General features: G+C 35.6%; 6 protein-coding genes and 1 non-coding gene across 7 annotated transcripts; 2 read left to right on the top strand and 5 right to left on the bottom strand.

Moving 5' to 3' along the window:
* Nucleotides 1-31,353: 31,353 nt before the first annotated feature.
* Nucleotides 31,354-34,389, top strand: LOC136236105 (probable carboxylesterase 2). Its single transcript, XM_066026203.1, has 2 exons — nucleotides 31,354-31,406; nucleotides 33,732-34,389. Exons 1-2 carry the CDS (start codon nucleotides 31,354-31,356, stop codon nucleotides 34,387-34,389), a joined length of 711 nt encoding a protein of 236 aa, XP_065882275.1.
* A 610-nt stretch (nucleotides 34,390-34,999) lies between these two features.
* LOC136236047 (26S proteasome non-ATPase regulatory subunit 14 homolog) lies at nucleotides 35,000-38,530 on the bottom strand. The gene is made up of 7 exons (XM_066026159.1): nucleotides 38,402-38,530; nucleotides 38,069-38,271; nucleotides 37,741-37,749; nucleotides 37,019-37,066; nucleotides 35,653-35,829; nucleotides 35,391-35,558; nucleotides 35,000-35,299 (listed from the first exon to the last, which is right to left on the bottom strand). The coding sequence occupies exons 2-7, from the start codon at nucleotides 38,252-38,254 to the stop codon at nucleotides 35,108-35,110; spliced, it is 780 nt and encodes a 259-aa protein (XP_065882231.1). The 5' UTR covers nucleotides 38,255-38,271; nucleotides 38,402-38,530; the 3' UTR covers nucleotides 35,000-35,107.
* Nucleotides 38,531-45,750: 7,220 nt separating this feature from the next.
* On the top strand, nucleotides 45,751-54,569 carry LOC136200570 (26S proteasome non-ATPase regulatory subunit 14 homolog). The gene is made up of 8 exons (XM_065990942.1): nucleotides 45,751-45,957; nucleotides 46,530-46,720; nucleotides 47,759-47,836; nucleotides 48,417-48,485; nucleotide 48,566; nucleotides 53,782-53,888; nucleotides 53,983-54,150; nucleotides 54,242-54,569. Exons 1-8 carry the CDS (start codon nucleotides 45,816-45,818, stop codon nucleotides 54,431-54,433), a joined length of 948 nt encoding a protein of 315 aa, XP_065847014.1. The 5' UTR covers nucleotides 45,751-45,815; the 3' UTR covers nucleotides 54,434-54,569.
* LOC136201332 (uncharacterized) lies at nucleotides 51,508-53,465 on the bottom strand. The gene is made up of 2 exons (XM_065991984.1): nucleotides 52,248-53,465; nucleotides 51,508-52,091 (listed from the first exon to the last, which is right to left on the bottom strand). Exons 1-2 carry the CDS (start codon nucleotides 53,351-53,353, stop codon nucleotides 51,962-51,964), a joined length of 1,236 nt encoding a protein of 411 aa, XP_065848056.1. The 5' UTR covers nucleotides 53,354-53,465; the 3' UTR covers nucleotides 51,508-51,961.
* A 1,377-nt stretch (nucleotides 54,570-55,946) lies between the features above and the next one.
* LOC136236104 (probable carboxylesterase 2) lies at nucleotides 55,947-57,873 on the bottom strand. The gene is made up of 2 exons (XM_066026202.1): nucleotides 57,533-57,873; nucleotides 55,947-56,559 (listed from the first exon to the last, which is right to left on the bottom strand). The coding sequence occupies exons 1-2, from the start codon at nucleotides 57,871-57,873 to the stop codon at nucleotides 55,947-55,949; spliced, it is 954 nt and encodes a 317-aa protein (XP_065882274.1).
* A 6,348-nt stretch (nucleotides 57,874-64,221) lies between these two features.
* LOC136235070 (probable carboxylesterase 2) lies at nucleotides 64,222-65,323 on the bottom strand. Its single transcript, XM_066024590.1, has one exon. It carries the CDS (start codon nucleotides 65,265-65,267, stop codon nucleotides 64,314-64,316), a length of 954 nt encoding a protein of 317 aa, XP_065880662.1. The 5' UTR covers nucleotides 65,268-65,323; the 3' UTR covers nucleotides 64,222-64,313.
* Nucleotides 65,324-66,817: 1,494 nt separating this feature from the next.
* On the bottom strand, nucleotides 66,818-66,890 carry TRNAR-UCU (transfer RNA arginine (anticodon UCU)). Its single transcript has one exon. It is a non-coding gene; the product is annotated as a tRNA-Arg (tRNA).
* Between the last annotated feature and the right edge of the window lie 4,931 nt (nucleotides 66,891-71,821).

Genomic DNA, 71,821 nt, shown 5'->3' with positions numbered 1-71,821 from the left:
GAACTTTTCTGCCCTTGAGCCCTCTTACCTACGGTTCACGACCAAGGTAGCTTTTTAGCCATCTTACCTACGATTCACGACCGAGGTAGCTCTTTAGCCATCTTACCTACGGTTCACGACCGAGGTAGCTCTTTAGCCATCTTACCTACGGTTCACGACCGAGGTAGCTCTTTAGCCATCTTACCTACGGTTCACGATCGAGGTAGCTCTTTAGCCATCTTACCTACGGTTCACGACCGAGGTAGCTTTTTAGCCATCTTACCTACGGTTCACGACCGAGGTAGCTCTTTAGCCATCTTACCTACGGTTCACGACCGAGGTAGCTTTTTAGCCATCTTACCTACGGTTCACGACCGAGGTAGATTTTTAGCCATCTTACCTACGGTTCACGACCGAGGTAGATTTTTAGCCATCTTACCTACGGTTCACGACCGAGGTAGCTTTTTAGCCATCTTACCTACGGTTCACGACCGAGGTAGCTTTTTAGCCATCTTACCTACGGTTCACGACTGAGGTAGCTTTTTAGCCATCTTACCTACGGTCCACGACCGAGGTTGCTTTTGAGCCATTCTTACCCATAGTCAACGTACGCTAGATTCCGAGAGAAAAACATCCACCGACGGCCGATTCAGAGGCAAGGCTGGAAAGAATCGACAAACAACATCGGAGCGCGCAGCGCGAAGGTCAGGTATTCTCCCTCCTACTCTTTACGTGTCTTTTACTTTTTATATGTTTTACATTGCATGTGTGCGTTAGCAAAAAAAACGTTTTCAAAACACACACATCACTGTCAAAATAGCAAAGTAGGGGCAACTGTAGACACCGAGTCGGAGGACCTGTGACGAAAACATGAAAACAAGACGGTGGAAGCGATTGATTCCGGAAGTTTCAAAAAAATAAAATAAAATAAATAAGCTACGGTGGGTCGCTGTTGTTGATTGGATGGCTCGCGAATGCTTAGCGGCATGGTGCGAGTACTTAGCGGCGGCCGGCGCGCGTTCGACGACAGTCGGACACCCGCTCGATGACGCAAAGCGCGCGCTCGACGCCCGTCGGATGCACGCATCCAACCAGGAATAGTACGCGCTCGACGTCCGAGCAATGCACGAGCTTGGCAGCGCGAGGCGCGCGTTCGTTGGCCACGGGGCGTATACACCAGGCAGCGCGGAACACACGTTCGGTGGTCACGACGCGTGGACGCCCGACGGCGCGGAACGTGAGCTCGACGGCCGCACGGGGCGTGCACGCCCGGTGGCGCGAGACGCGCCCCGGCGGCCGTTGGGCGAGCGCCCAACCGCGTCGGGCAAACGCCCAACGGCAGTTGGGCGTGCACGCCCAACCTCGCGTTGGGCGACCGCCCAACAATTGTTGGGCGGCCGCCCAACAATGTTGGGCGGTAGCCCAACGCAAGGTTGGGCGGCCGCCCAACATGCTTTGGGCGACGCCCGATTTTACTCGGGCGTCGCCCATTTGTCCGGGGACCCGTTTGCCTATAAAAGGCACGGAGGAGAATTTTTGGAGCTTTCTCACTCTAAACATTTTTAGAGAGAGAAAGTCAATTTTTTGGAGAAAATGTTTTTTTTCCCAAAAAAATCCAAATTTTCCAAAGTTAAATTTTTACTAAAAAAACACAAAAAACCGGAAAATCACGACTCGTGGAATCAATCGGCTTCGTCTGTCAGATACCGAATGTAAGGTATTATCCGAGGACTAGACTCTTTTATTTTATTTATTTCTTTCCTTTATTTATTTTTATGTTATAGTTTTTTATTTAGTTATTCTTTTATTTTATCACGTTTTATTTAATTTGGCATATTTATTCAATTTTCGTCTCGTGTTGAATAAAATTCGGTTTTGCTTTAAAATAAAAAACCTCGTTTTGATATCCCAATACGAACCGTGATCCGATAAAAAGGTAGTTCGGGTGTTAAAAACGTTGTAATTATAAGTTTTAATTTAAAAGAATTTCCGAATAATGTTTTAAAATAAAAACGTCGTTTTAGGAACTTCCGTTATTGACTATGATCCATTTTTGGGAGTTCGAAAATCCAAAACGATTGAATTAGACTTAATTTAAAGCTTTTGAATAAATCTGGAAACAGTTGGAGTAGTTCTGTAATTTTCCGTTTCTGTCACTAATTGCTGTTTACCGACAGATTTTCCGTCGGTAAATCTGCTGGAATGTAAAAAATACTGTTTTGGTCCCTCCTTCTTAACTTTTGAGCTTTTGATCCTTTATATATATATGTATAGTTATGTAATATATGTTTTCAAATTATTTTTTTAGACATTTGGTATATATAATTATTTAGGATGTTTGTATATCATTTTTTATTTTATTTTTAAATATAAGTATATGTATATATATCTTTTCTTTTCTTCTTCCTTTACTTAAATGGTAATTAATCTCATTTTAAAAGAATATTTACTTGGGGTTTTGGGAGTGATGTATTAGTGGATAAATATGTATTATTTTTTACATTTAAAATTACATTAGTTATGTATATATATAGTTTTGGGATATTTGGGTTATATTAGTTATTATTAAATAAAACTATTTTGGGAATAAATGTTATTTTCTTATCTAGGAGTTTTATTTACTATTTTCACATGTTTAAAGTATAAATGTATTATATTTAGTATTTTCATATATGTATTATATAATCTCTTTTCATTAACTTTTATTTCATGCTTCCTTTTTGGATTAAAATGTATATATATATGCTTATATTATTTCCTTTGTTCTTTTGGGTCATTTAGGGGTCCATGTTTCAAATGGGCTTTATTTGGGAGTGAATTTTGGTTTAAATATGTTTATTATTGTAATTATGACTAGTAGAGAATCCATTAAGGAAAAGGGGAAAATAAATCACAAAAAGAGTTTTCAATTTAATTATTTAAATTAATGAATTTTTAGAGGTTCCTAATGTAAATGAATTGAGTTTTCTTGACATTTCAAATCGTTTCTCAAAACACCACGTTTTAAAACCTTAGTCCGTTCCAACGACGGATTAAGCGAACATTGTAATTAAAATCGTTTCTTTGTGAATAATAGAGTTTTGAATTGTTTTCTTAAAGGGTTTGTACAAAATAAAATTGACTTGTATGTTTAACCACGTTTTCTTATTAAAGGTTTTTATCTTGATGTTTTCAAACGCTTGAGTCGTTCCAACGGCGATTCGGGTGAACTTCATCAAACGGGGTTTTGAAACGTACCCAAATCGTTCCAATAGCGATTAAGGTGCGAACCATGTAAATGAACTCGTTTTGGGGAAGTGAATTAGTATAGAATTAGTATGTAACACGGAACATAAATCACGTTGTAAATAAATCAATTCTTCCTTCTCCCCCTCTCTTTCCTATGTATTTTTGAACTGATGTAAATGGATGATTCTTTACCAAAGTGGCTTTTCAATAATATATGCTCAAAACGGTTTTCAAAACGAGAAAGAAAAGGTTTCAAATGAATTTTAAACTTAAAGGAATATACGATTAGTCCGTTATCGCCTAACATGCTGAGTAGGAGGCCGGTGGTTCATAACCGGGCGATGTCGGGGTGCCTAGTAGCCTTTCTCCGGAAAGGAGCTAGCCTTCTCGGCTCGTACCTAAGTTTCCCGAACCCACACCGGTCTCCCGCAAGGGATCGGTGTTCATTTTCCCATTCGTGGGTGGCGACTCTTCCATATCTCCAAGCTCCGGTCCTGCCGAGCAGCTTGATTCCACGATTGGTTGCTTTCGGCGCCAATCACCGCTTACGTCGCCATGAGGTGTCCACCCCCCGGTCAGCCCGGGAGATTAGGCCGCGGCACCTCGTCTAACAACAATACCAAATTCTAAGGTTCCTTGAAGATAACGGAACACCCGTTTAACACTTTTCCAATGTTCATCTGTCGGACAATGAAGAAATTGACAGAGTTTATTAACCGGAAAGGCAATATCTGGTCTTGTTAGCAGAAGATATTGAAGTGCACCAACTATGCTTCTGTATTCGTCTCCCGATGGAAGGAGAGTTCCAAGACTTTTGGAGAGTGTCGGTGTGGTGGCCATGGGTGTTAGAATTGGTTTGGCATCGCTCATGTTGACTCTGTCAAGTATGTCAGCAGCATACTTTGCTTGACACAGATGAATGCCATCATTTTAGTATTGAATTTCTATGCCCAGAAAGTATTCTGCTCGCCCAAGGTTTCGTATAGGAAATTCTGCTTCAATAGATGCAATGGTATTGACAATGTGTACTGGTGAGTTACCTGTGATGAGAATGTCATCCACATAACACAAAATGTATGTCTGAATCATACCATTTTTGTGAACAAATAGAGAGTTATCCGCTAGAGACATGCAGAAGCCAAGTGAGACTAGGAAGTTTCGTAGTCGTGTGAACCATTCACACGGAGCCTGTTTTAACCCATAAAGACTCTTTTGAAGTAGACACACAAGATCAATATTGTCCGGATCCCGAAATCCTTGTGGTTGCTCCATGTAGATTTTTTCAGGGAGGTTTCCATGGAGAAACGCATTAGAGACATCAAGTTTGTTAATGAACCATCGGTTTGCAACAGCAATTGCCAAAACAGTGCGAATTGTTGTAGCTTTCACTACAGGGCTAAACGTCTCCTTGTAATCAATGCCTGATTTTTGAGTGAATCCCCGTGCCACAAGACGAGCTTTACGTCGTTCTATCGAGCCATCAGATTTCCGTTTCGTGCGAAACAACCACCGCGAGGTTATGACATGTCGCCCGTTAGGGCAGAGAACAAGCTTCCAAGTACCGTTGTCAAGAAGTGCTTTAATTTCATCTGACATGGCTTGCTGCCACTCAGGTAATTTGTGAGCCTTGCTGAAGCATGTTGGGTCGATTATCCCATTGTCATGAGATACTAGCAATGCTTCAAATTTACCCCGAGAGTTCAGCGTGGATTGACGTAATTGCATTGCGTGGCGTCGTACTGTGTCCTGCGAAGGGGAATGAGGGGAGCGGCATTGACACCCGCAGGAGCAGCTGCTACTGTGTTCGATGATGTAGGAGGAAACCAGATCATAGGTGCTATGATGATTGGATTTGACAAGACTGTTGCCTCCGTTGTTGAAGCAGCTACTCGTCCTGCTGCTGAGTTATCGTGCGTAGGATCAACCGCAGCAGCAGCAAATTCATCGCGCACAAAAATAGATGGAGCGGTGCCGTTCGACGCGTCTCGTGGAATTGCCCCCTGTTCCGTCGCAACTGTTGCGGTTTCATCAGGAGCGCAAGGCATTTGCTCACCAGAAGGGAGAATCACAGACACTACGCATGTCGCAGACACCAGCGAGGGAGATTGCGCAAGTGCATCGCCATCAATGCCGTCCAAAATCGGAACAGCAGACACACCCGCCCGCTTTTGGGCAGGAGCTGTTTCATTGTTTAGAATTGTAGCTACTATAGGTGGTGTAGAGGATGGGGATGAAGATACATGAGAAAGAGTAATGGAATTTTGAGTATTACCTGGATATGGTCCAAGTAGAGACGGTAGTTCATGTGTTTTTTCTTCCACCCTTGCGCTAGAGGAGAGAGGAACAGACGTCGCTTGAGTTGCCGGAAAAACTCCTTCATCATGTTTCACAAACTTGCAAATGTATATCCGATTTGTTGAGAAATTAAGACATATATCTCCCGAATGATTGGAGGAGGGTCCTAGATATACACATAATTTTGAACGAAAATCAAATTTGTTTTTGTTGTACGGACGCAGTAACGGATAAATGCCACTACCAAAAACACGCAAAGATGAGTAATTAGGTCGCTCTCGATGAACCAAGAAATAAGGAGAGCGATTGCGAAGTGTTTTAGTAGGAAGAATGTTGATCATGCGTACATTGTGAATTATGGCATAGTTCCAAAAATGCAAGGGTAAAGATGCATTGGCAAGCATTGTTAGGCATGTATCCACCACATGTCTAATTTTTCGTTCAGCTATTCCATTCTGGGCATGTGTGTGAGGACATGCAATTTTGTGTACAATTCCATTTGCTTGAAGAAAGGGTTGTAATTTTTGAAATTCACCCCCAAGATCAGAGTAGAAATTTTTGACTTCTGCATTGAATTGGTTTCGAATCATTGCAAGAAAGTTTTGAAAAGTTAAAGCAACTTCACTCTTATTTTTCAAACAGAATACCCAACTAAAACGAGTAAATTCATCAATTATAATAAAAAATAACGATGTCCATTAAAAGAAAGAACAAGAGCAGGGCCCCAAACATCTAAATGTAAACTTTCAAATCTAGCAGTACTAGAACGAATTATTGAAGATAAAGGAGATTGAGTTAATTTTCCCAAAGGTCAAAAGGAGCAACCACTAACTGGTGCTGATGATGATAGATTGTTGTCTTTCAAGATTCTGCTAACTGTCTGATTCTGACAGTGACCAAGGCGTGCATGCCACCGTTCAAAGGACACCTTCTCTCCTACTAGCGCCTCTTTCAGATTGGGTGGAAGCACATAGAGCACATCCTTACTCGGACTGCGTAACAGGATTTCCCCAGAAATTTGATCCTTCACAAGAAAATGGTTAGGCCAAAATTCAAAGAAACAGTCATTATCACGAGTGAATTTCTGAACAGAAAGTAGAGATTTTGTAAGCTTGGGTACTAGCAATACATCAGAAATTTTTAAATCATTGACATGAGTTTGCCCAAGATGAGAGATTTTCAAACCTTGTCCATTGCCAAAATGAACTGTATCGTTTCCAGGATATGGATGCATGTGCTGCAATTGATTTGAATTAGCCGTCATGTGATTTATGGCTCCCGTGTCTGGATACCATGGTTGAGGCGGACCACTGAACGGATCCGTGGGGTCATACCATGTGACATGTGCTTGAGCACCAGATCGAGAATTCTGTGTTGCAAACCCCTTAGGCCTTTTGCATTTATCTGCCCAATGATCTAGGTCACCACAATTAAAGCATTTTCCACCTCTCCGCTTTTTTGTTTTTGTTTTTGCACCAGATGGAGGAGAGATTGTGGACACATTCGCTTCATGCGAACTCTGTTGTTGCGCAGGGACCATGAAGTTGGATTTTTTAGTGGACTTTACCATCCCTTCAACATTCTTCAAGGTTCTCAAATAGTTCATAGTAATCTATGTGAAGCCCTTTCTGAGTTATGAGGTTTTGAATACTGGATTTAAATACTTCACTCACATTTTTGTAAAGTAGCGCATGTAGCAGATGCATGGGATATGGGTTGCCAGACACAGCCAAATCATCCAGAATAGTCTTAAGTTTTTGCATATATTCACCAATGGGTAAATCATTCTGTTCAAACGCATATAGTTCAATGCCTAACTGAAACTGTGTACTATCACTAATTATTCCATACGCTTTTTCAAGAGCAATCTAGATATCATGTGAATAGTAAAAGCAGGTAATGATAGAGTAAACCTCTTCAGTGATAGAATGAAGTAATAAAGACATCACAGCATTTTCTAATTCATCCCAAGAAACGTATGCAGGATTAATGAAAGTATTATTAGTGTCAGACATAAAGCATCCCCGAGATAGGAATTTGGGTGGTGGTGGGACATTGCTTGTGATGTGATCAAAGTAATGGTGAAATTTTAGAGTAGACACAATGGCCATTCTCCATGCTTTGTAGTTATTAGGGGTTAATTTGATGTGTTTTTGGGTATGAGTGGGGTGGGAACGAGTTTGAGCAGCAGTATTGTTATTAGTATTTGAATATCCAATGAAGTGGGATGGAGCAATTTGCTCATGATATTGATTGAAGGCATGAGTTTGGGGTGGGTTGGACAAAAAAGAATCAGAGGTATGAGGGTAGAAGGTGGACGGTAGCTGGGAACTGTGGTAAGACGGGGGAGGTCCAAATTCGGGGCGGACAGGGGGTTGAGAGAAGTTACCTGGTGGAGGAAACAGTGGTGGGTGTTGCGGCTTCTCGGTTGAACGTGCAGGAATGTGTTGACGAGCCCGCAGAAATAACCCGCCATCATTCTTGTCAAATAAATATATGGAAGTCACCGTTGATGGTTCCGATGCCATAAACGGAGATTGTTGAGCGATTCCGCAAGTGCACGGTATACGCTTGTAGTAATAAAAGATATCGATCCCACAGGGAACGTTTTTAACAAAAACTTATTTTGAATTGGTTAAATATACTTTTAAGATTTATAATAAGGTAAATCATTAAATCGGATTTGGTTTTGAAATTGCTAGAATAAGAATTAGATTAGAGTATGAAGATGTTAGAAATATTTCTGATTTAGGAGTGAATTTGCAAGACAGGAACGTTTAGTACTTTTTAGAAAAGTAAACAAATGTATTCGTTTTCATTAAGCAAAGAAAACAACTTTAAACTTTGTATAAATTATAAAGATGAAATAAATGACGGAACCTCTAATTTTTAGGCTTTGAACGCAACAATCCTCCTAACTGGTTTAGATTGCTTCCTTAACCAAATTAAAACTCTACCGAGATAATAAATTGTCTAAGTGTTCAACAAAGTTTCCTTGTAAAGATTTTGAATTAAACTACGTTTTAATGAAAACACCAGCAGTCCACCTCGGATTCTTTACCAAAGTGCTGCATAAAAATCTATCGAATAGAACGGACTTTATTAGATGAAATATAAATTGATACAAGTTTACAGAGAACAAGGAGCATGAAAACATTCGACGACTTGCAAGTGAACGGGTTGTCAATCCTTTCCTTGGGTTTCGTTAGAGTTTGTCAGACTCAGAGCGGATTCTCTACTCAATCTTCTCGTTGTAACTTCGTAATAGGGATGCGGTCAGCCTCTACCAAAATGTAAACTAAATATGAACAAATCTAAACGCTACTGTGTTTGCTATTATTTGATAAGCAAATTGTGTACATCATATTGCTTTTTACAGAATCGAACTTCTAATCTCTGACTCATTTCCGAGTCAGAGTTTATGCATAACTCTTGCACTAATCTTAAAATCTAACTCTCTCATTATATATTCAACTCTCAAATCAATACTTTATTTATAGATGTTGAAGAGTCGTGATTGAAGTGTCGTGTCCGTTGTGAAGGATCGTGTCCGCTACGAAGAGACGCTTTTATCCACCTGAACGAACGCGTTTGTTGGAATTTAAACATGTGTATGTTGTGCTTGGCAGAATTTCTGCACTTACCGAGAATGGCAATTCTCGTCCGTGAATGAGGGAGCAATTATTTGGTCTTCGAACAAATGGAAGGAATTTCTGAAGAACGCGTGTCGTGACCGAGAATTGTGGATTCTCGGTCGCGGCTTTCATTAAATTCTCTATCGATAATTTGTTTCCTCAACCGAGAATTTGACATTTCTTTTGTTTCTGACCTCGTCTTTGTCCTCGTTTTGGTGTAATTTGATCTTCGTCATTTTTAACTCCTTTTGTAGGGTTTTTATTCAGTTTTTGAGCTCTTTTCGTTCCTATTTGGATTTTACCAAATATTTATGTACCTTGTAAGAAAGAAACATATTCGAGAGTAAAAGCATTCTAAACAGGTATAAATAGCATGAATTCGTAGCAATATTGATGTAATTATAAATGATATATTAGGTATATTTTGGGCTTAACAAATCTCCACACTTAATCTTTTGCTAGTCCCGAGAAAAATTTCACTGAATTTATTCTTTAACTAATCTCGTTTATAAAAATAAAACATATATCTCTGTATTACCTTTTAAATTAGTTAAGCCGAAAAAACTAACTTCGCATGGCAAATTTATACGCAAAATATCAAACTATCTTAGTATAAATACGATATATCATTCGTCTTGTATTTTCAATTTTGATTTGAAGTATTCGGGACGATATAAGCACGCATGTTATTGAGTCTTTCGTCTCAACGCATTTCAAAGCACAAAATTTCCTTTCCCAAACCTAAACTCAAAAAAAATGAATAAGTACTTAGGATTAATTTATTTGCTTGGTTACGCCCGAGATAAGGGTGGTCTTTATCGTAACCTTATACGTATGTTATTGCTTAGTGTTTGCTTAAGAGGTACCGACCATGTCATGGGTGGACGCAATCGTTACTTTAAACTTAAACACGCTTATTATTATTATTAAACGTTCCTTTCATACCTCGATTGTGATAAGGGTGGTCGCAACCGTGGCCAAAAGTAAACGGTACTTAATTTTCTTTCCTTTCATACCTCGATTGTGATAAGGTTGGTCTCAATCGTAGCCAAAAGTTAAGAATTCAACTAATTGATTAATTTATATGAATTATAAAATTGAAATTGTAACTTGGGAAAAATTAGTTGAATTTTAATTAATTTTAAGTCAATCGTGGCTAAAAGTTAAGAATTCAACTAATTGATTAATTAATATGAATTATAAAATTGTAAATTGTAAATTGAATTATCAAAGTACCCATATTAACGTGCGTATTTTTTGAAAATGGAAACATGGACTCAATTGTCAAAAGGTAAGCCAAAACTATCTACCACTAAAACCAACGATCTTGAATGAGCATGCGAGTAGCATTCTTGGGATTAAATCCATCCAAACTAGGCAAAGTATGTCCAAACCGGATTGGTAGGAAAATTGATGGCTTAACAATAAATTAGTTTTGTATGATATCCAAACAAAATACTCATCTCGTCATCCCCAACTTCGTAAATTTAATCTAAATCCCTAAATGTAACCCTCTCATTCTTTTTAGAGTAGGAAAAAGTAACCAATATAATAATGTCTGTTTCACTAGGCACGATGTCCATAATAGTGCTTGTACCGCTTGCCCGACCCTATCAGAAATAATGCTGAATGGAGATAGAGGAAATCTGATGAGTAACCGTCTTACGTTTAGGCGAGATATAAAAATAGAGGAGTAGGTTATTGAGTTTGTGTATGGAGAAGAAGTATGGTTTGGAAATTTGGTATGGTGAATAGGTAAAAATTTGGTAAAAGTAAAGGTGATATGGTGTGGAATTATTTGTACTGGGAAGAGTTTGGATTGTGTAATTGGAAAAAATAGGAGGTAATGTAAGGTTTGTATAAGGGATAGGTATATATAGATATGAATTTAGGTGTTTAGGAGTTAGGGGAGGAATAGGAAAAACTTAAGTTTTGTCAAAAATCGGACTCAAACCCCCCTACAGGTCACGACATGCTATTTTCAGAGAGAAAATCTCTCTGAAAACTTCACGTTTTCGCTGAACTTACCGAGAATAATTAATTCTCGGTCGAGAATCTGCACCTGGCAGCGACAAAATATGCGTAAGAACTCCGTTTGTGAAATTTTCTGGGTAAATATGTCCTGTAATTAAGTAAATGTATACCTGAAACTTAAAAACACAAATTAAAACATTAAATACAAGGTAAACCAAAGATTTATCCTTAGTAAATTGGAGTAATGAAACATTAAATGCCTAATTAGAGTTAATGTAGAATCAATTTTTATTAATTCACATAAGGTAAATTAATCTTCTAATCGATAATGAATGTAAGTTTATGTAGGTATTTATTCATGCTTAAAACTTAAACATGAACCTTGTTCGAATTAAATCAGCAGTCGAATAATGAAACATTAACTGTATTCTATCTGATACAGATTCATATGAAAAATTGTATGTTTCATTATAACAAGTTCATACTTATATATTTAATAATCAACACGATATAAGTTCATAATTTCATAATTAAAATTAAACTCAATAATTGCATGAAAATGAAAATTATTATCATGTGGAATAGTTAATAAGGATTACAACTTATTAGCATTTAAGATATATGTATGAACAGATTCATTTGCTAATAGTTTATAAATTTTAACGGACATAAACCAGGATATTAAGATTTAAAAAATGAAATAAAGGTTTATTGCATAACCCATGTTTACATAAATGAACAAGAACATATATACAAGAAAAATTAAAAACAAATCTATATAAAAAAAATAAACAAATGAAAATTAAACAAATCAAATTTTTAATCATTTATTCATATGAAATCTGAAACATTGAAACTTATACAGATTAAGGTAATGATATACAGATTCATTTTAACATCATATACATATTCATGTTAAAAGTTAAACTATTTCATTTAAACTGAGATTCAGATGTATTCGTATAACTTGTATGATTAACACATATTAAGCAAAAAGAATTAAAGAATCAAACTTCATAGTTTTATTAAAATTAGAAAACATATATACAAGTTACAGAAAGAACAAACACAAAAACAAACATATATACAAACAACAAATATCTTCGTTCTTCATCATGTTTGTATACAGGGGCGGATTTAGGGGGGTCAAAGGGGGCATTTGCCCCCCCTTCATCCTGGGGGAAAAAAAAATTTCCCCAAAATGACGTTGTTTTGGTTTAAGCTTTTTAATTTAGAAACCAGAAGAACAGCAGAGGCAGGGAGGGACGGATTTGTGCTTCTCTCGCTCGAGACAGAACATACAACGCAAACGTGTGACGCCCCTCCTCTCCTCCTCCAGCAAACGAGTCGACGACGCCTCTCCTCCTCTGGCCGGCCACACATTTCAGGTTAGTTTAACTTTTTGTCCTTCAATTTTAATTTTAGGTTAATTTTTGACATGAACTTCTAGAACATGATTGATATGAACTTCAAGTTAAACTAACCTGATAATTGGTACAAAATTTCATTTATCCTTGTGATTTTTCTTGTTATAGTGTTTTGTCTTGGATCGGGAACATGATATGTTTATAGAATTAGGAACAATGTCTGTATTTTGGATATTTATGTTGGTAACTAAGTTCGAACATGTAGACCACGTGATTTGAATTTGAGGCGCCTGGTTAATGTTAAAAGACCTGGGTGTTCATTAGAATTTAGAGCAAAGAACTGGCAAAAAAAAAAAAGGCCTGTCTAGAAATTAGTTAGTTGGAGAAATGAATGAAACAAATAGCAAACCATGAAGAAGAAAAAACAACAAATTAAAAGAGGATATTGGTTCAAGTTGCTTATAACCACATTTCCATGAGTTTAGGTGAGTTATGCAATGAAGTGCTTTTATCATCAGACATATGTTTCGAATACTAAATTTTATTAAGACTAACTTCTACTTTCAATTTCTTGATGTCATGCAAGTAGTGTTAGTAAAGTTACTGTTGACAGGACTTCAATTGTTGTCATCTTGCTCTTTACAGAAATTCCTCTGATATTCAACACAAAATTAATGTTCAAACCCACACAAACTGATTTGACATTCATGTTAGAAACTATTGTTAACCATTAAACTGATTTAACATTCATGTTAGCCACTAAACTATTGTTGCTGTGTTTTTTTATAAGTTTAATCAAATTGATAAAATGTTTATTCATGGAGTAATTTGATTGATAGTTAGGGGTAAAATTGCTCTTGGCTACAAACATTAGGGGTAAAATTGCATTATTTTAGACGTTAGGGGTAAAATTGCTCCTAACCCAAAATGTTAAGGGTATTTTTGCTCTTGGCTACAAACATTAGTCTAAAATTTTTTTTTACGTAGAGGTTTGCCCCCCCTCCCTCAAATCCTGGATTCGCCACTGTTTGTATATGGAAAACGGTGCACCGTAGCATTCTGATAAATCAGTACGCTGGTTGCGTGCAACAATAATCTTCTTTAAAGATTTATGCTTGGAAGTCATGGTTTTTAAAGGAAGAACAAGTTTCTGTAACTTTTTGAAAGGTTTGAATAATTGAGAAGAAATCAGAATGGTCTTATAGAGATGAAAAGAAATGTGTCTGTAACTTTCTGATCCTCTCTAATTATTTATAATTAACCCACGACAAATCAATGTGTCTGTTGTGATTAAAAAGGTGTAAATTCACACCATTTGAATATGAAGAAGCTTAATTTTTCAAAATTTTCAGAAATGGTGCATGAACTGAAGAAGAAAGAAGAGATACAGGTCTGGTATATGCCCGTATCGCGACCGTGAATGACGTTTCTCGATCGCGACAAATTTTTTTTTTTGGTTTCGCTGAAGTTACCGAGAATTTCGGTTCTCGGTATGTTCAGAATTTTTTTTTTCTCTTCCTTTCCCTTGAAATTTTGAAATCCTGAATTCTCAACTGAGAATTCACATTTTCAGTAAGTTCAGAAATATATTTTTTTCTTCCTTTTGCTTGGACACACTGAGATTGCTGATTCTCAACTGAGAATCCGGAAATCTCAACTGAGATTTCTGAATTTTTTTTCAAATCACATTAATTTCTTAAAACTAATTAAAACATGACTTAAATAAATTTTTATTGATTTTAAACTCGACATACTCATATCAAAAAAACTAAAAACTAAAAATCATAAACAAATGTAAATTAACAGTAGTGTTCACATGGACCCTGATGACCACGGTGAATTTGGCCATTCACCGTTAGATGTAGGCTGATTAAAATCCTAAAGTGGAGATTCAAAGCATCCTAAGGCTTAGATTTAATCAGCCTACATCTAACGGTGAATGACCAAATTCACCATGGTCATTAGGGCCCATGTGAACACTACTGTGTAAATTAAATTTAAAACAAGTAAAGATGAAAATAAAACAACAAACAAGACTAAAGATAAACAACAAAATGTTTGAAAACTAAGTAATTAATTTTTATTGAATACGTCCACAAATTCAATTTTCTCGAATTGGAGCGTCTTCGTACTAAAAAAAAATTATCAACTAAATATAGTCTTGTTCATTTTAACTTACGTGGAAATAATTTCAACTTGGAATCAAAAAAAGTAGAAGTGTATCCCAAACTTTGAAATTATTATTATATTTTTTTTTCTCTTTTTCTTTTCTCCTTTTTTTTGGCATTTTTTTAAGCGATTTCTTTTTTATCGTTTTCTCAATTTAAGGATCTAGTAATTTCGGTTGAATGTCCGAACTTCTGGTTCAGGCCTCGAACAAAAAACTACGCCAATGAACCGAAACTTTCAAAACTATATTAAAAGCACACAACTCCTTCCTGACGGATAAGGTAATTTCATCATACTTCTGATATATCTTTCTTTGATTGGCTATTTCTTAGAGAGATAAATGTAGGTGTTTGTAAGGAAATGATAAAAAGGGAAGTTATTTGGGTTTAGTGTAGGAATTGAATAAATTTCTTAACAAAGAGAGATGATATTTTGGTGAAGGACTAAGTGTTTAGAAAAGAGGTAAATGTGTTTGGGAAGGGGTAAATTTTTTGGAAAAATCATCTGCCACGTCTGACATCCTGTTTCAAAAATTTGCTTTCCCTTCTGATGTATCTGCAAGCCGAATTTCTTTTATGTAGACTCCTTCTGTGCATTTATATTGATGATCAAATCTCCAGTCTATCTTTGAAAAAACTTGGATTTTTTTTATCTGCAAACATTTAAATGCAAACGTTAAATAAAACGAGGATTTAGTCCTAGCGACCATCCTCAAAATAAAAACTATAAAAATAAATAAATACATAAATAAATAAATTATAAACCAAGGTTCGAAATAACACGAAAAACATAAATTTTTGTTAAAAATTTGGCGTTCCCCGGCAACGGCGCCAAAAACTTGTTGAGCGATTTCCGCAAGTGCACGGTATACGCTTGTAGTAATAAAAGATATCGATCCCACAGTGAACGTTTTTTTAACAAAAACTTATTTTGAATTGGTTAAATATACTTTTAAGATTTATAATAAGGTAAATCGTTAAATCGGATTTGGTTTTGAAATTGCTAGAATAAGAATTAGATTAGAGTATGAAGATGTTAGAAAATATTTCTGATTTAGGAGTGAATTTGCAAGACAGGAACGTTTAGTACTTTTTAGAAAAGTAAACAAATGTATTCGTTTTCATTAAGCAAAGAAAACAACTTTAAACTTTGTATAAATTATAAAGATGAAATAAATGACGGAACCTCTAATTTTTAGGCTTTGAACGCAACAATCCTCCTAACTGGTTTAGATTGCTTCCTTAACCAAATTAAAACTCTACCGAGATAATAAATTGTCTAAGTGTTCAACAAAGTTTCATTGTAAAGATTTTGAATTAAACTACGTTTTAATGAAAACACCAGCAGTCCACCTCAGATTCTTTACCAAAGTGCTGCATAAAAATCTATCGAATAGAACGGACTTTATTAGATGAAATATAAATTGATACAAGTTTACAGAGAACAAGGAGCATGAAAACATTCGACGACTTGCAAGTGAACGGGTTGTCAATCCTTTCCTTGGGTTTCGTTAGAGTTTGTTAGACTCAGGGCGGATTCTCTACTCAATCTTCTCGCTGTAACTTCGTAATAGGGATGCGGTCGGCCTCTACCAAAATGTAAACTAAATATGAACAAATCTAAACGTTACTGTGTTTCCTATTATTTGATAAGCAAATTGTGTACATCATATTGCTTTTTACAGAATCGAACTTCTAATCTCTGACTCATTTCCGAGTCAGAGTTTCTGCATAACTCTTGCACTAATCTTAAAATCTAACTCTCTCATTATATATTCAACTCTCAAATCAATACTTTATTTATAGATGTTGAAGAGTCGTGATTGAAGTGTCGTGTCCGTTGTGAAGGATCGTGTCCGCTATGAAGAGACACTTTTATCCACCTGAACGAATGCGTTTGTTGGAATTTAAACATGTGTATGTTGTGCTTGGCAGAATTTCTGCACTTACCGAGAATGGCAATTCTCGTCCGTGAATGAGGGAGCAATTATTTGGTCTTCGAACGAATGGAAAGAATTTCTGAAGAACGCGTGTCGCGATCGAGAATTGTGGATTCTCGGTCGCGGCTTTCATTAAATTCTCTACCGAGAATTTGTTTCCTCAACCGAGAATTTGACATTTCTTTTGTTTCTGACCTCGTCTTTGTCCTCGTTTTGGTGTAATTTGATCTTCGTCGTTTTTAACTCCTTTTGTAGGGTTTTTATTCTGTTTTTGAGCTCTTTTCGTTCCTATTTGGATTTTACCAAATATTTATGTACCTTGCAAGAAAGAAACATATTCGAGAGTAAAAGCATTCTAAACATGTATAAATAGCATGAATTCGTAGCAATATTGATGTAATTATAGATGATATATTAGGTATATTTTGGGCTTAACAGAGATTCAAACCTCCAGCCTGACGATGGTTGGAGAGAAGAGGCAGAGGCCGTATTCACGGTATATTCCGTGTTGAAACTGAATGCCGGGATTGCTGGTCGAACAGCAGAAACAGGTGGCGGTGTAGCGAAGCTACTGGCTTCATCGTTTGTCTGCAGAAAAGATGTTTCTACACCAGGTGCCATGTTTGCCGCACCCACCGTCGCAGGTGGCGTGATTCCGGCAGAAAAAATTGAGTCGGTCTGATGTTGAATTGAGGCAGCCGCCGATTGAGGGAGAGAGTCATTTGGTAAAGATGCGGAAGCGGAGCCAGACATGTTTAAACCGTGTCCTGCTCGTGATACCATGTTGAATTAAGGAATAGTTTGCGATGAACTATATATATAGAGAGAGTATCGATCGGTATAGAGGAGGAGGAGAGAGAGAGTGATCGAAATAATTTCCTTGATTAGGGTTTTCCATTGATCAGTTGTATATATAATACAACACTACAAGTAAGTTGACTTTTTGTGGGGAAAAAATAGTGGGGAAATATGTTTCCCCACTAAAAATAATAAATTTGTGGGGATTTATAAATTCTCCACGAAATAATACATATTTGTGGGGAGTAGAATATTTCGCCACAAAATTTTATATATTTGTGGGGAGTAAAATATTTCGCCACAAAAGTTTACATATTTGTGGGGAGCGTATAATTTCGCCACAAAGTTTAAAACATTTGTGGGGAAATTCATATTTCACCACTGAAAATATAATACATTAGTGGGGAGAATTGAAATTCTCCACAAAAATATAAAATGTTAGTGGGGAGTTTATAAATTCCCCATTATATTAATTAATATGTTTTTTAAGTGTTTACTCTATTACTATTATAAATTTAAACTAATTAGTAAATATTATTATTATATTAAAAATTATGTAGATAGAAAATTTAAAAATAAATATTTCACTGTAATTTTTTTTGAAACTTATAATAATTAATTTTGTGATGTATATATCATATTAATTTACAGAATTATTTACAATTTTAATTTTATTAATAAATTCAAGTTTTAAGAAATATTTAATTTAATTTAATTAATTAATTAACAATATAAATATTCTTTTAATAATATAATTTAATTTTTTTTATGAATATCTAATTATTATTGTTTTTTATGAATATATATATATATATATATTTTTTTTTTCTTCCCATAAATATTTCCTTTTTTTGGCTTTTTTAACAAACAAACAAAAACAATGGGGTACAATTTGAATCATTTGACTATAATGTCAGGATTTTTTTTTTATTTTACTTGATAATTAACTACGGAAACTATACCATGTGATGCATTCAATAAAAAAATAGAAAAATATACTTAATTTTATAGTTAAAAACAATATTAATAAAAAAAATAGCTAAACCATATTTAACAATTACATAATACTTTCTACCAAAAAAAAAAAAAAAAAAACAATTACATAATACTAGTTCTTTTACCATTTTTAGAATGTTTTAAATATAAAATATAATTTAATGTTTAGTGTAATATAAAAATATAAAAATAAAATTTCATAAAAAAAATAATAATTTAATATTTACAACCCAAATATTGAAATAGGGAAGATGTTGAAATTGAAAACCCTATTTCCCCTTTTCCCACCCCCTCCTTTATCCCGCTTGTTTTCCAATTTTCCCATTTTCGTTTCCCGCTCCCCTTTCTACCTCCCCCCTTTCTACTTGCCCTATTCTCCGTCTTTCAATTAGGCCAACAAAATCCCAAATTCTCCATTCACATTCTCTTCTCAGATAACCCATCTGCCTCGACTACACTATAGTCACCAGCACTTCGGTTCATCGGCTCCCTCCTTCTTGTTGGCTTGCCCCCGCTCTCTTTCCTTTTGAGGCTTTCCGCAACGCAATAACAGCTGTAGTCCCTCGTCGATCTTTATTGAAGCCATTAGCCATTTGAAGCTCGATCCCTCATCTCTCCGTTAAGATAGCCGAGTCAATTTCATTCATGTAAGTATGAACCCTAATTTTATGGAATTGAAACTTCAAATGAGATTTTGATATGAAATATGGAATTCTGGGTGATTCGAGTAAACATATGCCTAAGAAACAATTGATGTTACCTTGATTTGTGTCTTTATGTACTTTACAGTCAGTCTCTAACTCCAACCCAGTAAATTGTTGCATTAACCCAACTCTTCTCACGTGATTTAACAATCTGTCCTAGTTGTTTCTTATTTCTTCTATTGAGATGCCATTTGATCCAATTGTAAATATAATTCTAGGCTAGAACTACTTTATTACATGATCAACGTGCGTATTGCTAATATTCTAAATATTTGCTTTTGTCCCTTTATGACACTTTGAACCAAAAAATTAGATTCAAATTACTTCACATGCATCAGAGCTATGCTCTCTAGCATAGCTTTGATCCATGTGAAGTAATTTGAATCTAATTGCATATACAAAGAAGTAAAAGATATTTAAGTTTTTAGTATACAACTTATGGAGTTAAAAAATCCTTTCTAAGATACTCCACCAACTATTTATAAAAATTCCATCTGATTCTACTTGTCAAGTTTTCATTTTATTTCATCAATTTGATGTGTTGTAGTTAGGAAGTTCCAAGAATTGCATTTATATGATCAATTTGATGCATTTAAAGGTTCAAAATGGTTATTTGTTATTGTCTTTTACTTTTAAAGTTTCTACATGGTAATCAGATGTCATGTAGATAAACTTGAGTGATTTATTAGTTGGCTGACATCAATTTTGTTTGATGGCAACAGATAGTGCTCAAAGTTTTGCGAGGAGGGATAGCATCTTGAGAATTTTCATTGAACAATAAGTAAGATACTACATACTTTATATGGGGAGAAAGTTCTTATGTGTTATCTATTGTCTCCTAAATAAGTCTAAAGCCGAGTTGTCTACTTTAGATCGGAAGAGGATAATCGATGCTGGCAGTATTTTACTGCAGTTGCCACTACCTGATTTGCGCAGTCTGTGCAGCCTTCTTGGTCGTGAAGGGTACTATTCAGACTACTGATATCTGAATATTCTGTCTTGTTTTTCTTTTATAACTTGTGATGATGAGCAATGCACCGGTCATCTGTTTCTGTATCTTCTCTTTTCCTGCCCTGTTTTCTCCAGTTCTGTTTTTGTTGTTACAATGCAATGTAGGTGACAGTGAGATCTAATATTTTATGTTAACTGATTTAGGCAGTCTGATCAGAAGAAGTACGACAAGCAGTAAAGAGTAAGAGAGAATCCTATAAACTATTGGGGAAATGTAGGAGTGACGAGAACTACGAAAAATACAAAGAGGCTAAAAGGGAAGTAAAGAAGGTCATACGAGATGCTAGAGCAAAGGTGAATCGGGATCTGTATACAAGATTGGATACGAAAGAAGGGGAAAGAGACATATATAGAATTGCTCGGATGAGAGATAGGAAGACGCGAGATCTCGGAAAAGTTAAATGTGTGAAGGATGTGGACCAGAAAGTCCTAGTTGGAGATAAGGATATCAAGGAACGATGGAGGTCCTATTTTGATGACTTATTTAATGGAGATCGCCAACAAGATGTTGGAGATATAAGTATCCATCACGATATGATAAATCATGAATGCCTGCGGAGAATTCAAAAGGGTGAAGTCAAAATGACATTAAGTAAGATGAAGTTGAAGAAAGCAGTAGGACCTGATGGCATCCCTATTGAGATTTGGAGATGTTTGGGAGAAAGAGGAATCGAATGGTTGACGACGTTCTTCAACAAAATTTGGAGAAACAATAAGATGCCATCAGAATGGAGGAAAAGTACTTTAATCCCTTTGTATAAGAACAAAGGCGATGTCCAAGATTGTGCCAACTATCGGGGAATCAAATTAATGAGTCACACTATGAAACTTTGGGAGCGAGTGATTGAACAAAGGCTAAGGAGGACGGTGAAGATCTCGGAAAACCAGTTTGGCTTTATGCCGGGAAGATCAACTATGGAAGCCATCCATCTAATGAGACAATTAATGGAGCACTATCGAAATAAGAAGAAAGACTTGCATATGGTTTTCATTGACTTGGAGAAAGCATATGATAAGGTACCAAGGGAAGTACTTTGGTGGGCCTTGATAAGGAAAGACATTTCGCGGAAATATATTGACATCATAAAGGACATGTATGAGGGAGTATGCACGAGTGTACGTACTAGTGTTGGGAAGACTGAAGAGTTTCCTATTACGATTGGAGTGCATCAAGGTTCCGCACTAAGCCCATTTCTTTTTGCCATCGTTATGGATGAACTAACAAGTTCACTTCAAGATGGTATACCATGGTGCATGCTGTTTGCAGATGATATTGTGTTGGTTGAGGAGACGAAAGAAGGAGTGGAGATGAAGTTGGAACTATGGAGGCAAACTCTAGAATCTAGAGGCTTTAAGTTGAGTCGAAGTAAGACAGAATATTTGGAGTGTAAGTTTAGCGGCCGTAGGAGTAGGGAGGCAGGGACAATCATCCTAGATGGGAGAGTTGTTCAGGCCTCGGATTGCTTCCGGTATTTAGGATCTATTATCCAAACGGATGGAGAAGTAGATGGAGATGTTGCTCATAGGATTAAAGCTGGTTGGTCGAAGTGGAAGAGTGCTACGGGTTTCCTTTGTGATCCCGGCATGCCTAATAGATTGAAGGGAAAATTCTACCGGACGGCAATTAGACCAGCATTGTTATATGGTACGGAGTGTTGGGCAGTGAAACACTGCCACATCCATAAGATGTCGGTGGCGGAGATGCGTATGTTGAGATGGATGTGTGGTCACACGAGAAAGGACCGGGTGCGTAATGAAATAATTAGGACAAAAGTAGGGGTCACATCTATTGAGAATAAAATGAGAGAAAACCGACTAAGGTGGTTTGGCCATGTGAGACGTAGAGCGCTTGATGCGCCGGTTAGGAGAACCGAAGAGTGGCAAAGGGATGTAGTGGTGAGGGGTAGGGGAAGACCTAAGCAAACTTGGAGGAGGGTGATCGAGAGTGATATGAGTTTATTGGGAATTGAGGAAAATATGGTAGTGGATAGGACGGAGTGGAGGGAGCGAATCTGTGTCGCTGACACGACTTGATTTTCACGGTTTTATATGATGGTTCATGTTAGCCGACCCCGAATCATTTCGGGACTAAGGCTTTGTTGTTGTTGTTGTTGTTGTTGATTTAGGCAGTCTGATAAAGTTTATATGCTAGCTGGAGAAGTGCTGAAGCAGTTGGCTTCAGTGGCAACATCACACTGGAAGTTTGTTACATCTGAACTTTCAGTATTAGCTCATAGTTTAAGCAATTCAGTTGTTAGTGAACTTGTCACCCTGAGTGATACACATGTTGGGTCTCAGTTCTGGATCCATGGTTGGTGCTGCTAGTCTTTGAGTGCTACAGGCACTCAGCTCGCTTACCTCTTCTAGTGTTGATGAGAATGTGGCGCTGGAAGGTGATGAAGAATAAGAGGAGAAAATCACCATGTGGAACTTAATTGTTGCACTTGAGCCAATTGACATTATCGACAATGAAACAAGAAGAGAGAAATTGGGAAAATACAGAATTTCGGAGTTAGAACAACAGTCGTTGGCTATGGATTGGGCAAACACAGAATTTCAGAGTTAGAACAAGGAACAAGGAAACGATGGAGTTAAATGTGGATCTGGTAAGATCTTTACAGCATTTGGATTCTCTTTCCACAAAATGCTGCTCTCAAAACCCTTATTTCTTGTATTTATTTCTTTCCTAATATTGAAATTATCAAGTTCAGGTGAAACATAATCATCTGCTGAATGCAAAGAAAAAGAAATAGAAATTGTTACGAGTAGAACGCTCAAATGTGTCGAGGTCCCCCAAAAAGTGAGAGGGCAATGACTGCTGCTAGAAAGTACATGCCTAAAAATCCTTCTTTTGTGGTTATGTTATCTCGATATAATTTTCATAATACCAGACTGATAAGCCTTATTTATCAATGAATGAAGCCTTTCAGTTTTTCCATTGAGATAAGATATAGTTGTAGCTCATCCTACATTATATTGCATTAACTTCTGATTAGTTTTTCCAGGTATCTAAATGAAGCTCGTAGGCATATGAAGGCTAAGGCTAAGCTAAAGATTCGACAGGCGAAAACATCAAGTTGCTGATGGAAAGGAGCTTCCTTTTCACTGCATAAGGTTTCGTTCTTTAAAGGGCGGCCCGGTCGCATTACGCGTCCCCGCTGAGCGAGGGTCCGGGGAGGGGTCCCACCACAAGGGTGTATTGGGGGCAGCCTTCCCTTGCCAATTTAATTGGCAAGAGGCCGCTCCTAAGACTCGAACTATTTCTTAAATTCCATTAGAAATTGAATTGAGTTCCTCCAAAATATAGCCAAATGAATGTTTCCAACAAGGAATAGTTCTAGAAATTACAATTAATTTGCATATGAAAAATGGGGGAAATTTACACCATTGCCTGTTAACTTTGGTTTTACTTTCTTTACGCCTATTTATTTCAAAATTCTTGAACTTTTGAGGTTTCAAGTTATTTAGGTGTTGGTTGGTTATGAGAGGTGGATGTTTATAGAGAATATCTGAAAATGTCTATTAGAATATACAACTTACAATTTCTAGATTATGATTCTTTTTTATTATTACTTGTTTGAAGGAGGAATGCTAGGAGTATGCAATCAAATGGGTGTTTCTGTTTGAATATGTCTGCTATTTCATTGTTGTTACAATTGTTTTTGTCTGCTTTTTGCTGCTGTTTGAATTGCTGATATAGTTAAAGGATGTCCAACCTGTATCCATTTGGTGAGAACTTCATGCTGTGTTTTGTAGGATGTCAAACTTGATCTTCAGATCCATTTGGTGACAAATTTTCACCATGGTTATCAATAACATTTCAGTATCTTTCTTGTTGATTTAACAACAAAATCTTCATTGTTCTGTTCTTCATTTTTCCATGTCAACATGGTCAATGATTATTCAATGAGATAAGGTGCAAAAATGCCCCTAACGTTTACACCTAGGAGCAATTTTACCCCTAATGCCTTAAATGGTGCAATTTTACCCTTGACGTAGGTAACAAAGAGCAATTTTGCCCCTAATGTGTTGACAAGTTGAGTCAATTGGAGAAATTATTCATCAAATTATCTTCTCGGTAAAATTGCTCTTGGCTGTCAACATTAGGAGTAAAATTGCACCATTTTAGACATTAAGCGTAAATTGCTCCTACCCGTAAAGGTTAGATGCATTTTTGCACCTTATCCCATTGTTCAATATACATGGCCTCATACAAGTGCTTTTCAAGTTATGTGAGTTAGAACTGCAAAATAATTTCTCCGTTGAATTCAATAGTTAAAAAAAATAAAAGGTACAATCCTACAAATAAAGAAAAATCTATACAATTTCTACTCTTCCATTTCCATATTTGGTGATTCAAGTGGTTGTCTCTGTTTGAAAATGTCTGCTATTTCGATTGCTATTATAATTGTTTTGTTCTGCCTTTTGTTGCTATTTGGATTGATCTTATAGGTAACAGATGTCCAAACTGGATCCATTTAGTGAGAACTATATGCTGTGTTTTGTAGGATGTCCAAACTGGATCCAAATTGGGGGGTATTTTCTAGTACATTTGATATTGATGTCTTGTTGACATATGGAAATTGGCTTATATTTGAAATAACTCTTAACTCAGTATTGAAAATATTTAGTTTGAAGTTTTGGATATTGGACATGTTTCCTTTATGTGATTGATTACCTGTTTCCTTTTTACAATAGTCTTATTTCATATTTTCAGAAATAAGGCAAACACTATATGAACATAATGTATATTGGTCCGTTGTTTTCTCTTTTCTAAAGTTAAATGTTCATTTGAGTTTCAATGCATTAAGTTTTGTTTATTATCAAACTATTGCATTCCCCGCAATTATTTGTAGGTTTAATCACAACCAAATGTACCTTTAAAGATGATAAGATTATAATTAATTTTCTTTTATTTTTCTTTCACTTTTAATAGGTGAATGAAGACAAGAAGAAAATGAAATCGTGATCATGTATAGTTGAACGATGTTATTAAATTGCTGGAACCTTGCTTTTTTTTTGTCCATTTTGTAAAGCTGTATTCAATTTTTTTAACTAATATAATTTTATTATTAATGATATATAATTATTAGTTTTAGTCTCTATATTAATTTTGTTTTGACAATTTATTTAAATTCATTTACATTCTTAATATATACAATATTTAGTAATAAATATCTAAATAAATCAAATAATAATAAAAGTAAAAATGGTAATGGGGATATTTGTTTATGTAAGGGATTTTATTTTTCCCATATAAAGTTAGAATTGTGGGGTATTCATATTTCCCCACATATAAGTAGCAATATTAGTGGGGAAATGTTCCCCACAAAAAACATTATTATTTGTGGCGAAATGCAAATCTCCACGGAACGATATGATAGTTAGTGGGGAAATTTTCCCCATAAAAAGTGGGTCTAGTGTGGCGGATTGGAATCGCCACAAAAAATAATGTCTTTTTGTGGTGGATTTTAATATCGCCACACTGTTGTCTCTACTGTGACAAACGAAATTTTCGCCAAAATTATCTTTAATGTCGCTCTAACAGTGGCGATCATGTGACGAAATTTTTTTCGCCACAAAATGCCTTTAGTGGCGAAATTTGGACTTTCTGTGGGGAAAAATTTCCCCACAAAAAAACTGTTTTCTTGTAGTGCAAGTATAGATTTGTAGTCTAATTAGGTTTCAGTGACCTAATCAGACATATAGTATAAATACAATTCTAATTGAGTAAGGCTAATTATCTCTAACCCTAATTAGACTTATGTACTAAGTGAATCTCTAATTAGTGTCAGAATAATTAGTGTAGAGATAACAATACTATTATCTCTAACATTATCAACCGTTAAATTAATTAGTTTTTTTTTTGAAACATTAAATTAATTAGTTATTAGTTAGTTAGATTTTTGTCAATTTATTTCTATTATTTAATGAACTAAATTAAAGTTGTGTATATTTCTGTTGGGAAATAAAGAGATACATCTGGAACTACTTTTTCAAAAATGCTTTCTTTACACTTAGTGTTCGTTTGGTTCGCGGAATAGAAGGGCAATAGAATAGCCTATTCCTAAAGAATAGTTATTCCCACTTTTGGTTGATTTTTTTTTATGGAATAGCTATTCCATGGAATCCCTATTCCTTGATTTCATGGAATATCTATTCTTCAATTTAGGTTAGGAATAGCCTATTCCTAATATTATATTTTTGTAATTTACAAAATTATCCTCCATTAAATCCTTAATCTTCTCTCTAATCACTTTTCCCAAATCTTATAAATTTTGGTCATTCCATAATTTATATCATATAAAACGTGAAAAATGGAAAAATGACGAAAACGTTAAAAAATGCAAAAATACGAAAAATATGAAACACGAAAAATGTGAAAATGTTACAAACACGAGAATATGCAAAAAATAAAAAACGCGAAACATGAACAAATGCGAAAAACACGAAGACGCAAAAAAAAACAAACACACGAAAAACACAAAATAGGAATAGCGCGAAAAAGTGACAAAACACGAAATATTAAAAAATGTGAAAAATAAAACACGAAAATGCGAAAAAATACGAAAAATGCTAAAACACAAAAACGTGACAATATGTGAAAAACATGAAAATGCGAAAAACGCAAACAAAACACGAAAACGTTAAAAACACAAAAATACGAAAAACATGAAAAAACGTGAATAACACGAAAAAGTAACAAAATACAAAAAATACAAAAAGGCGAAAAACTAAAACGTGAAAAATCAAAAAAATGCAAAATAAAACACAATAACATGACAAAACGTGAAGAATACGAAAACGTGAACAAACGGAAAAAACAAGAAAACTTGGGAAACACGAAAAAACATAAAAAAAACGTTATAAACGCATTTTTCGTGTTTTTAACACTTTTTCATGTTTTCGTGTTTTTCGATTTTTTCACATTTTTCATTTTTTTTCACATTTTCGTGTTTTCCACTTTTTTCATGTTTTTGTGTTTTTTACGGTTTGCACATTTTTTGTGTTTTTCATATTTTGCGTGTGTGTTTTTTTTGTGTTAACACGTTTATATGTTTTCGCGTTTTCACCCTTTTCCACTTTTATCTCATTTTTTCTTTTGTTTTTGTGTTTTTAATGTTTTTTTTTGCGCTTTTACAATTTTTTTTACCTCTCTTCGTGTTTTTACAATTTTTCCGTTTTCATGTTCTTATTGTTTTTTCGTTTTTAATGTATTTTTCGTGTTTTTTTCGTCTTTCGTCTTTCGTGTTTCCCATTTTTCTATTTTATATATATTTTTTAAAATAATATATATTAAATATTTGAACAATTTATAGTAAAAAATTAAAATTTTAAAAGAAATAAGAAATTACATTTGAGGATAATATTGTCTTTTTAATAAAAAAAATTATCTATTCCATTCTACCTTATTCCACCAACCAAACATAGTAATAGTAATTCCTAAGAATTTCTATTTCATTCTTTGCTATTCTATTCCTTTGGAATAACCATTCTATTCCATTCCATTCTATTCCTCGAACCAAACGGCACCTTAGATTTTGCAATTGCTGATTCATTGCTTTAAGCAGTGGCGGAGCCAGGACTCAATATCCGGAGGGGCTCCAATTGTCAATAATTTTTTTTAATAACGAATCAAGCTATTTAAAATGTGTTTATGAATTTTGTTTCCGATATAATCATTCTTCACTAAGAGCCCCGAAGACATCTATCTATAAAAAAAAATGTCCAAAATTTGTTTTGGGTGTAAAATTTGTAAAAGAATTACTAAAGATGATAATTATATGGCTTAATTCATTATATGTTTCCTGAACTTGTCCAAAAAACTTGATTGGTCCCTGAATTTTTAAATTGTCGTGATAGCCCTTCAACTTGCATAAAATGTTCAGTTAGCTCTATGAACTTGAGGAAAATGTAATGAATTGATCACTCGGTTGCAAAAAAACTAAGTTAAATGCGGAAGATGTATTGCACGAGTCTTAAAAAGTAATAACTTCATTTTTAATTATGTAATAGCATTTTAAGATGCGTGGAATACATTTTCCGCATTTAACTTACTTTTTTGTGATCAAGTGATCAATTTATTACCTTTTTTGCAAGTTTAGAGAGCTAACTAAACATTTTATGTACGTTCAGATGGCTATTGTGACACTTTGAAAATTTAGAAGGCAATCAAGTTTTTTGGACAAGTTCATAGAGCGAGCAAATGATATATTAAGCCTAATTATATTAAATACATTCAATTACTTGTTTGTTTTGGATGTAAAATTTATACATTGAAATTATTTGTAGAATTAAAAAATATCGAATACATTGAATTATTTTTATAAATTGTATTAAAAATGATTTTGATAATAAGATGGTTGGAATAGGCTTTGAAATAGAAGGGTTTAAAACATTTTTGTATAGAAAAGTAAAAGACCATTAAGGAGAAATTAGTAAATACCGAAATAATTTACTTACATGTGACTAACATTTAAAATAGAAGGGTTTAAAACATTTTTGTAACCTTTTACCTTCCTCCTAGATCTAGCCACCTTCACTATGTATTTCCATCTCTCTCTTCTTTATTTATACATAGAACACAGATATATTAAAAAAAACACCAGTTACGATTTTCTTTTGTTTGTTTCTCTTTCCCACTCTGATTCTATTCTCCCTGGTACCTGTTATCTTTTTACCCTTCTTCAATATCAGCCATGGCTGGAGGGGCTCCAGCCATGCCAGAAAGGTGGAAGAGCAAGGGTGGAAAACACCTTCATGGAGTTTTCAGGCGGAGCCGGAGGGTCGGCCGACCCTCCCCGCCCCCTCTGGCTCCGCCCCTGGCTTTAAGTCTTAATTAGTTATTTGATTTGATATCGATCACACTCAGTACAAAAGCAGCTTTCCATTGTATATTTCCTCCCACATCCGTTACTAGTTCATACTTTTATTCACCACAATCAATAAATAATACTCATCCATACGTTCTCATCTCAAACTATTAAGGTCGTTGGAATCAAGGGAAGCATCGGATCAAACTAAACATGATTATCGCTCATTCTCAGATACGTGTACCAATAGTGAGACATCCAAGTCCAACTCGGATTATAACATGCCAACCTCGTCTATATTCAATGAAACTCAAAACAAGTATAACACAAAATACCTAAAATATGCCCGACTATCTTTTGAGGAATCTTGGAATATGGATCTGCCCATGGGCATTATATAAATACGATCTTAATGCTATAATCAAGGTACATACACCCATCCATTGCAATTACTCTCAATTGCTTAGTAATTTATCATGCTCTGCTATCTTAGGCATCAGAGTGGTCAAACCTATCAACGACTTGACCCTGATCATCTTTCTGTCTTACTCAGGCACTAGAAAGATTACTTTAGTCACTCTCATATCAAATTGGTACGGTGAACATGGACCAAACAACTAATGATCATAGCTCATCAAGAAAATTCAAACAACCCAACATCCTCACAACAACTTGGCACCTTTTGCGACGCTTGCAACCCGGTAATGGATTAGCGTATTGATGCTTGTTTGGGATCATAGATCCTTCCAATAACAATTTATGGACCGCATCAACAATCATCTCCTATATACCATGTCCAATAGGTTACAAACGAGCAAGTAGCTACGGTGGCCGACTACAAGACAAACTAACTGTCATTGAAGAAGCCATTACATTAGTAAAACCAAAATTTCACGGTCTTCTTATACCAGGCGAAATGCGAATAGTAGCTACTAAAAAAAGAGGAACATATCCCATGTAAGGAGGCAAACAATTGAGGGTCAATGACAAGCAACAAATCCCCGCAAGAACTGAAGTATTCCGTTCTTGTTACTCCCCATATATAGCGAGAGCAGTTGGAAAGATTCCTTCAAGGAAGACTACTCCCCCATCGTTTTCAATGGAGTAATGAAGAGCCTGCTAAGCTCTTTTCGCACAAGAAAATGTGTGGAAATTATTCAAATTCCCTAGCTCCACTGGTGCGCAGAGGTAAGAACTGAAGGTCTTCAAGCAGATCTGAGTCTCCCCACAGTCGAAGAAATGAGGTAAAGAAAGTCAGGCTCCAATAAGCAAAATTGTCATGGGAAGAAAACAATTGTTTCAAGATCTCACAAGAATCCACGAACAAAACCTAGAAGCACATCTTGAGACATCTCGAGTTGCCACAAACCAAAGGAAATAGTTAATGGTAGAGCTCATCTAGATGGAGTTAAGGATGCACTCGGAACTTTGGGTATGAACGCCTTAATACCGAAGGTAATAGACACAAACTCTCCAATTTACGCATGCCTTCAAAAGAGTGACTGCTTCAAAGGATCAACTACCCCTCCTTAGAAAATTATAACGAGTCTACAGAGTCCACGACTCATATCAAAAACTTCTGAAAGGCATTAGAAATTGAAGTAATTAACTTTTAAGAGTTTGGATCCAACCCTGAACTTCATTTGAACTTCAGGAAATTTATACAGAATTACAAACATCAGTTACAACTGATTTCCATAACTTCTCCTAAACATAAGTAATAACTAAATAAATTCTAAATTCAAATAATTAAATAAAACATTATCTACTAATAAATTAACTAAGACATGTTTCCAACATAAACAAGCAAGGAGAGTGATGTTGTCATGTGTCGTCTCTTCCTAACTACTATGAGGGAAGTGGCATCCTATTAGCATAAACAGCTTTGAATAATGAGTTTAATATTTGTAGGAAACTCAAGTGATTAAAACTATTTTGAATAATGAGTTTAATATTAAAGATCTAGATGACTTAAAATATTTTCTTGGCTTGAAAATAGCTAGAAATGCCACATGCATTCATTTGGAATTATTGCAGAATGCATGGATTCTACTTGGCATTTGTCTAACGATCAAGGACATTTACTTTTTGATCCCTCTGATATAGAAGGTTAATCGATAGATTAATCTACCTAAATACAAGGGCGAATATTACTTACTCATTTAACACATTAAGTCAATTTTTAAGTAAGCCTACTACCAACATTCATTTTGTTGTAGCTAAAAGGATTTTATTATATATTAAGAAAAATCCAGGACATGGCTTGTTTTATTCAACTAAGTCTACATTAGCTTTAAAACCTTTTCGGATGCAGATTGAGTAACATGTGTAGATACACCAAGATCTATTACAGGTTTTGTGTCCTTAGGTGAATCTTTTATTATTTGGAAAAGTAAGTAACGTGTAATTGTCTTAAGATACTCCACAGAAGTGGCGTATAGGGCTATGGCTTCTGTAACTGCAGAAGTGCCATATCTTGGAGTTTTTATGCAATTTCTGTAACTGCAGAAGTGCCATATCTTGGAGTTTTTACACATTAAATATAAATTGCCTGTGTTTTTATTTTGTGATAATGTCTGCCATTTATTTGACTAACAATTCTATTTTTCATGAAAGAACAAAACCTATAGAATTGGATTTTGATTTTATTAGGAAGAAGCATAAAACAGGTTTAGTGCATGCAATAATTGTTGGATCAAATAAATAAACTTTCACAGATAATAAAGGAAGAGTATAATTGCTGGAAGAAAATTCTCTTTTCTTACTATTTGTATTAATATATTTATAGATTACAAACAAAACTCTTAGTAAACAACAATAACTCTCCATAAATACAGATACAGAAATGACTCTTACAATACACTGAACCAAATTAAAGACTATTAATTATAAGTTTATTATTTTAATAATAACAGTTTCTACCTTGAACCAACTATCCTTGCTGGGTTAGAGCAGAGCGGGATGAGTCTAGAAACCGGAGTACCTATCCTTTTCCATTGGCTTCCAGGAGAATAATAAGAGAATGAATATCCGACTTATGACATTTGATTGACAGTGTTTATGTTACATAGCCAACTCAATAAAATATGGTTTCTTAATTTAAAACGAATCTTCAAAGAATTTTCGCAAATGACCTCCTATGCACACAAATATAACATAAATTTATAAAAATGTAAAATTCTGGTTTTCTGAACCAATTAAATATGATTGAATCTGGGTGGAATCCTCTCTACACCTGAGAGTGGCGGAGCCATAGCTCAAGGTCCAGAGAGGCTCCATTACATGAAGATTTTTTTTCTTAATAACGACTTAAGCCTTTGATTCATAGTAGTCAAATCAAAATTTTCAAATTTTTTGATAATATAAAGGTAAATTTGATCATAATTGGAAAACATTAAGGTGCAAAACAACTGAGATTCAATATAAAGTAAGGATAAAGTGCAAAAATACTCTAATGTTTACATTACAACCAACTATGCAAACTTAGTTTTATGTCATATAATCACATTCTACATTATAAGTACTAATTTTAACTATTTTGGAGGGGCTGCTCGGGACTGAACCAATATTCGTCAAGGGTGTTCCGGAGGGTCGAAGGGTCGAGAGACCCTCCCCTACCCCCCTAGCTCCGCCCCAGGTGAGACTAAAAAATTACCAAGGCGGAACCTAATGACTTCAGTTTTATGCTTAAATTAGCAATGTTTAAGAAGGGAGCACTAAGCAATTGATTGCAATAAATTTGTTCATATACCTTGATTATGACGTTGCGTTCTATTTACATGGTTCTAGAGGCAATTTCGATGGTCATTTTAAGGTGTACACCCTAACTTTTTTTAAAGACGGATGTAATTTAGACAGTTTGTAATACGTTCAAACTGTAATCTTAAATTCGAGGCATGAATCAAGGTTCCTACTCCAGGTGGATTAACATACTTTGGTGGTTACTCGTTCCAACACAGTTCTCCTCATTCTACATGACTTGTCTTATTTATATGATATCAACAAGCAAATAAAATATGTGTATTTGATAATGATATATGTCAACTCTCAATTATATAGATTACAACATAAAAAATTAATATAGAATTCCCTGTTTACGAATTCTGGTGGATTTTATTACTAATTTTGTTAATGTTTTTGTTATATAAAGCCAACCCAAATGCTTGTGAAAATACTCATCCGCAACACATTAAAAACACATATATACAGAGATGGAACTACAGGCGACCCTCTGACTCTCGAGAGGAAACAGCAAAAATTAAATTTACCACGGAACTTTGTTGCTAAATAATATTTCGTATGTCAGTTTCCATAATCTGTGACAAATTTGACACTGTGGACGGTATTGGGCAACATAAATTATTCATCGTGGATATTTAATCCCAAAAAAACATGTTCGTCTTGGTAAAATTTTGTCTGTTGACCCTGAATATTTAGCTTTGGATTCGTTATCGTGTATATACCCATGAAAAAAAAAAGTAATTAAAGAATTTCCCAAGTTTGGACAAAATATAAAAAAATCAAATATTTGGTCAAAGTTGAAAGGTATTTCGTCTTCAAATTTATTCAAAAATCGTTAAAAACACAAAAAGTTGTTGTATTTGAATCAACTAATATGTAATTGGTGCAAAATAGATAAATAAAATATCTATATTTTTACGTTTTCGAAGATTAGTATATATGGTTTTTTCTAACAGAGTGAATCAGTGTATTTTTTATGAAAAAAAAACTCACAGGTACTGAATTGCAAAAACATGAAACTACATGTTTTTTTAAATTATGTAAACCAGGTTACCATAACAGAAATTCTTACCCTATTACAGATTAGCCCCGGAGAGTCCTCTGCCGGCTGCACTGGAGGACTCCTGGGCTGCTCTAGAGTGGGTGGTTACCCATAGTGTCAAGGAGCCATGGCTCAAGGATTATGCTGATTTTAGCCATGTATTCTTAGCAGGAGACAGTTGTGGGGCCAATATGGCACACCATTTAGCTTTAAAGCTTAATGGATCAAAATTAGGTCCAGAACTGAAGATAAAAGGAATTGCTATGATAAATCCATACTTCTGGGGGAAAGATCCTGTAGGAGTGGAAATAACAGATCATTTCAGGAAATCAATGGTGGATAAATGGTGGACTTTCATATGTCATTTCAGGAAATCAATGGTGGATAAATGGTGGACTTTCATATGTCCATCTGATAAAGGGTGTGATGATCCATTGATTAACCCATTTGCTGATGGGTCACCTGATCTTGAGGGACTCGGTTGTAGCAGATTGGTGATCGTAGTTTCAGAGATGGATGTGTTGAGAGATAGAGGTATGCTTTATTATGGAAAATTAGTGAGCAGTGGATGGAAAGGAAATGCAGAGGTTATGGAAATTAAAGGAGAGGATCATGTTTTTCATATATTTGACCCCAATTATCAAAATGCTAAGAGCTTGTTTAAGAGACTGGCTTCTTTCATCAATCAAGCACCATAGTGGATGAACTAGTGCTTTAATATCATGTTAAACATTTTCATGTGAAGCGGATTGTTTTCGCATATCTTGTACAGAAATCATAAGTGAAATCATAAGTACAGAACTTAATGTGTTTAAAAATTAAAGTTAAGTAGTTTAAGCTAGAAAATAAGAAAAATCAGAACTCAATCTTTAAAGATCTTTAAGACTGAAAATTCTAAAGCTAATAATAAATTCAGAATCCATCGCTATTCTAATGGTCAAATCTACTGCTGCTAGCACACATCACTTTGAATTGGAAATTGAATTTTTGTATTGATTAAAGAATTTAAATAATTTTAGAACTGCCAATGTATGTCATTTCTCCCCAATATTGGAAATTAGATCCCAGTCATGTCAAATGCGTTGGATAAGGAAGAGTCTTTGACTTGAAGCAAGCACCATGGGGAAAGAAAAATATACTTGCCTTAAAATGGCAACTAAGACAAGCTTGGGTTTATCAAGTAACACATCAATAAGAACTGTTGGCAATTAATCACAGAAAGGCAATTAATTAACATCCAATCCAAGTGAAGGCAGCTCATATGAGAGATTTTTGACATTTTTCAACAATTAATTAAATTGTCCAATAACTAGCATAAAAGGAGTGTTAAAAGAAATACAACATGAAATCCAACATCATTAATTCTACTTGAAACAGTGAAGCACTAAAAAGAGAGTACACAAAGAGAAGGATGAGCTAAAACACAACAGTGTCAAGCATGGTACCTAAAGTTTGAACTATGTTGGAAGACATCAAGTTAGAAACATGTTCTTCAAGGTGCTTCTTTGCATCTTGCCTCCCCACATTAGCAATTGCTAATTTCTCCGGTGACAGCTCATCTTCCTCTTGCACTGCCTTGTTGTACTTCACTGCTAAGTTCAACATCTCCTGCTCATTCCAAACCAACATCACATTACTTCTAACAACATATTACTCATTGCACAACAATAATCAGTCTGTCTATTTCACTACCACTCACCTGAACAGTCTGCTCATTTGTTTTAGAGTGACTATCAAAACGTTGAAGCGTCAATCCATCTGTCCATTTCTTCTTGTGCAGGTTAAGAAGCATTTTTTCTTCAAGCTCATTCTTTCTGTAGTTAATGGCTATCGAGTAATAGTGCCTGTTCAATCCATGGATCAATGCCTGCAAAGTCATGGACAAATGTCTGTCAACCCATGGATCTGTTACATTAATAAGAGAGGCAGAGCACATAAAGATGTCAGTGTTATGCACTCACCTGAATGGAGGGTTTGTTAAGATGCCCGAGGTTGGAAGTTGTCTGTCGTGGTTCTTGGCCCAACATCATTGTTTGAGGGTTAATCAATCGAAAAGCATCAATCACCACTTTCCCTTTAACACTTTGTATTGGATCCACAACAACTGCCACAGCACGCTGATTAAGAGCTTCAAAACTCTGCAGACCAAACATCATAAGGCAGAAGATAAGTAGCAAGAAAAAGAGCAATGTCAGAAAGAGCAGTTGTAAAATGTTCAGTTGTGTCACAATTATAGATAGGGATTATGCAGGTATTATTAGGTGGTTAATTGTTTTTACATTAAGTGGTATTTAGCCTTAATAGATGTTATTTAGGAATGTTTACAGCTGTGGCTGTTATTAGGCCTATATAGAGTGAATTGCTATATTTCCTATTCTTATTTAAGATAGGTTATATTTCCTATTATTATTGAAGGTAGGTTAGAATTAATATGGTGATTTAAGGTAAGTTAGAATAATTAGGGCCATTAATTTAGAAAGACTAGTATACTTTCCTTTTCCCATTTTTTCTATTTAAGAGAATTGTACTATACCAATTCATTATGCAAATTGATTAATGGAATCTTATTTTCTTTCTTCTAAATTCTCTCTCTATTCTCTCTTTTCTCTGTTTATCTCGATCTCTCTCTAACCTTCCCTCTTCTTTCTCTATTCTTCTCTTCTCCTAAGATCTTTTCTGCCCTAATCTTACTGTCAGAAATCCTAATCCTGACATTCTGATTTCTCTCTCTATTCTCTCTTTTCTCTGTTTATCTTGATTTCTCTCTAACCTTCTCTCTTCTTTCTCTATTCTTCTCTTCTTCTAAGATCTTTCTGCCCTAATCTTATTGTCAGAAATCCTAATCCTGACAAGTTGCAATTAAGATTATTCACTAGAGTGATCAAATTCAAGTTTTTTGCAGAATTCCACAAACCATATGTTGTATGACCCCACAACCAGCTCGGATCGCCAGAGTTAGACACAATATCAGATTGTTTTCATCACCCACACAAATTACATTCAAGTGTTCAAATAACTTTCCCTAACTACCTGGTGGCACCTCTTCCTACACCACAACTTCTAGCCTTCTTACTCATGTGCTGTGATTTTAAACAGTGAAGTCAGTTTAATTAGTTGTTCTATTCAAACCCTCTTTCCCTAATACATCCTACCAAATTTCAGTCTCTCGTGGCTGATAAGTACCAGGCCAAGAGAAGTGGCTGAAGAACAGACAAGAAATCCAAAACAGGGAGAAAAGGGCACAATTACTGAACTAGAAGCATGGATATCAGACACGAACAATGTATAACAAGAACGAAAAAAGAAAAAAATAGAAAAAGGAAAGACCTGTTGTGTGTTTATATCAACACCAGAGAGCCAACAACCATTTCTGGCCTGAAATAGGAAACAAACAAAATAAGCTACCCAAAAAGGAAGCGCCGAGAAAGAGTAAGTTACAAATATTCAATCTATTCCTCCTCTTGATAAAATGTTGGACATGAAATTTCTTTGAAGTTGCAAAATGGCAACTAGAAGCTTACATAGAATATCTAAATCAATTTGATAAAGAGAATTACTAGAGAGTATTAAATTACTGAAGTCCATTAAAAATAATTAGTTTAGATTGTGAAAAAAAATAGTACTAAATCCCAGTGGAAGGATAAAGGTTGCCAACTTTCCCAACCATTTCTTACTCCTACAATTAAGGAGACAGACTGACCCTACCAGCAGCTATAGCAGCCCTTCAGCAGCGTTAGGCATGCTATTCATTTGTTACATTCACTTAATCTCTAACAACACGCTCCTATCATTTTACTAACAGTTTCAACTTTCAACCGCTTTGAATTGAAAATCTCCGCAAAAGTTCTACATATAGCAGGCATGCACAGCATGTCAATCTTAACAAGCTGCAGAATGAAACCAATAAAAGGATTGCATTTCACTTAATTAAAAAAACATGCCCCGGAACTGATTTCATAATTCCACTCCCCTAACTCCTGCTTCCAGCTAGACAATCAGCAACAAGAGTATAAAACTTCTAGTACATGATAAAACTCATAGTGAAGAACATGTGAAAACTGTAATGAAGACTATATAAATTTATGATTGCAATCAACACATGCCCATTACTAGCAAGGCCTAATTTCAGGGTATAGAAACTTTCAACTAGCAGATAGAAACCAGAACTCACATAACCCCGACCTTTAAAACTAAAAACAATTCTAACATAGGCAAACCCCCACAACTTCCCTGAAACCCCCACAACTTCCCTGAAGCAAGTGTAGAAATTTGCTCTTTGATCAATTAAATGACTGCATCCAGATCTTTGAATGTCAACTTGTTGCACCTAAGTACCACCCAAGATTCCTAGTAAGCCCACAATCTAATAACCATAACTAAAAATAAAACTGTAAGAAAATACCTGCCGGTCTGTTTGAGCATATCAAGCATGTTTGTCTGAAACACATGATCGACAGCTTCAACACTGACACCAGTACCACTCTGTGGCATCGCAAAGACATCAACAACACGAACAGTATATTCATCCACAAATTCCCCGAGCATCAATCCCATTACTTCCATGGGGACCCCAGCTCTTCCTATTTTTCACATCATCAAAATCCAAAATTAAAAAGCATTCAAATTCATCAAATAGGTAAAAGTATTAGCGAAATCAAAAGACCAAATGCAAACATGTATTCCACTAATTACATCACCATAGAGCAATACCGGAAACATCATTTCCTGTTAATTTGTCATCTGGACACACTCAAGCATCATAGCAGAGTTAATACTTTTTCCATGAATTACATCCATCCCTAAAAGACTAACCAAAACAGAGGGACAGATGAATGGAAACAGATTCGTATATCATCAACCATTCGCTAGCAAAAAACCAAAATTAGTTAAAAAGTCTAACTCATAGATAAGAACTAGTTTTTGGCCCGTGCGATGTACAGATTCATCTTAATATATAAATATTAATAAAAATACAATCTAATAATTACAATTAATGACATAAATGTGTTATATAAACTAAAGGGTAATTAATTTATTAGTCCCTATATTTTGACAAAACACACTGTTTAGTCCCTGTATTTTCAAAAACACATGGTAAGGTCCCTAACCTTTTTCTCAGTGAACTGTTTAGTCCTTCCGTCTGTTTGTTACATTTTTTACCGTTTATGACTTCGGAAATGACTAAATTACCCTTTACTATTTACCTTCAAACTTCAGAAGAGTAATCCAATTTAGAAGAAGAAGCTATTTGCATGGAGAACAATAAAAAGAACAGACTCAACGCTTACGAATTTGAACGATTAAGAAGAAAATTAAGAACAAGAACACTCAAAGTTGATTTCAGATGCATTAGAGTTTAAAGGAAAGCAAAATAAAGGAAAAGAAGAACACAAATCCAAATTGACTAACAGAATCTTCATTAGAGTCTAACGGCAGGGACTAAACAGTTCACCAAGAAAAACATTAGGGACTAAACAGTTCACCGAGAAAAACGTTAGGGACTTTAGTGTGTGTTTTTGAAAATACAGGGACTAAACAGTGTGTTTTGTCAAAATATAGGGACTAATAAATTAATTACCCTAAATTAAATATTATTATTTGATTTTCACATTTACTTTAAATAATATTTTTATAGATAAATATAATAATAAAATAAAAACTAATATATTATATATTATATTATATTTTTTATCAGTAAAAAAGGAGGAAGTGACACCTCAGTTCCATCGTTACTGTTTTATATTATATAATATATAGATATGTAGAGAATTAGAGAGATTTTAGGGATTAATTTAAATTCTGTAGTAATCTTAGATACATGGGATAAAATAATCTTTTTATAGATAAATATACATAATAAAATTAAAATTAATATATTAAATTTTTTATCACTAAAAAAGGAGGAAGTGACACCTCAGTTCCATCGTTACTGTTTTATATTATATATAGATATATAGATGTGTAGAGAATTAGAGAGATTTTAGGGATTAATTTAAATTCTGTAGAACTCTTAGATATAGTACGGATAAAATAATCTTTTTATAGATCAATATATATAATAAAATTAAAATTAATATATTAAATTTTTTATCACTAAAAAAGGAGGAAGTGACACATCAGTTCCATCGTTACGGTTTTATATTATATATAGATATATAGATGTGTAGAGAATTAGAGAGATTTTAGGGATTAATTTAAATTCTGTAGAACTCTTAGATATAGTACGGATAAAATAATCTTTTTATAGATAAATATATATAATAAAATTAAAATTAATATATTAAATTTTTTATCACTAAAAAAGGAGGAAGTGACACCTCAGTTCCATCGTTACTGTTTTATATTATATATAGATAGATGTGTAGAGAATTAGAGTAATTTTAAGGATTAATTTAAATTCTGCAGAACTCTTAGATATAGTACGGATACAATAATCTTTTTATAGATAAATATATATAATAAAATTAAAATTAATATATTAAATTTTTTATCACTAAAAAAGGAGGAAGTGACACCTCAGTTCCATCGTTACTATTTTATATTATATATAGATGTGTAGAGAATTAGAGAGATTTTAGGGATTAATTTAAATTCTGTAGAACTCTTAGATATAGTACGGATACAATAATCTTTTTATAGATAAATATATATAATAAAATTAAAATTAATATATTAAATTTTTTATCACTAAAAAAGGAGGAAGTGACACCTCAGTTCCATCGTTACTGTTTTATATTATATATAGATTTTCATCACTTAAAATTAAGTTTAATAGGTGGAGTTGGAATTTAATTACAACATTAATAGATGAGATTTAATTAATAAATTTTAATATTTAATTAGTCATTTATTGATCAATCAAATCTCAACCATTCATTTTGTAATTAATGATTGAGATGCATGTAGAATCAAAATAAAAGTGGTTTTTCTCTAAAATAAATAAATAAATGTTGTTTTAGTAGAAAATAAAACAAAAAAAGAATACTTTCACTTGTATTTATATTTTATTTAAAGGGCATTTTTGTCTTAAATATTTTTGTTAACATAAAGTGTGTATTTATATAAAGAAAATAAAATATATTCAGTTGTTGAATCGGTGGCGAGTATCATAGGGCTGTGCATTATACGGTTTGAAACCGTAAAACCGAACCGAACCGACATTGTTCGGTTTTTCGGTTCGGTTTTATTATTATACGGTTCGGATTTGGTATGTTATTTTGGTGAATATCGGTTTTCGGTTCGGTTCGGTTTCTAATAAAAACCGAAATAACCGAACCGTACCGATTAGTTGCTACTATGTTGTATAAAACATGTATAGTTGAAAAAAAAAAATTATAATCCTTCCTAAATTTATACACACCAGCTATCTAATTTTTGAATTTATGATTCTAAAAAAAACATTTAATATAACCACTAAATTCTAATCTAACATCTATTTACCTTAAGTTTGAATTTAATATAATCATTAAATTCTAATCTAATACCTATTTACTTTAAAAAACATTTAATATAACTATTAGTATATGAATTAAAACTTTGTGATTTTTAGATTATTTATAAAGTTTTATATAATTCAGTTAATTCGGGAAAAACCGAACCGAATCGGTTCGATTCGGTTTATGTTCTTACGTCGGTTCAATTCGGTACAAGATTTTTAGATATTTCGGTATTCGGTAAATTCGGTTCGGTTCGGTTTTAAACCGATGCACTCTCATATTTTAGTGTGGGGACCACTTTTTCACCAAATTTGTGGTATAAGCTGACTCCTTTGAGTTTCTTTAACAATTCAATCAACATTGTCTAACTAACATATTCTTTATTATGATTTTTTTTTTGTTCTAAAGCATAAATAAATAGACATTGATTTATCATTTTATCTTGCTAATAAACGAAAGGGACGAAAATAAAGGGTCATGGATTCCTAGCTCCTAAATTAAAATTAGGGTGATCAAGTGTGAATCACCTGCGAAGTAGGCAGGGTCACTAGCTTACCATCCGATCCTTTCTAGTCTCATGTCGGCGACGTGGTTCAAAGCTATCGGTTGACTCGGTATGCGTGGACTTCCTTGTCTTGTTGATAGTTCTGAACGATTTTCTTGGAAATTCTGTGACTTGCTTTGGAAGATGTTATAAAATGAAAGTAATGAAAGAGTTTTTTTCTTAGAATAAATGAAGGTTAATATCATAGAAGTTAACATTTGACTTTCTCGTAACTCTAAACTTTAACCTTTAAATTTGGGGTAATGAATAGCTAATCTTTTAACTCTGAAACAATTATAACTTTTATTTACGTTAGCTCCTTTAACTCTCACCTTCATTAATAATAAGTTAAGAATGTTCCTTTAGTTGATTTTTTCACTTGAAATTTTCATTAATTTTTTCAAGTGTTTGAAATGGTTGTAAGAAATAAATGAGTGCACATGGGTTAATTCATTTTGGAGTGTTATATTTTTCTAGCAAAATTGTATTTGTGAATGAATCTAAGCTATCTAATTTTGAATCTCAACCAATTAATTACAAAATGAATGGTTCAGATTTGATTGATCAATAAATAACTAATTAAATTTTAAAATTTATCAATTAAATCTCATCCATTTTTTTTTTTGTAGAAAAGGAAAAGAAAAACGAACAACAACAAACTACCCAGGAATTAGCCTAGGGAAGCTAACCTCAATCCTATCTTCTAAGAGAAGAGGAGAGATGAAACTAGGGGAAACAGGAAGGGTAGTAACGCCTAACGTCCCTTCATGGCCCGCCGCCGCCAAGCGATCAGCAACACAATTCTGCTCTCTAAAAATGTGTCTGAACTCTACGAACTCAAAGGAGGAGCAAAGCCTTTTAATAGCTTTGATGAGGTTGCGACTGTTAAGACCCATAGAATGATTCTCAGAAATCATTTTGATTGCTTCCAAATTATCAGACTCCACAGAGAGCCTCTTAACACCCAGCCTTTTAGCAAGATTGATTCTAGTAAGAATAGCCCAGAGCTCCGCAGAAAAGGAAGAACCCAACCCTAAATTCTGGGAGAACCCAGAAAGCCAGGCGCCCCCTGCATCTCTAAGCACACCTCCAGCCGCAATCTTACCGTTACTGAGGCAGGAACCATCAGTATTCAGCTTCACAACCCCCTCTCTTGGCCTGCTCCATCCCACGAGATGGACATCACAACACTGAGAGGCTCTGGCAAGGGACTCTCCTTTGAAACTATCGATAATAGAGAAAAGTTTTTTCGAGAAGAAATCAGCTAAGTTTGTCATAAAAACAGTTTTATCTCCAAAAATCTCCTCGTTTCTCCATTTCCAAACTTGGTGACAGATAATAGCAAAGAAAATGTCACCATGCTCCATGTATGGAAGCAACTTTCCTCTAATACCATCAGAGAACCAGTCGACCTCAGAATGTGCCATGAAGGAAGAGAAAATATGGTGTGGGAGAATTTTCCTCCAAACCTCTTTACTATTAGAGCAATCTCTAAGAGCATGGCACAAAGTCTCAACATGGCCTCTGCATCTACTGCAAGCTCCAGAATCAGCCAAGTGCCTTCTGTGCCTATCCGAATTAGTAAGAAGCCTGTCCTTAACGCCCAGCCACAGGAAACTCCTAATACGGAAAGGAACTTTAAGGGTCCAAATCGACTTCCACACATCCGAGGGAGGATCAGAACTAAAGAGAGAGAAAGCTTCAAAGGCCGATTTGCAAGAATAAACTCCATTGTTAGTCAGCGCCCAGCAGTGCCTATCCAAGTCTTCCTCTTGATTACTCACCTTCACTCCCCGCATTCTAAGGAGAGTCTCAAGGCTAAAGAAAGTATCAAACTTTGACCAGATCCAGTCCCCTTCCGAGTCAACCACATCGGCAATCCTCCAGTTGCGTATATCACTAGGCGGGGGGGAAGAACACACCTCAATTAACGATTTATCCCCAATCCAGTTATCAAACCAGAAACTAATGGACTTACCATTCCCCATCTCCAGGCCAACTCCCGAGCAGAACTCATCAAACACAGCACTAAGTCCTTTCCAGAGGAAGGAACAATTAGCAACTCTCTCTTTCGGGCCCCCGAAGATTTTGTCTTTCCGATACTTACCATAAAGGAGGCGAACCCAAAGAGATGAGGGGTTTTGCCACATACGCCAAAGGAGTTTCATTAATAAAACTTTATTATTGTCTTTTGCTTTCCTAATACCCAGACCCCCAGAATCTTTAGGTTGGAAAACCTCACTCCAAGGTACAAGATGGATCTTCCTGCCCTCCGCAGCTTCCCCCCACAGGAACCTACGGTTAATCTTGTCAAGATCATTAAGCACAGGATCCGGAAGCTTACAAGCCTGCATGATGTGATTGGGAGCAGCACAATTAACAGATTGAATTAACGTGAGGCGGACAGCGAGAGACAGAGTCTTGGTTTTCCAAGTGGCACACTTCGAATTAGCTTTATCCAAAGTCTCTTTGAAGGAGCCTTTAGACACACGCTCACTGTGGAGGGGAACGCTCAGATACTTCCTAAGAGAATCAGTAAGAGGAATACCAGAGAGATCACTTAATCTCTTACAGACTCTCTGATTCATATTCTTAGAGCACATCATCCTAGATTTCTGGATATTAAGCTTCTGCCTAGAGGCCGAACAAAAACAATCCAGAATATCCATAATGACTCTCAACTGCTCCTCATTACCCTCAAGAAAGATAAGGACATCATCTGCAAAGAATAAGTGAGTCACCTGGGGACAGAAGCTGTTGATCGCCACAGGGTGGAAACTCCCATTATCAATCGCATCCTGAATTAGGTGAGAGAGCCTCTCCATAGCAATAACAAAAAGGAAAGGGCTCATAGGATCCCCCTGACGGATTCCTCTGCCCAGGGAAAATTCCTCCGACATATCCCCATTGACCATAACTTGAAACACAGGAGAAGAAATACATACCTTAATTAAACTTCTCCAGCTGTCCGGGATTCTAGCTCTCTCAAGGCTCTCCATCAAGAAATCCCAATTAATTCGATCATAGGTCTTCTCTAAATCCAGCTTCAGAGCCACAATGCCTTTCCTCCCCTTCCTAATCTTCATCGTGTGGACCATCTCTTGGGTGATCACCATATTATCCATCATTTGTCTACCAGGCACAAAGCTACCCTGATTCTGACAAATGATCGCAGGAAGAATGCCACGGATTCTATTAGCCACAATCTTTGTAACAGTTTTGTAAAGAACATTATAAAGACTGATAGGTCTCATATGCAAAAAGGAAGAAGGCTTATCAATCTTAGGAATCAGAACCAGGAGAGTTCTATTAACCAGCTCAATATCCTTCGAACCACTTAACACCCCCAAGACAAAATTATAGATGCCTTCCTTCACGACATCCCAATGCTTATGGTAAAATCCCGCCGGAAGACCATCAATCCCAGGAGCTTTAGAAGCCCCAATGCTGAAGATAGCTTGGTCAATCTCTTTTCGGGAAATAGGTTGAAAGGCCTCCTGACTACAATCCTCACTGATTAAAGGAAATGTAGCAATAGAGTGAGCCCTCTCCAAAAGAACAGGTTCCTCTTTGAACAGCTCTCTGTATAAATCTAGGGCTAAGTTCCGAATAACCTCATCTTCATAAACCCAATCACCATTAGAATCCTTAATGGCCTCAATTCTATTTCTCTGCCTTCTGATCAGGGTAGAGAGATGGAAGTATTTGGTATTACGATCCCCATCTCTAATCTAGGACTTCCGAGACTTCTGGAACCAAAGGAACTCCTCCTGCCTAAGCACAGCCTCCAGCTCCTTCTGAAGGGTTCTGAGGAGGCCCTCAAGGCTATGATCAAACCTCCCCTCCAACCTGCGTTGAATGCCCTCCATCCTCTTTAATAACTTGTTCTTCCTTCTGACAATATGCCCAAACACATTCCTATTCCACCCCTGCACCTTATTCCTGAACCCTTCATCTCATCCATTGATTACACAATTAATGGTTGAAATTACAACTCCTGAGGATCCCTACACTATTAAACCTAATTTTAAGTGATGAAAATTCTTATCAAAAGAAAACCTAAGTTGAAAAAGTGACAAGCAGAAGATCTGTAGAGGAGTCTTGGCTTGCTACAAAAGAAAACCCTGTGAGAACTTCAGAGAAAATGTCGGGCATGGAAAGACTACAGAGAATGTTCGCTGGTGCCGGAGGTGGTTTGGGTCACCCACCTCCCGATTCTCCCACTCTTGATTCGTCTGAGCAAGTCTACATCTCCTCTCTCGCCCTCCTCAAAATGCTCAAACACGGTGCGATTTTAGTGTTTTGTTGAAAATTTTAGTTTAATTTCTATATGTTTCTTTTGGTATATGTTCAATGCGCTTTCCTTTGTTTGAATTTTTTCTTTTCTTTTGTATTTCTTTGGTAAATTTTGAACTATGTTTTGTTGGGGTTTGCTTGTTCTGGGATCTGGCCTTGTTTTTGTTTTGGAGCTTGCAATTGGATGTTGGGTTTTGATTGTAAGAACCAATTGTTCTATTCCTTGTCATAATCTTGTCTATGAGTTAGATTTTTTTAGCTAGTTTTGGTTTTTGCTAGCGAATGGTTGATGATATAAGAATCTGTTTCCATTCATCTGTCCCTTTGTTTTGGTTAGTCTTTTAGGGATGGATGTAATTCATGGAAAAAGTATAAACTTTGCTATGATGCTTGAGTGTCCAGATGACAAATTATCTGGAAATGATGTTTCCGGTATTGCTCTATGGTGATGTAATTAGTGGAATACATGTTCACATTTGGTCTTTTGATTTCACTAATACTTTTACCTATTTGATGACTTTGAATGCCTTCTAATTTTGGATTTGGATGATGTGAAAAATAGGAAGAGCTGGGGTCCCCATGGAAGTAATGGGATTGATGCTTGGGGAATTTGTGGATGAATATACTGTTCGTGTTGTTGACGTCTTTGCGATGCCACAGAGTGGTACTGGTGTCAGTGTTGAAGCTGTCGATCATGTGTTTCAGACAAACATGCTTGATATGCTCAAACAGACTGGCAGGTACTTTCTTACAGTTTTATTTTTAGTTATGGCTATTAGATTGTGGGTTTACTAGGAACATTGGGTGGTATTTAGGTGCAACATGTTGACATTGAAAGATCTGGATGCAGTCATTTAATTGATCAAAGAGCAAATTTCTCACTTGCTTCAGGGAAGTTGTGGGGTTTTGCCTATGTTATAATTGTTTTTAGTTTTAAAGGTCGGGGTTATGTGAGTTGTGGTTTGTATCTGCTAGTTGGAAGTTTCTATACCCTGAGATTAGGCCTTGCTAGTACTGGGCATGTTTTGATTGCAATCATTAATTTATATAGTCTTCATTACAATTTTCGCATGTTCTTCACTATGGGTTTTACTATGTACCAGAATTTTTACACTCTTGTTGCTGATTGTCTAGCTGGAAGCAGGAGTTAGGGGAGTGGAATTATGAAATCAGTTCTGGGGCATGATTTTTATAATTAAGTGAAATGCAATCCTTTGATTGGTTTCATTCTGCAGCTGTTTAAGATTGACATGATGTGCATGCCTTGCTATATGTAGAACTTCTGCAGAGATTTTCAATTCAAAACGTTTGAAAGTTGAAACTGTTAGTAGAATGATAGGAGCGTCTTGTTAGAGAATAAGTCAATGTAACAAATGAATAGCATGCCTAACGCTGCTGGTAGGGTCAGTCTGTCTCCTTGATTGTAGGAGTATGAAATGGTTTCGAAAGTTGGCAACCTTTATCCTTCCACTGGGATTTAGTACTATTTTTCTTCACAATCTAAACTAATTATTTTTAATGGACTTCAGTAATTTAATACTCTCTAGTAATTGTCTTTATCAATTTGATTTAGATATTCTATGTAAGCTTCTAGTTGCCATTTTGCAACTTCAAAGAAATTTCATGTCCAACATTTTATCAAGAGGAGGAATAGATTGAATATTTGTAACTTAGTATGTCATCAATCATGGGACATGCATTTCAATATGAAATATTTGTTACCTTTGTTGACTCTTTCTTGGCGCTTCCTTTTTGGGTAGCTTATTTTGTTTGTTTCCTATTTCAGGCTAGAAAATGGTTGTAGGTTGGTACCATTCTCATCCTGGATTTGGTTGTTGGCTCTCTGGTGTTGATATAAACACACAACAGGTCTTTCCTTTTTCTATTTTTTTCTTTTTTCTTTCTTGTTATACATTGAGGCTTTGTGTCTGATATCCATGCTTCTAGTTCAGTAATTGTGCCCTTTTCTCCCTGTTTTGGATTTCTTGTCTGTTGTTCAGCCACTTCTCTTGGCCTGGTACTTATCAGCCACGAGAGACTGAAATTTGGTAGGATGTATTAGGGAAAGAGGATTTGAAAGCTCCTTGTTAGGGTTTGAATAGAACAACTAATTAAACTGACTTCACTGTTTAAAATCACAGCACATGAGTAAGAATGCTATAAGTTGTGGTTTAGGAAGAGGTGCCACTAGGTAGTTAGGGAAAGTTATTTGAACACTTGAATGTAATTTGTGTGGGTGATGAAAACAATCTGATATTGTGTCTAACTCTGGCAATCTGAGCTGGTTGTGGGGTCATACAACATATGGTTTGTGGAATTCTGCAAAAACCTTGAATTTGATCACTCTAGTGAATAATCTTAATTGCAATAGAACATTTTACAACTGCTCTTTCTGACATTGCTCTTTTTGTTGCTACTTACCTTCTACCTTGTGATGTTTGGTCTGCAGAGTTTTGAAGCTCTTAATCAGCGCGCTGTGGCAGTTGTGGTGGATCCAATACAAAGTGTTAAAGGGAAAGTGGTGATTGATGCTTTTCGATTGATTAACCCTCTGTAACGATTAGGGATCTTTGGAAGTGGTGATTAGAGAAGAATTAGGGTTAGAGGTAGGAGAAGAATAAGAAGAGAAGAGAGAACAGAGAATCAGGGAGAGAATCGCAGTAGAGAGAAAGAGAAAGAAGGAAAGAGAGATATTTCATTCAATATTAATATAATGATCCCTTACAAAAGCATGACCCATAATATATAACAAAGGTATTGCTGATGTTTACCCACCTACAGCTGTAAATATTTACAGCTGTCTAACAACTTTCTAAAAGACAAATAACAACTTCTAAAGTAATAAAAACAGTAAAAAGTAACTATTAAGCAATCAGCCTATCAGCCTATCATTCTTATTCTAATAATCGTGACAATACCCCCTCCTTTAGAGCATTCTTGTCCTCAAGAATGTACAAAGGCAGTAACTGAGTTTGCTTGCCATACATACGGATACTTCCAAGGAGTGTACAATGTTGCCACATTTAGCACCAATACTATATGAACCTCCATCAGAATTGCTTTCTTCTTCCGACCTTGGAAATTGTCAACTATTGAGATTGCTACATCCTTAAGTTTATCTTTGGTGCTCCTCAGTATTTGCAGCAAAACAGTTTGTGCTCCATTCCTCAACAAGACTCTTGGCATAGAAAAGTTTACGTCAATGGCAACATATGTTTCATCCTCAGCCTTATCCAAGCCATCACTATTGTTTGCACTTCCATAGGATGAGTAGCTCAATCGGAAACCTCTCGCACTTCTGTTTTTCTCATCATCGTTGTCAACACAAAGAGGAAGGCTCGCTAATTCTTGCATAGCTGCCCTTTTGTCTATTGCCAAGGCACCAACAACTGCTTCAATTTGTTCATTATCTATGTCCGTTCTACTCATGCATGAACCAAATGGGAAACCGTTTGTTGTTTGTTGTACTTTAACAAGCAAACCAGAATCAACACCAGAAAATTTAATGGTTACATCACGCTTTCGGGTCTTGTCAGTCAGTCCCTTCCGATGGCTGAACCTCGCCTCTTGGTCTACTAGGAAAATTGGAACTCCCTCAACCATTAAATCAACACCTGCAGGTGGACCTTGGATGTAAACCATGACTATAGAAGGAAACAAGCTATAGAACACCCTAGGAATGGCTTCCTTATATCCAGGTAGCGAGTTTTCTGCCTTTCTACTATAATGAGTAACAACGTCACCCTCCCTAGCATTTGCTACTGATCTTATTGAAACAGAAAGGTAACTCACTGCACCCGCATTCAGTTCTTCCACTTGCAATTGATTTGGAGATAAAACTCCAATTTCATGCCATCTATCATTATTAATCTCAACTTGTCCTCCATTGACCCACTGATTGTCCACTCCAAGAATTACGTTCACATTTTTAGGAGCTAAGACAGCTCGAGTTGTTTTTCTTGAACTGCATGAAAGGCACCGCAGAAGTCCACAATTATAGTAGTTATGCCTATTTCGAGTGAACCCAAATGCTTGCCAGTAGTTTGCACCATAAGCAATAATTCACATGTCTGTCCTTTAACCCTTCAACCAGAATTGGTGCTTTCCGGTCCTCGATGTGTCAATGGCCTAACCTCCCATTGGCACCCTTTCCCCATGTGTAGACTTCATTCCTGAATGTTAAAGCAGCCACATGATATGCAATTTCTTCAACAGATTCTCCAAAAGGCTTATTCTCTACGAAGCACGAAAGCCTCCCATCAGCATAAAGATTAGATTCTAATGGCCTAGGGACAAGCACATCAAGTCTATTGTATAAATAATTGGCATTCTTGTCATCCCCAACCTTAACAGAGTTATCATATATGACATCATCCCATTTGTATACTTCACCTAAAGCATCACAATAATCTGGTGCAGAACCATGACCAGAAGTGCTTGGGGCACTAGTAACATTAACCCGAAAAACATCTAAACCAAATCCTTCACCCTGCATATTTGTTTTATCTGATGCTACAATTAATGCTTTAAAGCCTTCCATCAACTTCTTTTCCCCTCTTTCAAACGGATACAATAAATGACGATCATCAATACCCATCTCAAATAGAAAGTCAATTAAGTTCATATTAGCACACTGATGCTCGTAAAGTATATAGCATTTAATAGGACAAGTGTATCCTATCACAACAAGTAATATTGTGCTAAGCACGAGATCGAACCACAAAGACTATTCGTTATAACTAGCAAATTTACCTAGAATGATCTAATTGTTTAGAGGGTTGGATAAATATTTGGGTTTTTAATAACTAACTAGTTGAATTAAAGGAAATAAACATAACAAAATAAAGTGAACAATTGACAGGGTAGAAGGTGAATTGACGGATGACACAATATAGGTTGAGGATTCCTTTGATTAAATCCTAGGTATGGGTTTAAGGAGTTCAGATTTGTGTTTTACCAATGATTAAAGGTAATTGTCCTAAGTGAAAGACAAATTTGTACGGGATTTGTCTAACCTATTCACATGCATTCGGGTGACGGCTTGATTAGGCATATACCCTAGGTCATGCAAAGCATTAGGTTTATTGACAACTAAGGCTAAAGTCGTAGCCCAGCCATAAAGCCTCATTCCTAGTGGTCTCTAGCGAAGTCAGATTTACACAATTTCGGTATAGACGATTCCATGGTCAGGTTCTCATCTATCTATAATCCTATTTAATGTCAGGGTAACAGGCATTAGGCACATTATATACATAAACAGGCTAGTTGATCATTATCAATGTTCATTCTAGCATAAGTCCTGTTCCTAACAATATCTAGGCATTAAGCATGCATCAACTGATCAATCAAAGGTCATAGATCCCTAATCATACATATTCATATAATCAATTTCATCCCCATCCCAAATTGGATGGAGATCAGTTCATAGACAAACCAATCACAGCAATAGGAAAATATGAATAATGGAAAAACATCTTCAATTGAATATAAAAGCAAAAGATAAGAGAGAGATAGAAATCTAAAACCCGCTTTGTCTGATCCGATTACAAAAATAGAAGATCTGGAGCTTCTCCCATCAATTGTTCTTGAATAAGAAATAAAAACTGAAATTAATCTAACCTAGAAAGCTGGAAATCTAATCTAAAAAGCAATAAATCTACATTATGGAGGAGAGAAAGCCCTAACGGCTCTCTAATTTATTAAATGGCTAATCCCCCCTTAAGGATTAGGTTTAGCTCCCTATTTATAGAGTTAGGGAGGAAACCCTAATGCCTCAAGGGTAAAAAGGGAAAATTACAAAGTGTTTAATGGGCTTCTGGGCCCAAATCCGTGCATTCCAGCAAGGGGGAAGGCGCTGGTGCGCCTTTCCCCGCCTCGTCTCGTCGAGACAAGGAGTGTCTGTCTCGACGAGACGAGGGCCTGTCTCGACGAGACAGGTATTGTCTCGGCGAGATAGGTCCTAAATGGGGCGATTTTACTCCGGCTTTTATCTGTTTAGGTCCCTGGGCTTCCGAAAAGTGCTCTAATGGTCCCTGATGAATCCCAAAAGTGCTCTGATGGTCCCTGAATGATCCGAAAATGCTCCAATAGGCTTGGGTCTGGTTCGGAAATGCACGAAAGGTCCCTAAAAATCCATGAAAACACCAAAAACACCATAAATAAAGGAAATTACTAATTTTAACTAAAAGATAATAAAACGCTACTAAAATTAAAAGGAAATAAAGCAAAAGGAAGCTAAAAGGGGCCTAAAAACCCTATACAAATGGGAGCTATCACATACCTCCACTTTAGAATCCCTTCATGGGTGCGAGTGTCATAGGAATCATCCCAACCTTGAAAGCTAAAACCACTTGCATCATGTGAGAGCGTTGGAATGAACTCCGTCAAGATTGTGTCAACAGTAGAAAGAAACCAGAATTCCTTTCTCCCAACCCTGAAGAGAACACCAATGAATGATCTTGAATCATTAACGCCTCCCTTTTTAGATGCCAAAGGTCTCCTTTGTCTAATGGAAGTAAGGCAAGGACCTAGAGCCTTAGTAACAAGTTGAGGATTAGGGGTGGTACTGCTTGACAATGAAGAACCAATAATAACATCATGATTATAAGAGAAGGGTGACCCAATAGCTTGGCCAACTGATGAATTCCTACCATTTATACCAAAAGGCAAACTGTTCAGTGTTTTCTGGCTGAACATCGGCAGCAGAATTGTTTCAGGAAAAATATCCAGTTTATTTGGAGCATTTTGGGTACAAGATGAAGTAGTTAATGAAGATCTGGATGTTGGGTTAGGTTTCTGAGTTGTTATAGGTGTTAGGTTGACTTCGACAGAGGTTTTGGTATGTGAAAGGTGAGCTTGGAGCCATTGCTTTGGAGCAAGGGGAGATCGAAACGTAGGATTGGGCTTAGGAGCCTTAATCACATCATCGAAAGGGATGTCCTGAAAGGTAGCTTGCTTAAAAAGATCTATGGATGGGTGTGACCTTGATTCAAACTGATTTTCAGGTTTCAACCTGTTAATGAAATAAGAGTCAGAATTTTCTGGGTTTACCTTCTCCGTTTGAAGCTCAAGAACCACCATAGTAGCGGTTTGCTTTTGTTGGTGCAGTTGCTCAACAATCTCTACAGTCTTTCCTTGCATTTTAAAATCTGCCACTTCCAATTTCTGTTCAGACTTTTCATCAAACACTTGGGGTGCAATTGAAGAAGGATCTGTAACTCTTCGAAATTCTCTAATCGATTGAAGCAAGTTTGATAATGATTTGCGGACTTGTTCATCTTTCTCTTGTTGCTTCTTGCGAAGCAGTTCCCATTGTTCATCAAACCGTTGTTGCCGCTCGTGAAACTCCCTGTGGTACCGTTCCATTTTCTGTTCAAAGTCCTCCATGGCCGGAGGAAAGCTATCTCTGATACCAATGTAACAATTAGGGATCTTTGGAAGTGGTGATTAGAGAAGAATTAGGGTTAGAGGTAGGAGAAGAATAAGAAGAGAAGAGAGAACATCAGGGAGAGAATCGCAGTAGAGAGAAAGAGAAAGAAGGAAAGAGAGATATTTCATTCAATATTAATATAATGATCCCTTACAAAAGCATGACCCCTAATATATAACAAAGGTACTGCTGATGTTTACCCACCTACAGCTGTAAATATTTACAGCTGTCTAACAACTTTCTAAAAGACAAATAACAACTTCTAAAGTAATAAAAACAGTAAAAAGTAACTATTAAGCAATCAGCCTATCAGCCTATCATTCTTATTCTAATAATCGTGACAATACCCCTCCTTTAGAGCATTCTTGTCCTCCTTTAGGGAAAGTGGTGATTGATGCTTTTCGATTGATTAACCCTCAAACAATGATGTTGGGCCAAGAACCACGACAGACAACTTCCAACCTCGGGCATCTTAACAAACCATCCATTCAGGTGAGTGCATAACACTGACATCTTTATGTGCTCTGCCTCTCTTATTAATTTAACAGATCCATGGGTTGACAGACATTTGTCCATGACTTTGCAGGCATTAATCCATGGATTGAACAGACACTATTACTCAATAGCCATTAACTACAGAAAGAACGAGCTTGAGGAAAAAATGCTTCTTAACCTGCACAAGAAGAAATGGACAGATGGATTGACGCTTCAACGTTTCGATAGTCACTCTAAAACAAATGAGCAGACTGTTCAGGTGAGTGGTAGTGAAATAAACAGACTGATTATTGTTGTGCAATGAGTAATATGTTGTTAGAAGTAATGTGATGTTGGTTTGGAATGAGCAGGAGATGTTGAACTTAGCAGTGAAGTACAACAAGGCAGTGCAAGAAGAAGATGAGCTGTCACCGGAGAAATTAGCAATTGCTAATGTGGGGAGGCAAGATGCAAAGAAGCACCTTGAAGAACATGTTTCTAACTTGATGTCTTCCAACATAGTTCAAACTTTAGGTACCATGCTTGACACTGTTGTGTTTTAGCTCATCCTTCTCTTTGTGTACTCTCTTTTTAGTGCTTCACTGTTTAAGTAGAATTTATGATGTTGGATTTCATGTTGTATTTCTTTTCACACTCCTTTTATGCTAGTTATTGGACAATTTAATTAATTGTTGAAAAATGTCAAAAATCTCTCATATGATCTGCCTTCTCTTGGATGTTAATTAATTGCCTTTCTGTGAGCTGGCGTTTATAATTAATTGCCAACAGTTCTTATTGATGTGTTATTTGATAAACCCAAACTCGGTTGTTAAAAAACTGTTTTTTAAGCAGGATTCATTGCTTTTGTAAAAAAAGCTACTTTTCAACTATAAAAAGATGTCTAAGCAAACACCTAAGGGGGTGTTTGGTTGTTCATTTTCATGCTCATGTTTACCTGTTCACTTAAAAAAGGAGAGTTTTAGGTATTTGGTTAGTGACTTTTTGTTGCCATGAAAAAATTAGGTAACCAAATACTCCTTAGTCCAACTCATCCTTGTTTTGGTGCCCTTTGTCCAACTCATTTGACATGAGTGATTTCCCTTATCTCGCCTTTGGCATAATAATTTTAAATGGCCAATCAAACCCCCCTCCCTCAACATTTCAATAATTGAGGGTATGCAAGAAAAATATCAATAATATTCAATATTTTCTTGTTTTAGATATATTTTTTTTTTGCATATGTTCTTGGGGTGAGAGAGGAGGTTAATTGGCCACTTAAAAATAGGATAGGGGTTGATTGGCTGTTTTGGAAGGATCAGAGTGTGTATAAAGGGCTAACTGAAGCTTTATGCTTTTTTTTTTTTTAATATTGGGGAGAGATGACATAAGTTGGCAATTTGAAAATTATTTAAATTCTTTAATCAATACAAAAAAAATCAATTTCCAATTCAAAGTGATGTGTGCTAGCAGCAGTAGATTTGACCATTAGAATAGCGATGGATTCTGAATTTATTATTAGCTTTAGAATTTTCATAGTTTTAAGGCTTGAGTTCTGATTTTTCATTTTTCTAGCTTAAACAACTTAACTTTAATTTTTAATTTTTGAACACATTGAGTTCTTTACTTATGATTTCGTAAGCTAACCATTAGTAAAGAGCTTAACGTGTGTGAAATTTCAAGATCAAGAGCGAAATCAATAAAATTTATAAAGATCAAGGGGCTTAATATAGTTTTTGCATATAATAATAAAAAACGAGCATGAAATAAATATACTTAATTTATTATAAATTAGCTAATATAAAATGTTTGTATATGGCATGTTCATAGGATTACTTATGAGTTTAATCTCTAATTATACATGTGTTTGTTCTCATTTGAAACTTAACCATAGAGTCCATAGTTCGCTATTGATTGACTTAGCAACGACAATGGATAAACGATTCTTTAGTAGATTACATTTCTTTTCATTTCACAACATTACAACGACATGAAAGCTAGAGTTATCGATTTCTAACACGACAACATGGTATATAAAAACAATCTGATTGACATGATTTTAAAGCACTAATTATACCACTATGATGGTTGATTGATGAAAGAAGCCAGTCTCTTAAACAAGCTCTTAGCATTTTGACAATTGGGGTCAATTATATGAAAAACATGATCCTCTCCTTTAATTTCCATAACCTCTACATTTCCTTTCCATCCACTGCTCACTAACTTTCCATAATAAAGCATACCTCTATCTCTCAACACATCCATCTCTGAAACTACAACCACCAATCTGCTACAACCGAGTCCTTCAATACCAGGTGATCCATCAGCAAATGGGTTAATCAACGGATCATCACACCCTTTATCAGATGGACATATGAAAGTCCACCATTTATCCACCATTGATTTTCTGAAATGATCTGTTATTTCCACTCCTACAGGATCTTTCCCCCAAAAGTATGGATTTATCATAGCAATTCCTTCTATCTTTAGTTCTGGACCTAATTTTGATCCATTAAGCTTTAAAGCTATGTGATGTGCCATATTGGCCCCACAACTGTCTCCGGCTAAGAATACATGGCTAAAATCAGCATAATCCTTGAGCCATGGCTCCTCCACACTATGGGTAACCACCCACTCTAGAGCAGCCCAGGAGTCCTCCAGTGCAGCCGGCAGAGGAGCCTCCGGGGCTAACCTGTAACATGGGTAACAATTTCTGTTACTGTAACACGATTTACACAGGCAACTACACTGATACCATATGTTTGATACGATTATCATTTTTGTTGTATTAATATAACATACAATTGATAATGTACAAAAATAGTCCTAATATTAGCTAAGAACAATTCTGACCTTAATATCAATAATTGATTACTAAAGTTGACAAGTTGGACTTAATTAAAATTTATTCCTGTATTTTGCACTGTATTTGGTTCAAAATCAAAGGTATTTTTGTAGTGAAACTCTTAGCATAATGGTTGAGAGTTTACCTATGCCTTGGGAGGTAATGGGTTCGAATCACATCCGGGCCTGGTGGAAATTTTTCTTTCTTCTTTAATGTAAGCGCATTGTGCAAATTTTTAAAAAAAATCAAAGGTTTTTGCCTTTTTTTTTTTATTATTTCAAAATAGATTTGAAGATAAAATGCTTTTCAACTTAATGAAATATTTAGATTTAATTTTTTTTTTATTTGTATTCGGTGGTCAATGGACACAACCTTAGAACAAAAACATATTTATGAGGATTAAATATCCGAGATGGATACTTTCGTCACCCGAGTCTGTCGGTGGCATCAAATTTGTCACAGATTATGGAAACTGACATGCAGGATATTATTAGCGACAAAGTTCCATTGTAAATTTAGTTTTTGTTGTTTTCTCTCGAGAGTTGGAGGGTCACCTGTAATTCCGTCTCTGTATATATATGTGTTTTTAATATGTTGCTGATGAGTATTAACACGATACAAGTACATGTACAATGAAAATATCAAAATTTATGATTGAAAAATGAGTTTCTGTAATAATATTTGAAATTAATCAAACATGTTAATATTAGACTTTCAAATCTATACATATATAATCATAAAGAATATATAAATAATATAATGAATATATAAATAATATGACACAATTACGACAGGATAACACGAAATTGTAAGCACTAACCTGTAGTCAACGGAGACGAGAAGGATGTTAGCCTCAGCGACTAACTTGTTGAGACTGTGATGGTATTTAGGATCAGCTACTGATGATATAAAAAAGCCTCCGCCGTGGTAGTAGATTACCAGAGGAAGTTTGTGGCCGGATTTTGTTGAATTGGGCCTGTATAGTCTAGCTGAGACACCTGTTTCAGGTACAATAATTGTGTCTTCAGAAAAAACATGAGTGTCGGGATCCAAACCTGCTGGAACATATTCAGTTCCTATAAATCTTTCGATAGTTCCATCTTTGTACTGTTTTAGGAAAGGAAAAACATCATGCATTACTTCTGTATCGGCGGGACCCATCTAAACTTAGTAAAGACAAAGAAGAAGATTGGAGAGAATGTTATGATAGGGAGTTTGATTTTCACAAGCATTTGGGTTGGCTTTATATAACAAAAATATGAACAGAATTAGTAATAAAATCCACCAGAACTAGTAAACAGGGAATTCTATATTAATTTTTTATGTTGTAATCTATATAATTGAGAGTTGACTAACTAAATTAATTTCATATATCATTATCAAATACACATATTTTATTTGCTTGTTGATTTTATAAATATGTCAAAAGTATACATGTCCTCATCTGAAATAAGCAAAGTTCATGTGATTTATGTGGAGCAATGAGGACTTTCATATCATACTGCGTGTTGGAATGAGTAACCACCAAGACATGTGGACAAATAAGATATCTTCGGAATCCAGTTTCAGGTAGGACTTTTGATTGACGTTTAGAATTCATGATTACAATTTGAGCTGTTTAAATTACATCCATCATTCAAGAGTCGACATCTGTCCTTAAAAAAGTTAGGACGTACACCTTAAACCGACAATTGAAATTGCCTTTGGAACCCTATAAATAGAACACAACGTCACAATCAAGGTATATGCACACATTTATTGCAATTCATACTCAATTGCTTAATGCTCTCTTCTTAAACATTGCTAACTTAAGCATCAAAGAGAGGTTGGTTTTGGCTTGATCATTTTTCAGTCATACCTCAAGTGTAGAGAGGATTCCGACCATCATCGAAGTACTACTATCCAGATTGAATCGTTTCATGTGTTCTATACCAATCGCATATAAATTAGTTCAGAAAACAAGAATTATATGCTGTTTTACAATTTCAGAATAGATTTAGAAATAAAATTTTATTATGCACGATGAAATATTTGGTTGATAATTTTTTTTATCCAACACGTATCGAACATGTGACATTTTTTTACTTCGTTTCCAATTTTGTATAGATATGTCTTTAATTCTGTTATTGAAGTGGCAGAGAGTTGAGAATGAATGAAATAATAATTGTGCCTTGCACGATATACATCTATCTACCTGACATAATCCTGATTTTATTATTATATATAGCATCAATATTTTAAGCCCGTCACAGAAATGCGTATATATATTAGTGCTGCGGTTACATTTTTATAAATTAACTTATATTTGTGTGTATAGGAGATCATTTGCCAAAATTCTTTGAAGATTCGTTTTAAATTAAGAAACCATATTTTATTGAGTTGACTATGTAACATAAACACTGTCAATCAAATGTCATAAGTCGGATATTAGGGGTTATGTTCTTATATCCATTCTCTTATTATTCTCCTGAAAGCGAACCGAAAAGGATAGGTGTCCGGGTGTCTAGACTCACAAAATAAAGACACATGCAATTTATGTTTAATGTGTGAAAACTCCAAGATATACGTTAACCACTACAAGTATGCACTTATAGAAGCCATAGCCTTATACTCTGCTTCTGTGGAGGACCTTGAGAAAGTTACCCGTTTCTTACTCTTCCAATTCATAAAAGATTCATCTAAAAAGACACAAAAACCTGTAACAGATCTTGGTTGAACTACATAGATTGCCCAATCTGTGTCTAAAAAGGCTTTTAAAGTTAATGTAGACTTAGCTGAACAAACAGGTCCGATCCTGGATTTTTCTTAGTATATAATAAAATCCTTTTAGCTGCAGCAAAATGAATGTTAGTAGGCTTAGATAAAAAAAATTGACTTAATGTATTAAATGAGTAAGTAATATCCAGCCTCGTATTAGTTAGGTAGATTAATCTACCAATTAACCTTCTATATTTAGAGGGATAATAAAAAAGTAAAGTTCCTTGATCCTTAGACAAATGCGAAGTAGAATCCATAGATGTCTCTGCTGGTTTTACAGTGATTAACCTTGCATCTTACGATAATTCCAAATACAGTAAAACATTCATAAATTAATATTCGATAAATTAATAACCTCTTTAAAATAATAATTTCTTCTGGTTTATACTCGATAAATTAATATCTCTATAAATTAATAAAATCTCATGGTCCCAACATTATTAATTTATAGAGGTTTTTCTGTAGTATTTTCTCTAGAAATATAAATGCTTGTGGCATTGCTAGCTATTTCCAAGCCAAGAAAATATTTTAAGTCACCTAGATCTTTAATATTAAACTCATTATTCAAAGTAGTTTTAATCATCTGAATTTCCTACAAATCACTACTTGTCATTATTATGTATCAACATAAACTAATAAGACAATAATTAAATATGATTTATGTTTGAGAAACAATGAATGGTCTGACTCACACCGCTCACATCCATGTTGATTTAAGAAAGTTGAAAACCTTATTTAAGCCCGTATAATGATATCTGTAACTTACAAACTAAACTAGACCTAGGTAAAACTAAGCCTTCAGGAGGTTCCATGTAAACCTCTTCGTGTAATTCTCCATGGAGAAAAGAATTATTAAGATCATAATTTTATATAGGGCACCTTTGAATGATTGCAATAGCTGACACTAATATGACAGTGCTTAACTTTACAATAGGAGAAAAGGTGTCCATGTAATCTATATTCCTTATACCCGTGTGTAACTAAGGATGGCAACGGATAGTGTACTCGCGGGTATCCGGCACTACCCGCCCCTAATGAGACTACATGTACCATATATAAAAAGGTATGGAACGGGTATAGGAATACCCCCTAGGGTACCCAGTACCCGTTACCCGCCATAACTTTTTTATATATTAAAAAATATTATTGTTTTTTTGGATGTAATATGTGAGATTTGAACCCAATCCTTTTGTTCTTCAACCATTGAGTGATATAACTAAGCTATTTTATTCTTATTGATTAAGGTTCAATTTGTTCACTTTTTATGAATGATTTATTAAATTTATACTTTGTTAAATTTGTAATATTTTTTATTTATTGGTTCTTAACGGGTAAGGGTACCCGCGGGTACCCGTGAATTAAATGGGACGGGTATGAGATGCAAAAAGTATACCCATTCGAGTAATGAGACGGGTACAGGTAGTTAAAAAATAAACATGTAAGGGTTTGGGATTAGAATTGGCACTACCCGCGGGTACCTTACCCGTTGCCATCCCTATGTGTAACCATTAGCTACTACTCTGGCTTTATACCTCTCAACGGTACCATCACTCTTTAAGTTTACCTTATAAACCCACCTCCGACCTGTAGTAACCTTCACCGGTAGAGTGGTAAGAGTCTAAGTCTTAGTTAATTCCAGAGCCTTTAATCCTCTTATATAGCTTGCTTCCAACAATCATGTTGAACCACCTCTCTATAAGACTTTGGTTCTGGAATTATACTAAGATTTTAAATATAATTCTTATGTTTTTCAAACAAATTTTGATATCCTATAACATTAGGTAAAAGGTGCTTTACAAAATCAAAATCAATATTGTTGTTGAACTAAGCTGATTACAGTGACAATAAGTTGGGTTGTTTCTAATTCTATCTGATTTTCTGATGGGAACAATTGACTGATCTAAAACAGTATCACGATCAACATTTTTTATGATAATAGGAATATTATCATGTGTATCAACAACAGGTTCTAAAGAAGAAATATGATTGCTAACTTCATTTAAAGACTCATTACTCAATACAAACATACCACTATCAGTTCTCAAGTTAGCATCACTGTCATCCATATCAGGCTCTGGCATATTAATTAGACCATGAATAGGTAAAACATTATTTGTCATGATAGGAGTAGATGAAACTTGAGATTGAGGAATGCCATGCGTTCCTGAAGCCACTGTTGTATTTTTTAAATAAATCATCATCTTTGGATATCAAGCTATCTAAACACTAAAATAACTAGTATCTTTATAAGGAAAAACAAGCTCAATAAATTTGACATCCCTTAGATTAAGTAATTGAGGTCTTGGATGGTTTTACTCGCATGGATGGAAGTGATAAAGTGTTGGACGAATGCATTAGCCATCTGGTCGAAGGTCGTCATAGATCTGGGAACCAATTGTTTATGCCAATAGGATGTCGTTTCCCTTAAAGTAGTTAGGAAGAGACGAAACATGATAACATCATTCTCTTTGGTTGTTTCGAATGCCCTTCGAAAGTTTATGATATGAGTCGTGGGATTTGCAATCTCGTTACACTTTTCTAAGGAGGGGTAGTTGATCTTTTGAGGCAGTCGCTCTCTTTGAAGGCATGTGTAAACAGGAGAGTTTGTGTCTATTACCTTCGATTTTAAGGTGTCCGTACCCAAAGTTCCGAGTACATTCTTAACTCTTTCTAGATGAGCTCCGATATTAACTCTTTTCCTTTGGTTTGTGGCGACGCGAGATGTCTCAAGATGTGCCTCTAGGTTTTGTTCGTCGATCTTTTTGAGATTTTGAAACAATTATTTTCTTCCCACTACGGTTTTGCTCATTAGAGCCAGACTTTCTTTATCTCATTTCTTCGACTGTTGGGAAACCCAAATATGCTTGAGGACCTTCCGTTCCTATGTTTGCACACCAATGAAGCTAGGGAATTTGAATACTTTCCACACATTTTCTTGTGTTAAAAGAGCTTGCACGCTCTTCATTACTCTATGGAAGACGATGGGGGAGTAGGCTTCCTTGAAGGGATCTTTCCAACTGCTCTCGCTATATGGGGGTGGGGGTGGGGGGGGGGGAGTGACCAAAACTGAGTGTTTCGGTTCTTGTGGGGGATTTGTTGCTTGTCGTGGACCCTTTTTGTTTGCCTCATTTGTAATACTCGTGGGATATATTCCTCTTTTTTAGTAGCTACTATCCACATTTCGCCTAGTATAGAAGACCGTGAAATTTTGGTACTTTGCTAATGTAATGGTTTCTTCAACAACAATTAGTTTGTCTTGTAGTCGGCCACCGTAGCTGCTTGCTCGTTTGTGACCTACTAGATATTGCTCATGGTATAGAGGAGATGCTTGTTGATGTGGTCCATAAATTTTTTGTTGGAAGGTTCTATGATCCCAAACAAGCATCAATATGTTAATTGATTAGCGTCGCAACAGGTGCCAAGTTGTTGTGAAGATGTTGAGTTGTTTGAATTTTCTTGTTGAGTTATGATCGTTTGTTGTTTGGTCCATATGTTCACCGCACTAATTTGACACGAGAGTGACTATGGTGATCTTTCTAGTGCGTGAGGTAAGACAGAAATATGTTCAGCGTCAGGTCGTTGACAAGCCTCACTATTCTGATGCCTAAGTTAGCAGAGTATAGGATAGAGTACTAAGCAATTGAAAGTAATTGTAATAAATGTGTGTATATACCTTGATTGTAGCATTTAGATCGTATTTGTAAAATGTGCAGGGGGAGATCCGTAAGAGGTCAGAGGTTGTTATCCCAAGATTCCTCGAAAGATAGCTGAGCATATTTTAGATATTTTGTGTTATACATGTTTTGAGTTTTATTGATTATAGACGAGGTTGGCGGGTTATAATCCGAGATGGACTCGGATGTTTCCTTATTAGTCCACGTGTCAGAGATTGTGACTATTCTCTTGATTCCAACGTCTTTAATGGTATTATTTTATATGATATTGATTGTGGTGAATAAAACTATAAACTAGTAACGGATGTGGGAGGAAATGTACAATGGAAAGCTGCTTTTGTATTGAGTGTGATCGATATCAAATCAAATAACTAATTAAGACTTAAAGCAATGAATTAGCAATTGCAAAATCTAAGTGTAAAGAAAACATTTTTAAAAAAGTAGTTCCAGACGTATCTCTTTATTTCCCAACATGAATATACAGAACTTTAATTTAGTTCATTAAATAATTTGTTAGAAATTGACAAAAATCTAACTAATAATAACTAATTAATTTAACAGTTGTAACACAAACTAAGTTCGTGTGACACGAAATGAGTAATATTATAAAAAATCTAATTTCCACGAGACCAAATTCCACTCTAACTTTTTTAGGAAAATATAGATTTAATTCTAACATATAAAATGATAAGTTGCGTTTACATTGACCTTGATAAAATGATATAAATTTAATTCTAACGTTTTCAAACAATATTAATTTTAACTATGTGCTATTTAAATTTTTTTTAAAACTGATTGATTGTTATTTAACTGTTACTTTAGACTTTCCAAATATCAATTATGTCTAAAATCTTTAATATATTACTAACAAAATAACAGTCAATCCAGTTCTTTCAAATTTTTGATAGCGCATGACTAAAATTGATCTTGTCTAAAAATGTTAGGATTGAATTTATATCATTTCATACATTAAGTGTAACTCTACACTTCACAACGTTAAGGTTGAATTTGTTCATTCTCACAATTTCTATGGAATTTATATATATATATATATATATATATATATTTTACAATGGAGTAATATGCATGCTGTTTTTATTCACGAATATTTCACAAGTATGAATTATTTGAATATGGATACATGTGGTTTAAGAAAAAGAAAAAGAAAAATCAAAGATTGGAAATGTAAGAAGCCCAATGTTTGATTAAGACATGAGCATTTTCACAATCTGCTTTAAAAAGATGAAAAACATGATCTTCTCCTTTTGTCTCCATTATCTCTGCCTTTCCTTTCCATCCACTTTTCATCAGATTTTCCTGATAAACTTTCCCCCTATCACACAATATATCTTTCTCTGCAACATAAACAACCACATTCTCACAACCCAAACCCATCAAACTCGGAGCTCCATCAACAAACAGGTTTATATACGGATCATCACACCCTTTATCCGATGGACACACCAACATCCACCAATTATCAACTATTGCTTTTCTCACCCCATCATTTCTCTCTATCCCAATCGGATCCTTCCCCCAAAAGTACGGATGGATCATAACAATCCCCCGAATCTTCACCTCCGAACCCGAGTCCGATTCCGAGTCCTTGACCCGGAAGCCCAAATGGTGCGCGATATTAGCACCAGCGCTATCTCCGGCTATGAAAATCCGATCGAAGTCCGCGTAATCGTTGATCCACGGGTCAGTTCCTTCACCGGGTTTAGATAGACATCGGAAGGCGGCGAATGAATCTTCATATGCGGCGGGGAGCGGGTTTTCAGGGGCTAATCTGTAATTTACGGAGACAGCGATGGCTTTAGCCTGAGAAACAAGGTGGTTGAGGCAATGGTGGTACAAGGGTTCAGCCGCGGAAGCTATACAGAAAGCTCCGCCGTGAAAGTAGAATAAAAGAGGAAGCTTTTGGTGATTGGGGATGTTTTGGGGGCGGTAAATTCTGGCAGAGAGGGTTGTTGATGTGGAGATGATGATATCTTTGGATAAAACGGAGGTTTGAGAATCGAGACCTGCGGGTGTAAATTCTGTTCCGGCGTATCGCTCGATTGTTCCGTCGTCGTAGATTTTAAGATAAGGGAAAACGTCTTTGATTACTTGTTTCTGAGACATGTTTTTGGGAGAGTAGAAAAACAGGTGAATTGCATTGAAGAAGAAGAAGAAGAGGGTATTTATGGAGAGAAGTAATGAGAGTGACTGTTATGGAAATGGAAATGGCATGCATTTAATTTTGAATATTGACTTTCACTTCTTCCTTCCTCTATCTGAGGGTGTTGTCGGTGTTTGACCGTTTAGGAGGGTGAATGTTAAAATCTCTATTTTTGTGTGAACTCCTCAAGATGTCGTTTTAGGAAAATACTACTAATATTTCGAATTGCTAATCATTTTATCAAATCAAGATCAAAAAATGCGTCATGAGTACGGCTGTAAATGAACAAAGCCGCTCATGAGCGGCTCGATGATCGACTCGATAAAAGCTCGGTTCGATTTGTAAACGAGCCGCTCGTGAACACGATTTACTGGCTCGGTTCGTAAACGAGCCAAGCTTGAGCAGGCCAAACCTCGGCTCGAAAGTTCGCGAGCAGGCTCGATTAGAACATTTATGAGCAAATTTTAATTTTGTAGAAAACTATATAGTTTTGTGTTAGTTCACAAATATCTAAACTTAATATTATTTCATTTGCTATTAGATGAGTTCGTTCACAAACATAATAAATGAGTAATAGATGAACTATTTGTAAGCATCTTGTTTATTTATTCACGAAGTTCGCTTGTGAGCTTGTTTATATACACAATTAAAGAGTTATTTATGAGCAAATTTCACAAATATAATTAACAATTTACTCACAAACAATTCATGGTTAGATAATTTTTTTAATGAACAAAGTCCAAAAGAGGATTTTGGGCTCGAAGCTCAGCTCAAGCTCGTTGAGCAAGCCAAAGCTCGGCTTGTTAATTTTATAGCAAGCTCGGCTCGGGCTCGAGCTCGTTAATTTTATAGCGACCTGAGCTTGAACAGGCTAAAGCTCGGCTCGGCTCGGCTCAGCTCGTTTACAGCCCTAGTAATGAGTATAATTTTATCATTTAAAGGTTTAATTTCAATTAAAATTTATGAGGTTTTATGTTTTTATAGATAAGTACGTATAGTTATTTTTTTGTTAAAACAAAATATGCAATTGAAATTATTAGCCATTTTGGATTGATGATTTGTAAAGATTAAATAATATTTTAAATAACTTTAATTCTTGAACTTTTTAGGTTGATGTCAATTTAAATGTTGTTTTTTATGAGAGAAAAAACTATAAAAATGATGATTTTAAAAAATAAAAAATGTGAATCTATAGTAATATTAAAAATTTAAACTTTAAGTCGTTATCGGTCAAATTTAACAAAGTCACAAATGATTTACGATGCCAACTAAATGGTTTGTAAAATATTTTTCTAAAAAAATTTTATTTTAATACCAATTATAATTAATGCTAAAATCTTATATTTTTTAGTAAATATTTTAACACCTTTCTAAAAAAATATATTTTAATACCTATCTTTAAAAAACAATTATTTTAATACCAATTGTAATTAATGCTAAAACCTTATATTATTGATTTTAATAAATTGACAAAAATATATTTACAATTTTTTTTTGAGAGAATAAAAAAACACACGCCCAGTGGGACTCGAACCCACAATCGCTTAATTAGAAGTCAAGCGCCTTATCCATTAGGCCATGGGCGCCTCTTGCAATTTATATCATAAAGATTTATTAGACTAATAATATTATATTTTAAATATTTTTTACAAATTTGAACCCACGTGCCAAAATATTCGAACAACATTATCAAGCTCCTCCATATTCAAATCACGTTCGGCCTTCTTTCCCTCAAAATTCTGGCGCTGCTCGCGGTGGCCGGGGTTATTATCGCCGTGGCAGAGGCGGACGGGGCAGAGGCGGACGATGGCAGCAAAATAGCGGTCCTCGCTGGTCAGGGGCTGTTTCTTTACAACAGCCATGGGGGTACGGGCCATGGACTGGACAGGCGCCCCAACGGGCCTATCCCCCATGTCCTTATCCTTCTTGGCCCAATTCTTCACATGGTGCAACTCATGGTGCAACTCGCGGGCCTGTTTTTAATAACAATTCTTCTGCAGTCCAGCCAGGCATATTGGGAGCCCATCCGCAGGCCCATCTGGCCCAGTATTACACTCCAACAAACATTGAGGCGGCTATGCACACCTTGACAATCACACCACCTGCAGAACCTTGGCATATGGACACCGGCGCCACTTCTCACATGAGCGGGGATGGAGGTAAACTCACATCTTATTTAAATAAGAGTCCTAACACGAGTATCGTAGTAGGTAATGGCACTTGTATTCCTGTTATCGGTCTTGGTAATGCATCCTTAAAAACAAACAACAAAACCCTAGAATTGAACAATGTTTTACATGCCCCTAGATTAATCAAAAACCTTATATCTGTGCGGAAATTTGCTATTGATAATAATGTGTCCGTTGAATTTGATCATGTTGGTTTCTCTGTGAAGGACTTGCGCACGGGGATCCCTATTATGAGATGTAATAGCACCGGTGATTTATATCCAGTCACATCCTCCTCTTCAGAGTCTTCTTATGCTTTAAATGCTTCTGTTTTATCTCCTTCAGTTTGGCACAATAGATTGGGCCATCCTGGTCCTCAAATTTTAGACAATCTTCGAACTAATAATTTTATTTCTTGTCCTAAAAATGTTGATTTTTCTATTTGCAATTCTTGTGTGCTTGGGAAACATATTAAATTGCCTTTTTATGCTTCTAAAAATATGTCATCAATGCCGTTTGATATTATTCATAGTGATATATGGACATCTCCTGTTCTAAGTTCTAGTGGCTATAGATATTATGTTCTTTTCCTAGATGATTATTCTAATTTTCTGTGGACTTTTCCCTTAGCAAATAAATCTCAAGTTTTTTCTGTGTTCCTCACATTCCGAAATTACGTACGTACTCAATTTGAAAAAGATATCAAAACTTTTCAGTGTGATAATGGTGGTGAGTATAACAATAGTCATTTTCATGATTTTTTTAACAATAATGGTATGCAATTCCGTTTTTCATGTCCACATACTTCCTCCCAAAACGGTAAATCTGAACGAACGATTCGAACAATCAATAATATAATTCGCACTCTTCTAACACATGCTTCTTGCTCTCATTCTTTCTGGCCTCATGCTCTTGCTCATGCGACCTATCTTTTAAATATTCTCCCTCACAAAAATCTTAGTCTTCTTTCACCGACTCAAATTCTCTACAATCGTACTCCTTCTTATACTCACTTACGCACTTTCGGTTGTCTTTGTTACCCACTTGTCCCTTCTTCCTCTAGAAATAAACTTCAACCTAGGTCCTCTCCATGTGTGTTTCTTGGATATCCATCCAATCATCGAGGCTATAAGTGTTACGACATCTCCGCGCGGAAAATAATTATATCTCGTCACGTTATTTTCAATGAAAGCAAATTTCCATTTTCCACTCAACATGTCTCGGCCTCCCCTCCCATTTCTTCTATTTCCAACTCACCTACACAAACAACCCAACCCATTATTCCCTTCCCCACTAATGCGTCCACTCCTAACCAAAGCCCAGTTTCACCACGGCCCAACAGTCCCAACCCATCTTCCCAAAACAGCCCAGCACTTCCCCCTTCTCCTCTCGACAGTCCCTTTCCTTCTCCAATTCAACACGGCCCAAACACAAATTCCCCACAACAGCTCACCTCCCCACAACAGCCCACTTCCCCGCCTTCTCCCGATCCTATACACGCCAACCCAACCCAACCGACTCACCCTATGACAACCCGAGCTAAACTTGGAATTTTCAAACCCCAAAGAAAGCTCAACTTACACACCACCACTATTTCTCCTATTCCTTCTAATCCCTCACTTGCTTTACAAGACCCTAATTGGAAACAAGCCATGACTGAAGAATATAAGGCTCTTATTGAAAATAAGACGTGGGTCCTCGTACCCCGTCCTTCTAATGCTAATGTTCTTCGTAGTTGGTGGATTCTCAGGCACAAATTTAATGCAGATGGATCTTTTGAAAGATACAAAGCAAGACTTGTTGGAAATGGGGCGAATCAACTTGTTGGGGTAGACTGTGGTGATACTTTCAGTCCAGTTGTTAAGCCAGCAACAATTCGAGCTGTATTAAGTATTGCACTTTCTAAAGGTTGGCCACTACATCAGCTGGATGTAAAAAATGCTTTTCTTCATGGGGATCTTCATGAGACTGTTTATATGCATCAACCACTGGGATTTTGGGATCCCAACTATCCAGATCATGTATGCCTTCTTCAAAAGTCTCTTTATGGTCTCAAACAGGCACCACGGGCGTGGTACCAACGGTTTGCCTCTTTCTTGTCTACCATGGGTTTTTCTCACAGTAAATCTGATCATTCACTGTTTGTCTTTCGTCGGGGAGCAGAGATGGCATATCTACTCTTATATGTGGATGACATCGTTCTAGCTACTTCTTCCACTGCTCTACGAGAGTCAATTATCAACAAATTGAGTTCCGAATTTGCTATGAAAGATCTTGGCCCATTGAGTTATTTTTTAGGGATATCTGTCACTCGGAGCGCCGGCTCTCTTTTTCTGTCTCAAAAGAAGTATGCTACTGAGATCATTTCTAAAGCCGGTCTTTCTTCAGCAAATTCCTGTACAACACCTGTTGACACTAAGCAAAAACTGAGTGCTTCATCTGGTTCTGCTTATCATGATCCATCTGAGTATCGAAGTTTAGCTGGTGCATTACAGTATTTGACTCTCACTCGCCCAGACATCAGTTATGCTGTTCAGCAAGTCTGTTTATTCATGCACGATCCCAAAACGTCTCATATGGCAGCTATCAAGCGGATTCTTCGATATGTTAAAGGAACCCTGGAGTTCGGACTTACATTCACAACCTCTTCACTAGATTCCTTGGTCTCCTATACAGATGCAGATTGGGGGGGATGTCCTGACACTCGACGTTCTACTTCAGGATATTGTGTTTTCCTTGGTGACAATCTTTTGTCTTGGTCTGCTAAGCGGCAACCCACTTTATCTCGTTCTAGTGCTGAAGCAGAGTATCGTGGTGTTGCTAATGTCGTATCTGAAACTTGCTGGATTAGAAATCTTCTTCTTGAACTTCATTGCCCTATTAGTAAATCCACCTTGGTATATTGTGACAATGTGAGTGCAGTTTACCTCACTGGTAATCCTGTACAACACCAACGTACCAAGCATATTGAGATGGATATACATTTTGTTCGAGAAAAGGTTGCTAAAGGAGAGGTTAGGGTACTTCATGTTCCTTCTCGTCATCAAATTGCAGATATTTTCACCAAAGGTCTACCACAAATTCTTTTCGACGACTTCCGCTCTAGTCTCAACGTTCGACCACCTCCCGTTTCGACTACGGGGGTGTATTAGATATGGATATTTCTGCTGTAATTTAGGAATATAATTGATTTGTAATTATCATGTTCACACATATATCTTGTGTATATATATCACATTATCAATGAATGGAAAGGCAAGGATTCTACATTATCAGATAGCATTAGTCTTCCACTATTCAAACGATGATACTTCAATAATAGTTTTGATATATATCATCTCAGTGATCAACAAATAAACTAGTACTACATCATTGTAGATTTTCTTTTTCTTTCTTAAATTAACAACTACCCCAATATATTTTTGATATTTATATACAATATTTCCTTATATATCTTCATTATTGCAATTTATTTTCAATTTTAGTTGGAGATTATTAAGAAATTTATGTTGTAAATCTTTCGTTTTTTATTTTATTTGATAAGATAGTAAAGAAGAAAAGAAAAAGTCAATAATCTTATTTAATCATCAGAACATAATCAATTAGCCAGATAAGTTATTTACAGAAGGGACGGGTAAATAAGCTGCCAGAAGGAAAGCCTGTTCCTAAGAAGTAGGAAGGTCACCAATTCGCGTTAGGAAGTGGGTCAGCAATTCTTATTTAATACTACATTGATGGGGCATGCCCCAGAACTAGGGAATTCCGCCTATATGGCTCTTTCTTTACCCAAAAGTAATAAGAAAAATAGGATAGGAAAGAACGGGAACAAAGCCTGCCCCAAGGGAAGGAGGGCTTGAAGTCTTTGGTCGGGCCGGCCGTAATGAATGATCGTTGTTCGAGAACAAAACAACAGTAGAACATATAATTTTATACAGTATAAAAACACATTGGCAAATGTGAGTTATTTATTACTAAACAGTTAGCATTGACTTAGCATTGACGTAAAAGTACTAACAGAACAACTAACAGAATGCTAACCCTCTAATAAACTATTCCTAACCTAGTAAATGTTTGCTACTCTTCATCTTGAAATCTCTCAAACGTAACATCCCTCCATAATAATGTTGGGGTTTAATGTCCTATAGTCAATTGTTGTAGGATATAAACCAATTGTAAATGAATGGTCCATTATTGTTTATTTTATATGATATAATATATTAAATTATATAAATGCAATTATCTTTTTATCAAGAACAAGTTAAATAAAATAAATCACAAAGTTTATTTAAGGGCCTAATGCTCCCATAGCCCTCTTAACTTGTCCAAATTGGTCATTTTACCTCTCTAAC

This window comes from Euphorbia lathyris, chromosome 7 (assembly GCF_963576675.1).
Source record: "Euphorbia lathyris chromosome 7, ddEupLath1.1, whole genome shotgun sequence".
NCBI lineage: Eukaryota > Viridiplantae > Streptophyta > Magnoliopsida > Malpighiales > Euphorbiaceae > Euphorbia > Euphorbia lathyris.
The sequence above is the reverse complement of the archived record's forward strand: the minus strand, read 5'-3'. Positions and strand labels throughout refer to the sequence as shown.

Excerpts from the sequence above, each read along its gene's own strand:
- LOC136236105 (XM_066026203.1), top strand. The coding sequence starts at position 31,354 with ATGGCTTCTGTAACTGCAGAAGTGCCATATCTTGGAGTTTTTATGCAA. Across the intron at positions 31,407-33,731 it reads GGAGTTTTTATGCAATTTCT|ATTAGCCCCGGAGAGTCCTC; the intron begins GTAACTGCAGAA and ends ACCCTATTACAG.
- LOC136236047 (XM_066026159.1), bottom strand. The coding sequence starts at position 38,254 with ATGGAAGTAATGGGATTGATGCTCGGGGAATTTGTGGATGAATATACT. Across the intron at positions 35,830-37,018 it reads TTGATATAAACACACAACAG|AGTTTTGAAGCTCTTAATCA; the intron begins GTCTTTCCTTTT and ends TTTGGTCTGCAG. Across the intron at positions 35,300-35,390 it reads CAAATGAGCAGACTGTTCAG|GAGATGTTGAACTTAGCAGT; the intron begins GTGAGTGGTAGT and ends TGGAATGAGCAG.
- LOC136200570 (XM_065990942.1), top strand. The coding sequence starts at position 45,816 with ATGTCGGGCATGGAAAGACTACAGAGAATGTTCGCTGGTGCCGGAGGT. Across the intron at positions 47,837-48,416 it reads TTGATATAAACACACAACAG|AGTTTTGAAGCTCTTAATCA; the intron begins GTCTTTCCTTTT and ends TTTGGTCTGCAG. Across the intron at positions 54,151-54,241 it reads CAAATGAGCAGACTGTTCAG|GAGATGTTGAACTTAGCAGT; the intron begins GTGAGTGGTAGT and ends TGGAATGAGCAG.
- LOC136201332 (XM_065991984.1), bottom strand. The coding sequence starts at position 53,353 with ATGGAGGACTTTGAACAGAAAATGGAACGGTACCACAGGGAGTTTCAC. Across the intron at positions 52,092-52,247 it reads GAAGGGATTCTAAAGTGGAG|GGACCTTTCGTGCATTTCCG; the intron begins GTATGTGATAGC and ends ATGGATTTTTAG.
- LOC136236104 (XM_066026202.1), bottom strand. The coding sequence starts at position 57,873 with ATGGGTCCCGCCGATACAGAAGTAATGCATGATGTTTTTCCTTTCCTA. Across the intron at positions 56,560-57,532 it reads CTCGTCTCCGTTGACTACAG|GTTAGCCCCGGAGGCTCCTC; the intron begins GTTAGTGCTTAC and ends CCCATGTTACAG.
- LOC136235070 (XM_066024590.1), bottom strand. The coding sequence starts at position 65,267 with ATGTCTCAGAAACAAGTAATCAAAGACGTTTTCCCTTATCTTAAAATC.